At 38.4% G+C, this 72,089-nt stretch overlaps 2 protein-coding genes across 2 annotated transcripts; both read left to right on the forward strand.

The window, feature by feature from the left end:
* Positions 1–16,163: 16,163 nt before the first annotated feature.
* LOC125396785 (rho GTPase-activating protein 20-like) lies at positions 16,164–44,507 on the forward strand. The gene is made up of 10 exons (XM_087900118.1): positions 16,164–16,280; positions 21,371–21,557; positions 22,698–22,847; positions 23,813–23,854; positions 28,356–28,440; positions 31,307–31,384; positions 32,887–32,953; positions 33,915–34,094; positions 40,547–40,710; positions 44,008–44,507. The coding sequence occupies exons 2-10, from the start codon at positions 21,409–21,411 to the stop codon at positions 44,008–44,010; spliced, it is 918 nt and encodes a 305-aa protein (XP_087756244.1). The 5' UTR covers positions 16,164–16,280; positions 21,371–21,408; the 3' UTR covers positions 44,011–44,507.
* Positions 44,508–68,460: 23,953 nt separating this feature from the next.
* Positions 68,461–69,444, forward strand: LOC125396806 (olfactory receptor 1f45-like). Its single transcript, XM_048428836.3, has one exon. The coding sequence runs from the start codon at positions 68,461–68,463 to the stop codon at positions 69,442–69,444; it is 984 nt and encodes a 327-aa protein (XP_048284793.3).
* Positions 69,445–72,089: the final 2,645 nt, after the last annotated feature.

The raw sequence follows: 72,089 nt of genomic DNA on the forward strand, positions 1-72,089 counted from the left end.
CCTCTTTCATCCACACACCCTCCTATACCACCCTCTCCAGTCATCAGAGAGGTTCTTATAGCAAGCTCTCAGCTCTTAGAAGGGATGTGGCTAGTAGCCTGGGAGGGTTTAGTAGATGGGTTTGGGTTTTGGGGAAAGCCTAGCCACAGGAAACTTCCTGTTGGCTAGATAGAAAAGCAGAGGGAGTTGGGGAGAGGGGCTCAGGTTTTTTTTTTCATTGGGGCAGACCTAGAGAGTGGAGCATCCCATCATGTGGCTGTGGTGTGGGAAAATTGTCTGTATTCTGTCAATCATGTATTTTAATAAAACGCTGACTGGCCAAGCAGGAAGTATAGGTGGGTCAACCAGACTGGAGTAGAGGTGGGGCAATGAGAATAGGAATATTCTGGAAAGCAGGAAGCTCCCTCTGCCATTCCTGTGCAGACCATCGAAGAGGCAGGATGTAACCAGCCCAGCTAAGAAAGGTACTAAGCTGTGTGACTAACATAAATAATGATAAGGGATTAATATAAGTTACAAGGACTAATAAGAAGGCTGACCTAATGGGCCAATCAGTTTATAACCTAATGTAGACTTTGTATGATTGTCTTTCGGATTTGCCGGCTATGGGGTACTGGGCGGGACAGATACCCCAACAAGCTGGCCCTCGTGTTACATGGCTGGTACTCATCTCTTAAGTCCCCTCAGTATTGGAGCCAGCTGTGTTTCAGAATTCCACCCAGGTTGCAGGAATATAGATGGGGTTGGGGGCATAGTGTGGAGGAGTTCTAGGCTCCTGAGATCTGGGTATCTTTCTCTGTATATGGAATATTTTAATTGCTTTTAATTTCTCAAACAAAGTATATTTCTCAGCATTTAACCAGCACCAAGACAGGAAAACCAAAGCTGCTCAGGACTCTTTTTGTTACCAGGTTGTACCTCTAGTCACTACTCTGCAACCACAACACTTGCTGGACAATAAAGATTATTACACCTAAAACAATTTATAGAACTTCATAAAAGGCAATTAATAAATCAATAAACTTGAAAGTTATGTAATTACAGACAACATTACAGTTGAAACTTTTAGTAACTTTTTTTGCTAATACTCTGAATTGAATACTGCAAGGCATATATGGTTTTTGTGATACATCCATTTATTAGATTTTAAAACTCAGTTTTTTCTTCATATTATATCCTTAAGACAATGGTTTGATAACAGAGCCAAGAATGAGGCATTTTTAGAAATGATACACTCTTTACAGACTAATAATGAACAGCTATCTGAAAAGATTAATGCCATTGAAAATCAAGAGTTACCTGAAAAATTGATATTATTAAAAAGGGTAACATAAATTTGACAGACAAAATTGACTCCATGACTGGATACTGAGAAATTATCTGAAAGAATTCATACTGCTGAATTTGACTGTCAAAATATATTAAAAAGTTATGATAGGTTAGCAGATAGAGTATCTCTTCAGGAAGGCAATCTGCATGTTTTCCAATTAGTTTCAAGGATGAGATGTTATCTTTAAAAGAAAGACTTCATACTTTGGAATCACATGTGCAGAAGGAGGATCAGAGACTAGGTGCTTCAATGAAATCCCTAGAAATATATATAGTCCAGGAGATTCAGGCTTTACAAAAAACAGTAGTAAAAAGATTTGAAATAATTGAGAATATTATTGGAGCTGCTGAGCAGGGAAAGAAGGTACAAGGATAGAATACAGTGAGTAGCTGTCTAAGATGACTTCTCAGGGTTTTAACTTCCTTCCTTGTAATCTACTCTAATAAAGCATCAAGTTCTTAAGGCCAAAAGGATTCAAAGACAGTTGATGGATATCTATAGGGATGAATGATCTAAAAGAATTTCAGCAAGCAACTGTATCTTATGGCTTGCATTCCACATTTGTTAGGGAAATGGTAAAGACATGGGCTTCTAGCATTAAAGCCCGGCCACATGACTAGCTTCAGTTAGTTTCAGCAGTCCTGGACAATGGACCTCAACTGATGTTTAAATACTATTTCAGAGAAGAGGCTAAAATTTTAGAACAATAAGAAAAAGCAAAAGGACTTGAAACTTCCCAATATCAAATTTTTGGTGAGTGCACTTATGCTGACCCACAGGCTCAAGCTCTTTATGATGAATAAATCTTGTCCCTATGCCACAAAACAACCTTAAATTCTTGGGACAGGATTCAATAACAAAGAAAACAAATTGAATCATATACCAGGTCTAAACAGAACCAGAGAGAACCCTTTACTGACTTTTTATAATAATGAGCTAAGGCTGTACAAATAGGAGTAATAAACCCAGATGATAGATGAGTACTTATTAAATCTCTGGCTTTTGAAATTGCCAACTTAGAATGCACAAAGATATTTGAGTATTTAAACATTAGATCACCACCATTGGATGAATGGATCCTGTATACAATGAACATTGAGACATTTGAGTATAATACTGAATCTTGGGAAGGAGAAACAATTTATAAAGGAATGAGGAGACATCAAAATGTCAAATGTTTTAATTGTGGTAGAATAGGACATTTGAGATGGGACTCTAGACAAGGAATTCCTGGGTGTAATATTTCCTCTGGGAATGGCTATTAGAGTTACCCCAAGATACTTTGTGCTATTTGTGGCTATCGTGAAAGATGATACTTCTCTGATTTCCCTCTCTGCTTATTTGTTCTTTGTGTATATGAGGGCAAGTGATTTTTTTGGAGTTGATCTTATGTCCTTTACATTGCTAAAGGTGTTTATCAGCTGTAGGAGTTCTTTGATAGAGTTTTTGGGGTTGCTTATCTGCAAATAACAAAAGTTTGACTTCTTCCTTTCCAATTCGAATCCCCTTGATCTCGTTATGCTCTTATTGCTCTTGCTAGAACTTCAAGCACTATATTAAAAAGGTATGTAGAGAGTGGACAGCCTTGTCTTATTCCTGATTTTAGTGGAATGGCTTTGAGTTTCTCTCAATTTAATTTAATGTTAGCTGTTGGCTTGCTGTCTAATGCTTTTATTATATTTAGGAATGAACATTGTATCTCTAATCTCTCCAAGACCTTTATCATAACGGGGTGTCGAATTTTGTCAAATGCTTTTTCAGCATCTAATGAAATGATCATATGGTTTTTTTCTTTCAGTTTATTTATATGATGGATTACATTGATAGATTTTCCTATGTTGAACCAGCCCTGCATCTCTGGGATGAAGCCTACTTGATCATAATGTATAATTTTTTGAATGTTTTTTTGGATTCAGTTTGCCAGTATTTTATTGAGAATTTTTGCAACGATGTTCATGAGTGAGATTGGTCTGTCATTCTCTTTCTTGGTTAAGTCTTTGTGTGGTTTTTGGTATCAGGGTGACTGTAGCTTCATCAAAAGAATTTGACAATGACTCTTCTGTTTCTATTTTGTGAAGCACATTAAGGAGTATAGGTATTAGCTCCTCTTGGAAGTTCTGGTAGAATTCTGCATTGAAGTCATCTGGTTTAGGGATTTATTGATAGGGAGGTTTCTGATGATAGCTTCTAATTCCTCACGACTTACAGGTCTATTTAAACTGTTCACCTGGTCTTGATTTAATTTTGGTATGTGATACTTATCTTAAAAAGTGTCCATTTCTTTCACATTTTCCAATTTTGTGGCTTACAGGCTTTTGAAGTAAGATCTAATGATTCTCTGAATTTCCTCTGTTTGTGGTTATGTCCCCCTTGTCATTTCTGATCTTGTTAATTTGCATGTTCTCTCTCTGTTGTTTTATTAGTTTGGCTAGGGGTTTGTCAATCTTGTTGATTTTCTCCTTTTTGTTTCATTGATTCTTTGGATTGTTTTCTGTGTTTCTATTTTGTTGATTATCTCAACAAAATAGTTTTTATTTGTTGATAATAGTATTTATTTTTATTATGTTGATAATCTCAGTTTGATTATTTCCAGTCTTCTACTCCTCCTGGGTGAATCTGCTTCTTTTTTTCTAGAGGTTTCAGGTGTGCTTTCTCCATTTTCTTTATGTGAGCACTTCGTGCTATGAACTTTCCTCTTAGCACTGCTTTCATAGTGTCCCATAGGTTTGGGTATGATGTGTCTTTGTTTTCATTTAATTCAAGGAAGACTTCAATTTCTTTATTTCTTCCTTGACCCAGGGGTGGTTCAGTAGTTGACTGTTCAGTTTCCATGTGTTTGTAGGTTTTCTGGGGTTAGAATTGTTGTTGAACTCTAGCTTTATTCCATGGTGATCCGATAGTACACAGGTGGTTACTACAATTTCTTTGTATCTATGGATGTTTGCTTTGTTACCAATTATGTGATCAATTTTTGAGATTCCATGCGATGCTGATAAGAAGGTATATTCTTTTCTGTTTGGATGGAATGTTCTATAGATGTCTGTTAGGTCTATTTGGCTTATTACATCTGATAGTTCTCTTATTTTTCAGTTAAGTTTCTGTCTGGTTGATCTGTCCATTGGTGAGAATGGAGTGTTGAAATCTCCTACTATTATAGTGTGTTGTTTGATGTATACTTTGAGTTGTAGTAATGTTTCTTTTACATAAGTGGGTGGTTTTATATTAGGGGCATAAATATTCAGGATTGAGACTTTCTTCTTATGAATTGTTCCTGTTATGAGAATAAAGTGTCCATCTCCATCTCTTCTGACTGATTTTAGTTTGAAAACAATTTTGTTAGATATTAATATAGCCACACCCACTTGTCTCCTTGGTTCATTTGATTGGAAAACTTTTTCCCAACCATTTTCTTGGAGGTAGTGTCTGTCTTTAAGTTTGAGGTGTGTTTCTTGTAAACAGCAGAATGTTGGATCCTGATTTCATATCTATTCTCTTAACCTGTGCCTTTTTATAGGTGAATTGAGTCCATGGATATTAAGTGATATTAATGACCAGTGGTTGTTAACTCTGGTTATTTTTTTCTGGTGGTAGAGTTTGTGTGTTTCCCTTCTTTGAGTTGTGCTGCTGGAGTGTTTTCAGATGCTTGTATTATTATGGGTGTTGTTCGTTTCCTTGATTTGTGATTTTCCTTCTAGTATTTTCTGTAATGCTGGGTTTATGGTAACGTATTGTTTAAATCTGTTTTTGCCCTGGAATATCTTGTTTTCTCCATTGATGGTGAATGTAAGCTTTGCTGGATATATTAGTCTGGGCTTGCATGCATGGTCTATTAGTGTCTGCAGTACATCTATCCAAGACACCTTCTGGGTTTCATGGTTTCCATTGAGAAGTCAGGTGTAATTCTGATATGTTTCCCTTTATATGTTACTTAATCTTTTTCCCTTGCAGCTCTTAATATTTGTTCTTTATTCTGTATGTTTTGTGTTTTAATTGTTATATGGTGAGGTGATTTTTTTTTGGTCCAGTCTTCTTGGTATTCTGTATGCTTTTTTGTACCTTCATAGGAATATCCTTCTTTAGGTTGGGAAAGTTTTCTTGTATAATTTTGTTGAATATATTTTCTGGGCCTTTGAGCTGGAATTCTTCTTCTTCTTCTACCCCTATTATTCTTAGGTTTGGTCTTTTCACGTTGTCCCAAATATCCTGGTTGTTTTGTGTTAAGAATTTGTTGAATTTGTTTTGTTCTTTAATCAGTGAGTTTATTTCCTCTGTAGTATCTTCAGTGTCTGAAAGTCTTTCTTCTATCTCTTGTATTCTGTTGGTAATACTTGTCTCTGTAGTTCCCGTTTGTTTACCCAGATTTTCCATATCCGCCCTTCCCTTGGTTTGTGTTTTCTTCATTCCTTCCATTTCATTTTTGAAGTCTTGAACTGTTTCCCTTACTTGTTTGATTGCTTTTTATTGTTTTTCTTGGATATCTTTGAGAGATTTATCCATTTCTTCTACCGTTTTGTTTGTCATCTCTATTTCTATATGGCAGTTTTTCACCTCCTGTTTAAGGTCCTCTAATATTTTCATAATGTTCCATTTAAAGTCAATTTCTTCTATTTCTTCTGGAGTAGGATATTCAATTCTTGTTTTGTGATCCCTGGTTTATGGTGATGTCATGTTGCCTTTCAGTTTGTAGGAATTCTTGCATTGGCACCTGCCTATCTCTTCCTTCAAATGGAGCCAGGAGAGTCTTGGTGTCTTGGTCCAGTCTTCTGTGACTGACTCTCTGGGTGAATCTCCTCAGTGCAGGAGCAGTAACTGTTCCTGTCTGAATGGAACTCCTCAGCACAGACACAGGGTCTCCTGTATGGATGAAACTCCTCAGCACTGAAATAGGGATACCTGGTATTCCAAGAACACCTTAGGCACAAGGGTGGACGTGGGGGCAGGGCAGGGTCGAGTGGAACACAAAAGCCCTGCAGCAGGAGCTGGGGTAGTGGGGCTGTGCTCTCTTCTGGGACAGTCTGCCCAGGGATAGCACACACTCACCCGTCTGGATGAAACTCCTCAGCACTGAAATAGGGATAACTGGTATTCCAAGGACACTTCAGACACAAGGGCTCTCATCCATTTCTTTTATTACTATTATTAATAAATTATAAAATTTCCACTTCCTCCCCTCCTCCCAATACCCTCCCACTCTCCCCACTCCCTCTCCTCCTCCCTCTCCAGTCCTAAGTCAGGGTTTCCTGCCCTGTGGGAAGTCCAAGTTCCTCCCCCCTTCCTCCAGGTCTAGGAAGGTGAGCATCCAAACAGACTAGGATCCCAAAAAGCCAGTACATGCAGACGAAACAAGTCCCAGTGCCATTATCAATGGCTTCTCAGACAGTCCCCATGTCAGCCACATTCAGAGAATCCAGTGTGATTGCATGCTCGTTCAGTCCCAGTCCAGCTGGCCTTGGTGAGCTCTCATTAGATCAGTCCCCTTATATCAGTGGGTGAATGCCCCCCTCGGGGTCCTGACTTCCTTGTTCATGTTCTCCCTCCTTCTGTTCCTCATTTGGACCTTGGGGGTTCAGTTCAGTGCTCCAATGTGGGTCTGTGTCTCAATCTCAATCTATTGTCAGATGAAGGTTCCCTCTGATCCTGACTTCCTTGCTCACGTTCTCCCTCCTTCGGCTTCTCATTTGGACCTAGGGAGTTAAGTCCTGTGTTCCAATGTGGGTCTCTGTCTCTATCCCCATCCATCACCAGATGAAGTTTCTATGTTGATATGCAAAATATTCATCAGTATGGTTTTGGGCCAAGGCCAGTTCAGGCACCCACTCCTCTGCTGCCCAGGGAACAATCTGGGGACCTCTCCTTGGACCTGGAAACCCCTCTAGAATCAAGTCTCTTGCAAACCCTAAAATGGCTCCCTTAGTTGAGATATATACTTGCCTGCTCCCATATCCATCCTTCCTCTCTCCCCCCATCCCATTCCCCCAAGCCGTCCCCAATCCTCCCCCTCTCCCTTCTCTCTAACCATCTCCCCTTACTTCCACCCCCACCTCCCATGCACCCAAGTTTGCCTGGCAACCTTGTCTACTTCCAATATCCAGGGGGATAACTATATGGTTTTCTTCAGGTTTACCTTCTTATTTAGCTTTTCTAAGATCACGAATTATAGGCTAAAAGACCTTTAACTATGGCTAGAATCCACTTATGAGTGAGTACATACCATATTCCTCTTTTTGGGTCTGGCTTACCTCACTCAGTAAAGCATTTTCTATTTCCATCCATTTGCATGCAAAATTCAAGATGTCATTGTTTTTTTTAACGCTGGGTAAAACTCTAATGTGTATATGTTCCACACCTTTTTTAACCATTCTTCTATTGCGGGGCACCTAGGTTGTTTCCATGTTCTGGCTATTACAAATAGTGCTGCTATGATCATAGTTGAACAAATGCTTTTGTAGTATGTTCGGGAATCTCTTGGGTATATTCCCAAGAGTGGAATTGCTGGGTCCTGAGGGAGGTTGACTCGCAGTTTCCTCAGAAACAGCCAGACTGATTTCCACAGTGGCTGCACAAGTTTGCATTCCCACCAACAATGGGTGAGTGTAGAGAGCTGCATGATGCCATGCCTTAAAGGTGGCGCTCGTTTCTGTCTTCCACCTTCCTGATGGTGAGTGATCTCAGTTGTGAACAACTCCAAATATGGCTTACACTAAGGATCTGGCTTGCTTCCGCGTGTCTGAACCTATCTGCATTTCCCACGTGGTTTGCTGGGGTTGGCTACCCAGAGGTAATTTAAGCTGTGGGCTGGCTCTGCCCTGGGTGAGAGGGTGAGAAGAGTGTTCAAAGGTCCTGAATAAACCACAGTTAGAAGAGTTCGGTGTTGTGTCTTCCTTGCTGGTGAGGTGGTCATGACAGATGAGTTTTCCCCTCACTCCACATCCTCTCCAGCATAGGCTATCATTGGAGTTTTTGAGTTTAACTATTCTGATAGGTGTAAGATGGTATCTCAAAGTTGTTTTGATTTGCATTTCCCTGATCACTAAGGAGGTTGAGCATGACCTTAAGTGTCTTTTGGCCATTCGAAGTTCTTCTGTTGAGAATTCTCTGTTTAGTTCAGTACCCCATTTTTTTTTAATTGGGTTAATAAGAGTTTTAGTGTCTAGTTTCTTGAGTTCTTTGTATATTTTGGAGATCAGACCTCTGTCTGATGAAGATCTTCTCCCAGTCGGAAGGTATCCTTTTTGTCTTACTGACAGTATTCTTTGCTTTACAGAAGCTTCTCAGTTTCAGGAGGTCCCATTTATTCATTGATTCTCTTATTGTCTGTGCTACTAGGGTTCTACCTAGGAAATGGTCTCCTGTGCCTATGTCTTGTAGACTACTTCCCACTTTCTCTTCTATAAGGTTCAAAGTGGTCAGATTAGTGTTGTGGTCTTTTATTCATTTGGCCTTGAGATTTGTGCATGGTGATAGATATGGATCTACTTTCATTCTTCTACAGGTTGACCTCCACTTATGCCATCACCATTTGTTAAAGATGCTATCCTTCTTCCATTGTATACCTTTAGCTCCCTTATCGAAAATCAGGTGTTCATAGGTTTGTGGGTTAATAACCAGGTCTTCCATTCAATTCAATAGGTCTACTTCTCTGTTTTTATGCCAATACCAAGCTGTTTTCAATACTGTAGCTCTGTAAAAATAGAGTTTGAAGTCAGGAATGGTAATGCCTCAAGAATTTCCTTTATTGTATAAGATTGTTTTGCCTATCCTGGGTTTTTTGTTTTTCCATATAAAGTTGATTATTGTTCTTTCAATGTCTGTGACGAATTTTGATGGGATTTTTATCCATTGTGTTCCGTGTTCTATATGCTTCTTGTACCTTCACAAGAATATCCTTCTTTAGGTTGGAAAAGTTTTCTTTTATAATTTTGTTGAATATATTTTCTGGGCCTTTGAGTTGGAATTCTTCTCCTTCTTCTACTCCTACTATTCTTAGGTTTGGTCTTTTCACGGTGTCCCACATTTCTTGGATATTTTGTGTTAAGAATTTGTTGGGTTTGCTGTTTTCTTTGATCAATGAGTTTATTTTCTCTATAGTATCTTCAGTGTCTGAGATTCTTTCTTCTATCTCTTGCATTCTGTTGGTTATACTTGTCTCTGTAGTCCCTGTTCATTTACCCAGATTTTCCATATCCAGACGTCCCTCGGTTTGCATTTTCTTCATTACCTCCATTTCAGTTTTTAAGATTTGAACTGTATCCATTACCTGTTTTATAGCCTTTTCTTTGTTTCCTAGTGTATCTTTGAGGGATTTATTCATTTTTTCAAACTTTTTGTTATTCTTCTCATCCATTTCTTTAAGGGAGTTTTTTACTTTCTGTTTAAGGGACTCTATCACTTTCATAATGCTATGTTTAAAGTCTATTTCTTCTACGTCTTCTGGATTAGGGTATTCAAGTCTTTCTGTTGTATGTTCGCTGGATCCTGATGTTATGTTGTTTTTCAGATTGTTGGAGGAATTCTTGTATTGGCATCTGCCCATCTCTTCCTTCGAATGCCCTCCAGATAAACGGGTCTTCTGGTACAGGATCTAGGATGCTTGCTGGCCAGAGACCTCACAGGCAAAAGGGCATGCTTGCTGGGTGCGGGTTCAGTGGGACAAAGAAATTCCTGCAGCAGTTGCCCTTACCACTTTGTCCCCAGACACTCAGACTTGAAGCAGGCTGAGTTGGGGAATCCTATGACCCAGCATATGGAGAGGGGTGCTTGGGAGGGGAAGCTGGAATGGGTTAAGAAGTGTAAGGCAGCAGCCTGGGGGAATCCCCTGCTGTATGGCCAGAAAGTTTAGGGGGAGTATGGAGGGTGCCTGAGCTCCCTTTTCCGGGGTGTCAGGCCGGATGCTGGTCAGGCACTCACTCACCCCTCCGGAAGGACAGATTGTCTGGTACAGGATCCAGGCCACTTGCTGGCCAGAGACCTTGCAGACTAAAGGGCACTCTTGCTGGTTTCAGGCTCAGTGGGACAAAGAAATTCCCTAACTATCTGTGATGAAACTCTACATTGGTACTTGAAGATTCTTGGACCTCACACCCTGAGGTAAGTCTCATCCAATATGTTGATGATCTTTTCACTGCTTCTAAGGACCAAGATTCTTGCTTACAGGCAAACAGAGACTTACTGAAGACTTTATGCCAATTGGGGTACAAAGTGTTGGCTAAAATGGCCCACATGTGTGTCCCAGGATATATACTGAAAGAAGGTAAGAGATGGCTGTTGCCTGTTCAAAAACAAACTATTTTCAGTATTCCAGTCCCCCAAACCCGGAGATTGGTTCGGGAGGTTTATGCTCAGCTGGATTCTGCTGGCTCTGGGTACCAGGATTTGGTGAATTTGCAAAACCCTTATATGATGCTACCCATGGGGCAGAGGAACCCTTCCTCTCTACTGGGACTAAAGAAGGAGCTTACAGAGCCACAAGGAAAGCCCTGGTAAAGGCCCCCACCTTAGCTCTGTCAGACATAAATAAGTACTCCCAACACTACCAGGCTTTGCTCCTAAACCCCCTTGCATTAGGTTCCTTCCGAGATTCTTGCTCAACCCAGTGACCTTGCTGCTGCCTAACCCAGAATCTGATGTCATTCTTGGCTGCACAGAGATACTTCAGCAAGCACATGGAAGCCAATTGTGTGCTCAAATCCAGATCTCATGCATTTCACAGGCGGTGGCAGCAGTTTTATTGGAGAAGGATGCAGGGGTAGGTTCCCTGGGATTGTGAATTGTAGGCTGTTTTTTATTGTTCTGTTTTATGTCTAAAATTCACTTATAATTGACTACATGTGATATTTGTCTGTCTGGGTCTGGGTTACATCACTCAATATGATGCTTTCTAGATCTATCTGTTTGCCCGCAAATCAAGATGTCATTATTTTTCTGCTGTGTAGTACTCCATTGTATAAATGTACCAAATTTTCTTTTTCTGTTCTTTAGTTGAGAGACATTTAGGTTGTTTCCAGTTTCTGGCTATGACAAACAATGCTGTTATGAACATAGTTGAATGCATGGTCTTTGATATACATATATATGTATATACCCATCTTTGGATATATACCAAAAAATGGTGTTACTGGATTTTGATGAAGGTTTTTTCCTAATTTTCTGAGAAATCCCCATACTGATATCCAAATGGGCTGTACCAGCTTGCATTCCCACCAGCAATGCAGAAATGTTCTGTTTGCCCCACATCTTTTCCAGCAGAAGTTTTCCTCAGTGTTTTTGATCTTGGCCATTCTTACAGGTATAAGATGGAATCTCAGAGTTGTTTTGGTTTGCATTTCTCTGATGTCTAAGGACATTGAACATTTCCTTAAGTGTCTTACAGTCATTTTAGATTCCTCTGTTGAGAGTTCTCTGTTTAGGTCTGTACTCCATTTTTTTGGTTGGATTATTTGTTCTTTTGATGACCAATTTCTTGAGTTCTTTGTATATTTTTGAAATCAGTCCTCTGTCTGATGTGGGGTTGGTAAAGAACTTTTTCCATTCTGTATGCTGCTGTTTTGTCTTGTTGACCTGTCCTTTGCTTTACAGAAGTTTCTCAGTTTCAGGGGACCTATTTATTAATTGTTTCTCTCAGTGTCTGTGCTACTGGGGTTATATTTAGGAAGTGGTCTCCAGTTACAATGTATTCAAGTGTACTTCCCACTTTCTCTTCTAAGAGGTTCAATGTGATTTTCTTTATGTTGAGGTCTTTGATCCATTTGAACTTGAGTTTTGGCAAACACACATTTAATCCCAGCACTTGGAGGCAGGGCAGGCAGATCTCTGTGAGTTTTTGACCAGCCTGGTCTACATATCGAGGTCCAGGGAAGTCAGGGCTTTTACACAGAAAAATCCCATCTCAAAAAATGGCCACACATACATAAATGCATTTTTTAAGAAAATTCTTTCTAGGTTTATAGTTTATATGTTAACTTATTCTCTTCCCCATACAAGATCAACAAGAGGCAATCATTGTAAAACATTAATTCTGTTGGTTATCATTCTCACTATCAGTGAGTAATTCCATGTAATAATTAATTAATAAGCATAAAGCAGATATGTTTTATATGTGTTTAAGGGCATCACCCAAATAAATAGATTTTGCAAAGTTACTTTCCAATACAATGCTACTTTACTTCTTTTTCTGATTATGCTCAGTAGGATTTGTATTAAAAGTTGTATGCACATCCTCTACACCATCATTCACATGATCACCCAACTTCTTCAATTCCAAAATGATGATTTTGTACAAACTACATTAGATAGGAAAAGAAGCTGCAATTTTTAGTAGTTAACGGCTTCTGCTAATATCACTAAAATTTACTGCTACCCACTGAAACTATGATCTTCACAAATGTAAACACCGAATCTTTCCATGGTTTTTTTTCCAGACATTACTGCAGCCCTGTGACCCTAGCTTGAGTTTGCATCTCTAACTCTTCTTCTCCCTGGAAACCTGTGAAATGAGGAAGAGAAAATGAAACCCACTTAGTACTTACGCCGTGTCATGGCAGGTTCTATACATAAAAGAACCACTCCTTTGAGCAAACACACCTAGCTCGTCTGCCTCATGCCAATCACTTTACTAAGCATTGGAAAGAAAAGGCTCAGAAGATTATAGTGTTGGATGTTCCGTTTACTTAGGTCCAGTGAAGATTAAATACAGGTGCATTGTGAAATTTTCTATGGAATATAAAATGTACATTAGTGTTTGTGTGTTAATAGTTTCCTTCACAGATGCAGAGACCTACAGCCAAACCGTAGGTCTGCTGGGTGAACCCCTGATGATGAAAAGGAGGAGGGATTGTAGGAGCCAGAAGGGAAAATGAGTCACAAAAAACACCACAGAATCAACTACCACAGGCTCACAGTAGCTCACAGAGACTGAGCACACCACCAATGAGCCTGCATGGAACTGACCCAGGCCCTCTGCATATTTGTGAGAAATGGCTGTCTTTATGTCTTTAACTCTTTTCCTGGCTTTTGTGACCCTATTCCCTATACTGGGTCACCTTGATCAGCCTTAATACAAGAGACAGAGCTTAGTCTTCTACAACTTGATATGCTTTGTTTTGTTGATATCTGTTGTAGGTCTGTCCTGTTTTGAATAAAAATGGATTGTGGGGATTTGGGAGGTAAGGCAATGAACTGAGAGGAGAGGAGGTAGAGCAAGCTGTGGTCAGGATGCAAAACAATAAATGAATTTAAAATAAATGCTTTCTTCAGTTACATTCATAGATAAGTGTCTTAGTCTGCTATCATCAGGGAAACTACTCCCTGTAATAGATGGGAACAAAAACAGAGACTCACAGCTGAAAAACGTCCAGAAAGTGAGAGACCTTGGAAAACTCAGCCCTAAGTGGGATGTCATCATCCCATCAAACCATCACTTCATGCTCACAGAAGTCTGTGGAAGACAAGATTTAAATATTGTAAGAGCCAGTGGGGATAAAGGACTTCAAACAAACTGACCTCCAAATACTGCAGGACTGATGGACACATGAGCTCACAGAGACTGGCTTAAACCAGATGGTGTCCCAGCTAGAAAGAATAAGTGGATACAATCAACTAACCCTAAACCAGCAGCTATCTTCAACTAACCACTAACAAATGAAAAATTTCTCCAACAGAATATTACTGGGTGTAAGACCCACTCTATTTTTTTGGGGGGGGCAGGTTTCTCTGTGTAACAGACTCTTTCCAATTGTTGACCAGGCAGTGTGAGTGACTCCCCAAGCAATGCAGTTTATTGGTCTAACTGGTGCTTTCTGGGCTTGATGATGAGCCCATGTTGCTGAAGATACCATACATTATAGACACAGGACTTAGAAAATTCGAGATGAATCTGAACTGAAAATCGCTTTACTTCCTGTGGTCTAGCTTAGATTGTTACAGAGAATTCTATACAAATTTACAAAAGAGGGATGTAAATACAGTCATTTCTAACTAACTACAACATACATGGATCATGGCCATTAACAGCCTGACAAGATATATATATTTGTAAGAAGTGGCACTTATTCAGTGGCTACACAAACAGTCTGACGAGACTAAAGTAACTCAACAGGAGGGAAATCATATCTGGTACTAGAATCCTAGGCTGCTTATTGGCACTATTTAGATTATGGACCTTAGAAAAGTATCTCTTACCACTACATTGCTAGATCATCATAATTTTTTACGAAGTGTTAAATCTTACTTTTATACCCACATGTAAGTGTGATTAGCACCCTCATTCCAAGAAGCCACTTGTTACAGCAAACGGAGACCATCACTTCTGTAAATAAGAAGCCACAACTGCAAACACCAAAGCAGGGGCACCTAGCCCCACTGCATATATATATATATATATATATATATATATATATATATATATATATATATATATGCAGCCCCTATGTGTTCAACTCAGGGAACAGAACAGAAGAGGAATTGGAAAGGATATAAGAGCCAAATACCAGGAAGCCTGCTGTGAAAGTATCTCTTAGAAATAGATTCATAAACAAAACCAGAAAAAATGGTAATACCAGTAGACATATTGAGAACTTAGATAACAATGAGGACCCTAAGAGAACATACATAGATCTAATCTACATGGGAAGTAGAAAAAGACAAGATCTCCTGAGTAAATTGGGAGTATGGGGACCTTGGGGAATGGTTGAAGGGGAGGGGAGAGGCAGGGAGGGGAGCAGAGAAAAATGTAGAGCTCAAGAAAAATCAATAAAAAATAATCAGAAAGAATAACGGGAAAATATTTCACAGGGCCCTATGTCTAGAAAAAGAACTACAGAAAACTAATGACTGCTGGGAAAAGGAAAAATAGCATCTCCCAGGAACTGATCCCTTACTGACTTTCCAGTGCAGAGAGGCCAGACTTGAAATGATAAATACACAGACACCAAAATTAGGTTCAGCAGGAAATATGTCTTTGTTCGTGTGTGTGTGTGTATGTGTGTGTATGTATATGTATAAGCAATAATAAAAGAAAAAGGAGATTATCAAGTTAAGAGTCGAAAGGATTGAAGGACGTAAAGGGAGGGCAGTTGGGAAGGAATCTATGTACGAAAAGGAGAGAAAGAGATGTAATTATATTTCAATTAAAACATAACAAAATTCCATAAACAAAAAATAATAATATAAAGAACCACTGCTTTAGTGGGGATGTTCTAGTCTTAACTGTTCAAGTATACATTTCCTGGTTCTATGATTGGAGTAATTTCATTCCATGGGTTTATATTTCGAAGCTTAATCCCCAGTGTAGCAAGGATGAAGGATGGTGTCATTTTTTTAGAAGACAGACACCCCAAGAAGGCCACCCTCTGACTTCAAAAGGGATTAAAGCTGATTTAGTGGGACCAATCTCATGGATACATGAACATAATTGACTGAGAACAAGGTTAAACCTGTCTTCCTTGTCTGGCTCTTGCTTTATCCCACGTAGTCTCATCCATGTCCCCGACATGACACCATTTAAAATGATGCAAAATAATCAAGGTTAAAATGATCAGAGACCAAATTGATAGACTACTTTTATCCTTCCAAACTTCAAAATGGTGAGCAACCGAAAATAATCTAACATATGTAGTTATCATAGCACACTAGGGTTTGGGGTACAATAATAATTCTACTGTACAAGTTTGTGTAGTTTCAGCATCTCTGTTCATCCCTAAAATATTTTTGAAACTAAAATTTTGTCGGATAAAAACAGATAAGGGCTAGGCACATGTCATTTTGTCAGTTACGTCATGAGCCTCAGAACTCTGACATCACAGTGCTCAGTCACCATGACTACTGCAGACTCCTCAGACTTCAGTAGTTGGTCTGCCAACTGCTGTGGCTATCTGTGGTGTTTAGTGCCAAGGAGAAAAAAAAAGAGAATTTCAAGTCCATTGAAAGGTTTTCCCTTCCAGGCTCTGCTGAAAAGGTATGCTAATATCCACTTTTGATCCTTAGGATGGACTGGTGTTCTCAGGAGATGTCCTATCTTGATTCCTCTAGATTATGTGAACTAATTCTTACACTTAGGATCCAGCCTTACAGAAGTCTACTTAGAATAATAATGTTAAGTTCTGTCACCTAAAGAAAGGAGACATTACATGTCAAGGGACGAATGCTCTGAACTACATGAACTACACTGCAGAGATCAATGGTATCTTTAATGTAATAATCCATCCTCTTCAAAGCTGTGTATGAATGTACGTTTTGATTCCCCAATTTTTTTTGATGTCTGAAAATTTGTAACTCAAACCTACTTAAAGAATTTTCCTAGTTCAGCCTCTTTCTTGGCACTGTAGAATTTATATTGCTGTGACAGTTTACACAGACATTAGTGCTTCAGCACTTGGAAACAGTAGACTGACCATATACTCCACACTCTAAAAGTTGCTCATTTTCCTGCTGCCACCAAGAAAGTCAATTTTTTTTTCGTTTTTCTTTGGTTTTTCGAGACAGGGTTTTTCTGCAGTTTTGGAGCCTGACTTGGAACTAGCCATTTTTTCTTTAAAAACTTATGGGAAGTAACCTAAATACTATTAGAGTAGCTTTTTAAAATCTTTTTAAACCAAACAACCATTTTTTCCAATAAAAATTAAGTTAGTGACTTTTAAGTAGTATAGTGTCCATTATTCACAGGAAAGTAAATGTGACCCATGTTATTGTGTTAGACTTTTAGTGTCTCCTGCTTTGTAGTCTCCTCAACATTTTATATCATTATGCTTTTTTCTGATTTAACTCCTTTAACCTTTTAGAGAAAATAGATTTTTCTCATATAATATGTCCTGATTATGATTTCCCTCTCTGTCTTCTCTTCCCAGTTTCTTCCTACATCTCATCCCACTCCAATCTTCTCCCTCTCTATTGCTCTATAGAAAACAAGCAAACTTCTAAAGGATGATCATAACATAAAATAAAAGGAGATGAAAGAAAAACTAGTCCATTGGAATTTGAAAAAACAAACCAAGAAACAGTAGGAAAATAGTTAAGAAAAGGCCAAGAATCAGAGACCCACTTGTTTGCACACTCAGAAATCATATAAAAAAACTAAGGTGGAAGTCATAGTTTATATGCAAAGGACCTGGTAGAACCATGCTGCCTCACTTGCTGTGAGCTCAGATGCACATTGGTCATGTTGACTTAGAAGGTCTCATTTTCTTGGTGTCCTTCCTCTGGCTCTTACACCCTTTCTGCCTCTTCTGCAGGATTTCCTGTTCCCTGAAAGGACAGTTTTGATGGAGACCTCGCTCTTAGGGCTGAGTGTTCCAAGTCTCTCAGTCTCATTCTAATGTCTCTGTGTGGGTCTCTGTGTTTGTTCTAATTTTCTGTAAGGGGGAAGCTTCTCTACTGGCAGCTGGACAAGGCATTTATTTAATAGCCTAGCAGATTTCATTAGGAGTCATTTTATTGCTACATTATTTTAATAGAACAGCAGTATTGAATTCTCCCCTTGGTCCCTGGGCTACCTGGTGTCAGGTTCTTGTTCACCCAGACTGTGAAGGTTAAGGATTACATACTATAGAATTGGCCTTAAGCCAAATTAAAAACTGGTTGTTTACTTCCACAAATTTCGTGCTTTGTACCATTGCAGGCAGGACACCACCATAGATCTAAAGGTTGATAGAGAGCTGACTTGGTGTTTACATTTATCTTTGGGTAGTGTGCAACAAAGATGATTGATCGAAGGGATGAAGGCTCTGTGTAGGCATCAGCTCAACTTCTGTATCTTCAATAAGTTGTGTAGGTGTTTCTCTCAGCTATGGGACCTTGTGATTGGTTTGAAGAGAGAAACCTAAAACCTTGGCAAAAGCCTGGGTTACTTGGAGATTCCAAAGGGAACATGGCAATCCACTGGATATCAACTCTGTTAGCTGCAACTGATTGTGGTACAGGAAGCATCATTTGGTGACAAGAGTCTTCTTTGCTTCTATTACCTGTTAGTTGCATTTAGATAGCCTTCAAATATATATATATATATATATATATATATATATATATGTATATTGTGTGTGTGTGTGTGTATGGTTATGCTGCATTCAGCTTTTATTCTACCCATAAAATGGCCCTCAGCTTTAGCAGCCTCTCCCTATATTCCCTCCATGTCTTCCACTCCCACCGCCCTCCCATATGATCCTCTAATTTAACCCCCCACCATCAATTCATAGCTAACTGTTTTCCTTTGCCCTGGCATCTGTTCCCCACAGCCTCTTAATCTATATTTAACATCGGTGGGTCTAGAGATTTTAGTTGTTTATCATGAATTTATTCTGAAAGGTATTGTTTACCTATTTCTATCTTGGTAAATTTGTCATTTGTATAAGGAGAGCCACTGGTTTTTGTGAGTTCGTTTTCTTTCAAGCTACATTCTTCAAAGTGTTTATCAATGTGTGAGTTTGATGATAGGATTTTTGAGTCACTTATTTACACTATTATAGTATCTGCAATAAAAGAGACACTGACTTTCCCATATATATTCCTTTAATCTCCTTTCAGATGTTTTATTACTCTAGTAAAGATGGCATATACTGTATTGAACACATATGGAGAAAGTGTATAAGCTTGAATTGTTTGTGATTTTAGTGGAATTGCTTTGAATTTTTCTCTATTTAAGTTGTTGGCCTTGGACTTGTTGCAAACTGCCTTTAGTATGTTGAGGTATGTTCCCTGTATCCCTAATCTCCCAAGAACTTTTATCATGAAAAGGACTTGGATTACGGCAAAATCCTATTGCACATCTAATGAGAAGATTATATGTTTTTTCCAGTTTATTTATATGGTAGATTACATTTATCAATATCTATATGTTTAACCATCCATGCATTTCTGTAATGAAGCCTTCTTGGTCGTGGGGGATAATCTTTTTGTTATGTTCTTGGATTCAGTTAGCAAATATTTTATTGAGTATTGTCGCAAGTATGTTCAAAGGAAAATTGCTCTGCAATTCTCTTTCTTTGTTGGGTCTTTATGTTGTTTGGGTATCAGGGTGTGACCTCATGAAACAAACTGAGCAGTGTTTCTTCTGTTTCTGTTTTGTGGAATAATTTGAGGAGTACTAGTGTTAACTCTTCTTAGATGTTCTGTTAGAGTTCGGTGATAAAACAATCAGGCCACGAACATCTTCTTTGGGAGACTTTTAAAGACTGTTTCTGATATACTACAAGTTACAAGTTTGTTTAAATTATGTATCTGGCCTTGTTTTAACTTTGGTAAGTTGTATATATTGTGAAAATTAGCCATTTCTTTTATATTTTCCAACTTGGTGGAGTATAGTTTTTAAAAGTGTCTCTTTATGATTATTAGAATTTTCTTAATTCTGATATTCTTTCTGCATTAATTTGGATAGGGGTTTGTCACTCTTATTTGATATTTTCTGATAGCCAACTCCTTAATACATCTATTCTTTATACTTTTATGTTTTCTATTTTCTCAGTCTCAGCCCTGAGTTTATTTAGGGGGCATCTACTTCTTTGTGTGTGATTTCATCCTTTTGTTCTATAGCTTTCAATAGAGTTATCAAGTTACTATTTATTAGATTTCTCCAAGTTATTATGTAGGCACATAGTGCTGTGAACTTGTCTCTTAGAACTATCTACGTTGACTTTTAATGTAAGAATGTATTCACAGAATACAATTATTTTCACATTTCTATCAAATGGCTTTGACTAAAATGCAATGCCATAATTTTAAAACTCTGTGCTGCACAGTCATGTGCACAATTCTAACATGGATTTATCAGTTACCAAAGATACAAAATACTTAGAACCTCTTTCTCAAGCCTTCATTACCTGCTCCTAAGGTTGTTTATCTACAGTAACTTTACAATTATTATTGCTGCCAATACAAACTTATGATAATTCATACATGCTCTGAGGAAATAATGTTTCAATTTAGTCATCCTATTTCCCTTCAGAGAGCTCCATATGTGAGTCTTTGGTACCCAAAATTTTGCATGTGGGTATCAATTTCTTTAGATTAAGATAAGCTTTTTTTCTTCAAAATTCTTTCACATCTTCAAAATTCTATTTTCTGTTGTTCCATATTTTTGGCATTTGTTGAAGCAGCAACAGCTCACTCCCAGGGCTGGGAATATGAACTACATGTGTAACAATTGTTAAAGTCTTAATCACTGAAAACAGCACTGATAAGCTTCAATTCTGTCTGCAGTAAGCACAGGTGGACTTCATAGCTCCTGCACTTAGGTGGAGCAGGTAGATCAAGGATATGATAGGCTGCATTCTTCCTTGGAGACTCAGAAAGATTTGATTTTTGACTCATTCAGAGTTTGACTAAATTTGATTATTGCAGAGAGGCTGGTCACCTGAGGATTGTAGTTTTCTCAGGGAAGCTGTATCTCTTCACCGTCTTTCCATTCCATTTCAGTCAACAATCGCAAGGTTAATTCCACTGTTCTTCAAGTCTGGCTTTTTCTAGAGTGACAGGTGTCTGACTCTACCTGAGTAGATCTCTATGATTTATACTATCTTAGTGATGAGAAAGGAGCTGATGGGTTTCAGGATCACAATGCCAGTAACATCTGCATGATGTCTGTCCCAACTGACATATTCATAATTTGAAAGAATCAGAGATGTTGAGATCTTTGACGAAAATTCTTCATTTTATGTACTTTTACACTAGTATTCCCATAATTCCAGATACTGTTCTCTTTGGTTTAATGTTCTCAATGACTTTCATGTTGCTACTCCACTGGTGAAGTCTCAAGAGTTACATGTCTTGAATTTGCTGTAGTTTTTAACACAACTATTGAGCAATACTTGTAATCTGGCCATTTCTCTCAGTGTGTTTGCTGATTCTTTTACCTCCAAGCTGTACTATTCTTCAAATTCCAGGTCTTCGATCTGTTACTAGTACAATTTCCTTAATGTATTCATCCATTGTGTATCCTTAAAAATGGTTACTCACTGGAGCCTGCTATAAGAACCAAGCCTTTATGATTAATCTTATGTAACTCCCCAAATTTTGTGTTAGGTTATTTTGTTGACTATTGACTCTCTGTTCTGTTAGTGTTTGGCCTGTATCAGGAAAAGCCTCTCTACTATACTATGGAATCTGTCAATGAGAAAGCCTCAACTGGGGAGATGAATATTCAATACCTGGTGTCCCATGGACCAGTGGAGCTCAGACGAGGCTGTAGCAGTAAGAAGTGTCATCTGCATTTGTACAGAGACTTCTTGGTTGTGACTAATAGTCGGTATGTATTTTCTTCATATTTTATTGATGTCACGGAGTGTATTATTTCCAGCTTTTACTGTAAATCAAATCAAAAGGATTTTTTACCCTTCTGTGCTTACAAATGTTTTTATTCCTATTCATTTAACATTATTCTAAGGTCCTATTCTGTCTTGTGCTCCTGCAGAAAAGCCAGTCAACAATCTACTGGAGCACTAGTGATTAGTGAAAATGTCAATAATCTTACCACTTAGAGAGTTATTGTCATAGTCAGATAGAAATGGTTATTAAGAGGAAGAAACACAGTGGCCATACTATGAACAACTGTTTTGTAAAATGTCATGGTATGGTGCATTTTATATATCTCCAAGGTAGCTGTAGATTTATTGGTAACCAGTTTATGTAATTTGTCCCCTCCCATAAACATGCAGTTCCAATAGAAAGGCTGATTGTCCTGGGAAGAAAAGGAAGGCAAGGCTTTGTAAAGGAGAGTTGCCTTTCCGAGTGGTGCTCCCAAACAGAAGCTTTACAAGACAGATGATAAACCAGAGAGGCCCAGCTGATCTGAGTTGTGCTTTGCTATTAGATTGTCTGGTTCCATCCACATCTGTGCTGCTCTGGGTTATTAGCCATTATGGTATTTCCTGATCTAGAAATTGGGCAAATAGAGATCAGGTGATATTATTTGAAGACTAAATATTTTCAAAGATCCTTCATTAGAGGCAATTGCCCATAAAGCACTTAAGAACAGAATTATGACCTTGGCTTTAATACAATTGATTTGCATAGGTTATGAGAAAGTATTTTAGTGAATTAAGGGGAAGTTTTTAAAATGAGGTTTTCCTTGATTCATATGAAAACATTTCAAAGCACTGTTTCAACTATACAGTATAATTTAAAGTTAATTTTCAACATTCTGAAAATACAGACTGTAGATGTTTGCAAATGTGGAAAGGGTATATTCAGAACCTCTGCTAGGTAAGCTTCCTTAAGCCTCTGCTTTGTAAAGGTACATTTGTTCATTTGCTGAACTGTGTCTGCAGTGATAGAGATAGCTGAGTCCTGCTTTTTTTGGGTCAGGAAGAATTAGGTCTTTCTGTTAGCCCCACTGCTCCTTTGTTCAAGAAGCAAACTAATGGATCTTCTCTAATTCTCATTTTAGGTGTAAGATAAACTTCAAGATAAAATACATCATCCCGCTGGCTGCCCTGTGGATGGGGGAATGTGTGGTCACTGACTTTGTAGGCCCCAGTCGGGCCAGGAAATCCATTCTCCTGGGATGGCCTATGGAGAATTTTGTGGCCACCTTTCGGTAAGACCCATAGCTTGGTCTTGTGCTGACATGCATGAGCTGGTGTGGAAGATCATAGTCAACTGCCTAATGAAGAGTTTACATTGAATATTTTTGGAGTGTTTGAGAGAGAAATTAAGTCTGTGAATAAAATTAACTCACATCATTGGATTCACCGCTTCCAAATAGAGGCAAGAAACTAAGTATTCAGCCATTGAATGTACAAAAGGAATATGGGGTAGTGTGTAGAAGAATGAGAGTAGTGCACTCACTTAGGGATAATTTATGATAAGGAAGATATTCCTGGCATAATCATGCTAGTGACAACTATTGTGGGAGAACAAATATTGTCACTTTAATCAGTTATATGCTGTATGTGATTCAATTCACTTTCAAGAAAGTTAGGGACAAGTTTATCCTCAAAACCCTTTTCTTACCAGTACTAAAATCCATGATGAAGTAGCCTACAGATGATCAGGAATGTCGCATGTAAATGGATCTGGGTGTGATAATCAATATGTGAAGAATGAATATTCCATAAAGTATTTAATCTAACCTTTTTCTACTTTTGCCTAAAGCAGTAAAACAAAATGCCTGATATTTCTCTAAAATACATTATTTCTCTCTAAAGTTTCCATCCATATTTAAATTTCCTGAAATATGATTTAATTTGATACAAGTAATGTATGTTTGTATTTGAGATTGATTTGAGACAGCTGCCCATTTAACTGTGTGGATCCAGAAGCTTAGAGAAGTCGCCTTGCCTGCTTGAGATTAGAAAGCTTGGACCATGCGGTCTGTCCCTTGTCATCACTGTAAGGCCATCTGTAAATGACAGGTCTGACAGAAACTCCCGCAGAAGAATTCCTATAAATTTACACGTTTTGGTAACTACTGGACACTAATATTTTGGTCATGATACATACCCTTAAAATTGAGCAGTTAATATTTTGCTTAATTTAATGTTCTTACTTTTTATATTGCAGTTCATCAGCTCAAAAAAGAGAGTGGGGCAATTTGCTTCAGAGGTAACATATTCTACTTCTTTAATTCAATATAAAAGAATGAGATTCTCAGAAACCCAACACCTTTTTCTTTTTATATCTTTGAGAATCTCAAGTTTTTTAAGCATATGATTGAAAAATTTACGTACACACCTCTTCCCAGATCCAGCCCTTTCCCTGTTGACTAAGCATTGTGTCCTTTTTCATAATACATCTTGATCATATTTTTTTCCTCCCAATTTCCTCCCAGATTCTCCCTACATACTCAGCTTTAGGTTCTTTTATCCTCCCTTTTTCTTTCCAAAAAAAAAATTCAAAACCAAGAAACAATCACTTCAGCCAAAATAGATACACACACTCTACTACATAAACAAAAACAAAACAAGCAAAAGGCCATGAAGGCAGAATGCCAAAACAAAGTAAAATGATTGAGTGTATTTTGCAATGGTCAACTGCTCCCTGCCATATGTCCTGTCCTGGTGTGTCGTTGATACTCTCGCTAACATTCTGCTGGAGAAAATTGGTTCTCCTTTTGCCAATTGGTGCAAATAGCAGTCAGCTTTCTGATTATTGGTGGGAGTTTGTATCTAATTCTTCCCAGTCCTGACATGCTGTCATACTTGAACCTGTATAGGTCTTCTGCCTGCTCTCACTGTCTCTGTGTATCTGTGTGTTTATCATTCCTGTTGTGATGGGTTCTTCGGTCGTCTGTCACCTCTGACTGACTCATCTCCTTAAATCCCTGGGCCATGAAGGGAGGAAGGCCTTAATGAAGACATCCACTTATCACTAGGTTCTCCAAAGTGTCTCACTTTCTGCACATTTTCCCATTGGGAATCTCTTTCTTCCAATATACTTTAGGAAGAAACTTTTCTTTTATAGATTGACTGATGTGCTACTTTAATATATAGCAACATGCCATTAGGAGTCATGTTATGTTTCTGTAACGGAGTAATAGTAGTTGATTTCCCTCAAGTCTTATCTAGTCTCAGATCCTGACTACTTTACCAGTGCCATTTATGGGTACCATCTCCTGGAGTAAGCATAAAAGCAATCAGAAATGGTTAGTTACTATCATCACACACGCCCCTATTGCCCCAGTATATCTTCCAGGCAGGTCACAGTGTAGACTACGAGTTCATAGCTGGGTGCTATTGAGGATTACCCTTATCTCTAATGATGTGTAATACCCACATTTTTCTATCAGATTCAGATTATCTGCTCTTATGTTGAAGTTTTAAGTTTAGTTTTGGACAGGGTGAGGAATCTGATTCTCTTGTTGGTCTAGTATCATTTGTTGAAGATGCTGTCTTTTATTTCAGTGTGTGTTTTTGGCTGCTTTGTGAAAAAGCAGATGTTTGTAGGTGTGTTGACATATGTCTGGATATTAACTTCAAGTTCATGTATCAACATGTCTACTTTTATGTAAATATGAAGAGATGAAATCCCCAGGCCATGTAGGTTATGTGGAGGAAGCCGATCCTGAAAGCAGGCTGCAACAAGACTAAGTGTAGTCTACCCAGATTGGTGTGAAAGAGCTGGTAGAATCCTGGGTTTGTACCAAGTGGTGGAGTCCCCAGAGGTTGGAGGTAGGCTGGGGGAAGGACTCCCACAGGCCAGTAGACTCAATTGTGTCCATTAAAAAATTCATTCTAGACCTAGTGTATATGAGTGTTCTATACAATAACTATCATGACTTTTTGATAACCTTTAGTGTTATCATCACCATACTTTCCTTTCTACATTTCCTTCAGCTTCCCACCCATTTCATCATTCCTGACTCATTATTCCCTAAAATTCAATACTAGTATGTGTCATTTCTCTACCCTAGAACAAGCCTCCCTATTTCCCCTTCATAATTTTCTGATCTCTAACAATAATTCAAATTGACCATGCATGTCTGAAGATGTTTGCATTCACTGAGGAAGGAAACATGCGGCTTTTGTCTGTCTAAGTCTGACTTAACTTATTCAAAGTGATTGCTTCCTGCCCTATGCATTTATCTCTGAAGTTCAAATTTTCATTCTTCTCAATAGCTGAGTAGTATTCCATTGTGAAAATACACCACCTTTTCCTCATCAATTTTTCATTTGATGAACACCTGGACTCTCTTCTGTCTGTTAGGAGTATAGCATAGGATACAAGGTCCAGGTTTATGTGGAAGAGGAGCACAGTTAAATCATATGGTAGGCAGGTTTCTTTCTATTTTTGCAGCCACTTGCTGACCAGTTTCCATAGAGGTTGTACGGCTTTGCTTTCCCACCAGGAGTGGACCATTGTCTCCACTTTCCAACATTTGCATCAGCATTTGTCATCATGTGGTTTTTTTTTTATAGTGGCCATTTTGATTGAGGCAGGATGGAACTCAAAATACATTCAATTTTTATTTTTCAGGTGGATAAAGATGTTAAAATTTAAAAAGTGTTTTTTCTTTGTAGGACATTTTTTGAGAACCTTTTTGTTCTATACCCCAATTTTGAGCCGTTTACCTTTTTAATGTTTATTTTATTCTATATTTTAGTTCTTTATATATTCTAGATACTAAATCCATGACAACTAATGAAGACATTTTCCCATTATGTAGGCTTCCACTTTGCTCATATGTTCCTGTCTTTTGCTGTACAGAAACATCACAGTTTCATGTGGTCCAAATTATTAGTTGTCAGTTTTTATGTCTGCACTGTTGGCATCCTGTTCAGTCAGTACTTTTCTGTGTCAGTGACTTTGAGTATATTTCCTAGTTTTCCCCTATATAAGATCCAGGCTATCAGAGAGTTTTGTGTAGTGTAGGAGGTAAGGATCAAATTTTATTCTTCTACATGTAGCGACTCGGTTTAACTGCACTATTTATTAAAGATGCTGCATTTTCTCCCAGTGTATGACCGACTTCCTTGTCAAAAATCAGGGCACTGTAGGAATGTGGACTTATATGAAGATCTAAGTTCTATTCCTTTGATAAGCGATGTTTTTTTCTGACAGTGCAATTTCGTATGCATTATTGCACTGCAGCATAACTTGAAATCTGTCATGGTGATACTCCCAGTTTGTTTGTTGTTAGTTTTAATGATGTTTAATATTTGGATTTGTTCTTGATAGCCTCAGTCATTGCACTCATTCTTTATGAAATTCAAAAAAGATTTTTAATTTCTGTGAAAATATTTCTTGGTATTTAGAAGGCGATGCATTGAAAACATGATGCACAGCCATTTTCACGACACTAATCCTGCCAGTCCGTTAGCATGGGAGGACTTTCCATATGCTGGTGTATTCAATTACTTTCTTCAGTGTTTTTAAGATATTACTGCACAAATCACTCATTTTTGGTTAGATCTATTTAAAGTTTTGTTTTGTTTTATGTGACTATTGAGAATGGAATTGTCTTCTTGATTTATTTCCTTGTATTTGTCATTTTTTGTAAGTGGATGTTGATTGCTGTGTTTTAATTTTCTGTCCTGCTACTTTTTAGAATATTTATTAGCTATAGGAATTTCTTGTGTACTCTAGGATTTTATGCATAGAATTGTGTCATCTGGAAATAAATTTATCTTGGCTTCAACCTTTCTCATTTGTATTTGCCTCATCTCCTCCTTTTGTTTTATCACCCTAGCTAATATTGTAACAACTATGTTGAGGAGAATTGATAAGAATGAACTTGTTTTTTTTTCTGATTTTAGCACAAACGTTTTGAGTTTCTTCTATTTTTAGGATGACTTTGACTGTGGGTTTCCTGCATATACCTTCATTATGTTGAAACATCTCCCCCCTGTCCCTATGCTCTCCATGACTTTTTATCATAAATAGATGCTGTATTTTGTCAAATGCCTTTTATGAATCAAATGGGGGCTATCATTGTTCTATTCTTTAGTTCACGTATATGGTGGATTATGTTTTTAAATTTACATACGTGGACTCTTTCTTCCATCTCTGGTGTGAATTTGGCTTGAGTTTAATGTGAAATCTCTTTGTAATTGAATTTGGTTTGCAAGTATTTTACTAATATTGTTTGCACTTAGTTCAACAGAGATGTTGGTCTATAATTTTCCTTTTGGTTGTTGGTTGTTTGGTTTTGGCACCGTGATTAGACTATCTCCAAATATCTACTTGATAATATTTCCTGGATGTTTTTGAAATTTCTCACTTTTCAAACTGAGGAAGTGGTGGCTACAATTTTTATACATTCATTCTTCAATATTTATGTTAAATTAAACAGTATTTTGGACATAATATCATTCATTACCAATACAAGTTACTTTACTATGCACAATCAAAGGAAATACTGATCTTTGGTTTTGAACCATGTAGGATTATGTTCCTTCTAATGTGGGACTAATGTTTTTAGAACTGAATCTGATTCCTAAATGTCACACATTAGGGCAACCTGCTATTTCCTGTAATGTGCCTTGTTTTGCAAAATTTGTTGCTGATTCTCACTTTAAAATTAAAAACTGATAACATATCCTTTATTGACATGAAAACAAACACTAGACAATTTTACTTTTGTGTTTTTTTAATTGAATTTGAGCAGATCTATTGATGAACATAAGAAGAAAGATGATGGAAAGAGAATCACACTTGAGATACTCACAGAGGACATCCCCAGCTGGAGTACTGTATGTACACAAAGACCAGTATTTCACTGCATGGAACTGACTGAGGGAGGGAAAGGACAAGGGAGGGGAAACAGGAGGAAATTTGAAGATAAGGCTGATGACAGCAGGGTGACAAAAAGGGAGGTAAAGATTTAGGTAATGCTACCTGAAAAAAATATCTTCATGCACACAAATATGTCTTTGCCTATGTTAAAGAGTTACTACTAGGCAGACTGATCCATATTAGCTCCAGTACAACATGCTTAACAAATTGTTTTGTGCCTGGTGGCTTAAATCAAGAGAGATGTAGTCATAAAACAACTTTGCAGGTATTTCTCACTGTAATTATGTGTTTTTCTCCCTTGCCACTGATTCTAGAGATATAAATTATTTGTTTCTAGTACCTTTTAAATAGTGTTTACTTTAAAATAATTTTTATGTGATTATAGTTACAAACATACCTAAAAGTTTAAAACAATACTAAGAATGACATATGCTCTACTTTACTCAGCTGCTTGTTCATACACATTTGTGTATGTGTGTGTGTGAGAGAGAGAGAGACAGAGAGATCTGATAAATGCACCATGGATCTCTTATCTTGCATGCTTATGTGTCCCTCAAGCATAAGGAAATTATTTTACATAAATATAATTTGTCTGTGAATTAAAAATAGCATTTGTTTGTGTGTTGGGTTTTATATGTAATGTGTGCTTGTGTGTCTGTGTGTGTGAGCAGTGCTGAGGATAAACACGGGCTCTCACATGTGCTGTACAATAGCCATCTCTGAGATACACCTCTATTATGAAATTTCAATTTCCCATTGAATTTCAATTTGCCATCTATTACTCCGGTAGTATTCTGTTTCCAGAGAAAAGTCTGCTTGTGGGTCAGGTATTGCACTGACCCTTATGCGGGTTTCCGTAATCTGTATGTCGTTGTTTTATAAGATCATCAGGAGTAATTGGGTTGAGCGGAATGGTTACTATAAAGGGACTGGTCTGTTCTTTATTTTTATATGCAAATGCATTGAAATGGGATTCTAAATTTTAAAAATGTGGTGCAGTAACTAATATATTCATGGTGAACAAAATATTGCAAACAGTCTATGCACTTAGTTCTGCACAAGCTCTCTCAATACCAGACAACGTAGCAGTGAAGGAGGCAAATGGTAGAATTATAGTGTATCCTGTCTAATAGTGAGGAGAATGGTCTCACCTGAGTTTTGTACCAGAATGCCAGGAAGGCAGGCCTAAGCAGACACTCCCAAAGGAAAGTGTTTTCCTTCCTTCTTGATTTCAACTGTGACAAATTCTTTTATGCTTAACATTTGTGTGTTATTACAAAAATCACCTTGTTATCTTAGGAAGTCAATTTTATTTAGATACTGTTGTACGAGTGGCTGTATCTTTCCATGCTTGTCATTCTTGTGGACTGCAGGGTCCACAGTTTGATTAGACTGAAGATTGCTATTGTGCTTCCAATTGGATAGCAGGTATCCCAAACTCAGTATTATTAGATTTAGACCATAGGCATGGTTTCCAAGTCAATACCAGCTTCATTTCCCTTTTGTTATGTGACTCAAGTACATAGTATCTTCAGCTATAGGGATTTGCAATCATTCCTGAATAGTAACCAAAAACCATGACAATAGCCTAATATTTCAGGGTGTATGGAGAACCACTGTGCAACAACTCCAATAGAAGTCATCAATTCCTTGGCCTAGGAGTTTTATTTTTAGCCTGTGAGGTGCAGCATGTTTATTGTCACAAAATTAATGTCAGATACTAGACTGTGCAAGGATTTCCCTTTAGCACTGACCACTTCTTTTAGAGAGAGGCATCTCTGCTGTTCTTCTTCTCTAAGACTTGCTTTTTGGAGGATACAATCCACAAGTACAGATCCATGCGCTTTCAAAAATCTGTCAACATAGTTAACTTTCTAAGTGTCATGTGTAATAGCAAAGTTCTGAGTATAACTTCCTCTTTCTTGGACATTTTCTAGTTATAAAGTATAGTAGATATCTCCTTCCAAGGAGACTTTAGTCACTGGCAGATTTAGGGATGAAATTTTAATGACTAAAATTTTTATTCTGGATTCATACATTCATCATCTCAATGGATTCCAGGGACAACCAAACTAACCATGAAGCTAGGTACAGAGAAATCCTCATTTCAGAGTGTTGTTGTTTTAAATTCTCTAACAGTTCATATGAATTTATGATAACTGAATACATGATATGTAAAGAAATAATTCAATTTTATAAACAAAATGTGTGAAAACAAGAAACTGCTTCTCCATCTCTTCAATTGTCCACCCTCTCATTGTCAAATCAGACTCAGCTGAGGACCAGAGGCTGTGTGTCTCCTCTGAAAATATAATCTCATTGTTTGACCTTTATATTTGTCTGTGCATGCATATGTGTGTGCATATGTGCATGCATGTGTATGTGTGTGTGCATTCATGCAATATGGACTTGTGTGTGTGTGTGTGTGTGTGTGTGATATAATTCAGAGACAGGCACGATTGCTTCTCTCATTCTACCATGTGTATTCTGGGTTCTGTTCCCCGTCATAGGACCTAGGGGAAAGCACTTTTGTTTTACCACCCCTCCCCCATAATCCAGTCCATCAGTTCACAACTTATTGTATTTTGACTGATCCAAATTTTTATAGGAATACATGTTAGACTAAATTTCCTACTGCCCTCAGGTTTTGTAAAGGAAAGGAAAAATACACTCATGTTTCCAGCCTTCTATGTGTTTTACTTTGCCATTACCTGAACTGAGCTTTGGTTACATGATGTGGAAAATGTCTGGATAAACAGCTATCAAATCATGTATTTCATGAGCATTATTAACTAGTAACATTTTCCTCTGTGTTTTCTACAGTCGTTCACTGTAACAGCAGCACGATCAGACACAGTGAATGACATCATCAAGAAGTTAAGACCGTTGCTGGGAATACCTGTAAGAGACTTGAGCACTCTTTTTATTTGTTCCATGTCTTCTTGTGATTCATTAATATTTAAATAAGTGCATAAAATCACTGCCAAATACATGATTACTCTGTATGAAGAATTTCCATCTTCTTCCAACTTTCAAAAGTAGTCAACTGACTCGTTACATTAGTCTATATACGGCCTCTGCTCTTGTCTTCTCCCATGAAATTTGATCTCAATGATCAGCATGTGTAGTTGATCTGTACCACTAGTGCACAAAAACAGTGTATGCTGCACATGTCAATGCATATATAATGAACTGTTTGTAAACGATCATAATGTAAAGTTGTTAATACACATCACTAGATATCTTCAGGTGCCATTTTCTACATATTTTTTGTCATGTAAACATTTTTGATACTGATTTATTCCTTATGGACAGAGGTTCAAATTAATAAGGATATCATGACAGGTTTGATAGACAATTTCATCTAGAATATATCTCTAGATGTAAACCCTGTGGAATATTTGTATCGAGAATCTAATAGAAGATTCCTAAAATAACTTGTAAAGAGGGAAACATTTTGAAAAAGGCCTTGAATGTAGGGCGTTCATTCATTCAGTTTTAGTGTGTGTGTATACATATGTGTATAGGAATGTGCTTTTTAATTGTCATAATATCATAAATAGGATCTCAATATACAAGTAAATGTCATTATTTTCTATCAGGAACCAAAAGTAAACAAGTTATCAATAAGCCATACCTCTACTTAATGCGTTTTTCTTTTTTATCTCATGTGTTACTCTATCAAAATTCTATAGATGTTACATAATTTACATTGGCTTATTATATAAATCTCAAGATGATGGGCAATAAATCTGTTGTGGATCTTGTTATTTGCTTCTGGTTTGTTATGAAGGTTAGATACTTTTCTTTCTCTATGAAGAATGGTGACTCTCTGAATGAAGGTCAAATGCTAATTTCTGGATTTCTCCTCCAGGTCTCTCTAGCCTTTTTCTCCTTTACTTGGGCTGCTGAGGTTCCAAGGTTTCTAAGTTTAGCATTGTTCAGTCAAAGATATGGTAGGCATAAGTACACTGTAATAATAACTACATAAACATGGGTAATAGGTTGTCTGCACAGGAACACATTATGACAAAGCTCAATGTTCTCCAATGTTCGAAGGACATGGATGACAGAGACACTTTTCTTACCTGGAGACGGGGCATGGAGTGATGATTTATTTCCAGTGTCAGAAAAATGCAGCAGAAACCATACATTTTAAAATAATAATTCTGTTCTACCAGCAATTAGAAGGCAGGAACTTCAATTTTTGCAGATTGCAGAGGGAGCAGGTACATGGGACTCAGTACTGTTAATTCCCAATGGCAGACTCCTCTTACATAGACCAGAATTCTTGCCTGCCTCAATATATTCCAGTTTTAGGGATGCAGAAAAGGAAGAAAATATGTACTTCAACTGTGTCCTGGGAAAGGTGCAGTGTGACTTTGGGTTCTTTTGTTCCCCAGAATGCTGAGGAAGATTATCAACTGTGGTTCTCTGCTAACCAGGAAGAAGCACCAGGTCCACTCCTGGGTAAGCACCTGAGAAACATAAGCAGGCGTTGAGTTAAGACTGTAACCCTAAAGTGTTGAAGTTTTCATTGATTTTCTTAAGCTTAAATATTCATAAATGCAAACATTATACAAAATGTTCTCTCATGCATTTAAACAATACTTACAATACTTGAGAATTTCAAACATGAATAGTGTATTTACATCATTTCTGCCCATCCTCCCGGCCGTGTCTCTCTTAGTACATTTTTCTTACTCCCCTTCAATTTCATAACCTTTTAAAATTAATCTTGTTCTTTTGTTTCTTTGCTTGGTTTTGCGCGTGCGCGCACGTGTGTGTGTGTGTGTGTGTGTGTGTGTGTGTGTGTGTGTTTAGGGTAAGGAGAAAGAGCACATTTAGTGTGGCTCATATGGGTATGTGTTTAGAGATGAGCAGTTGGGACAGAAAATCCCCTATAGTTGGTCCATCCCTGGGGAAGTCAGATTCTCTCTGAGCAGCCACTGACTGTTTTTAGCTCTTCATCTAAGGGTGAGGCCTTATGAGATCTCCCCGCCCACAGTGGCTGTTCAATTGGTGCTGCCCCCTTTTTGAGTCTCATTTAGGGAATTATATTGTTGAGATTTCAGGTGTGCAGCTTTCCTCTCATCCACTGAAGATAGGATCTCCTAGAAAAGATCCTGGTTCTCTGCCTCTCACAAGCTTTCTTCCTACTCCCCCAGGAAGCTGTCCAACCTTAGGTACAACAATTGCATTATAGATGTACCAATGGAGCTGTGGACTCTACAAACACTTATTCTCTGACTGGCTGTGGATTGCTACATATCGTAAGCTCTCTGCATGCAACAATATCTGATCAGTCCAAAGATCTAAGAGCCAGAGGAGACCTGCAGCTCCTTTCAATGTGTGCTCATGCTCACCAAAGGTCTGTTTGGTCATTTATCACTGTTAGCATTAATCTATATTTAGTATTTTCTCTACACAGGACACGAGAACCCATATGCCATCAGAATGAGTGACCTTCGAAATTCTGCCTTTGTAGCAGTGGGGCCAAGTGACTACACCGGTTATCTTGATATCAACAAGGCAATCCGGGAGCTACAGTCCCCACATGTGCCAGGATTATTCATCCTGAAGCCCAAGGACCCATCCAAAGACCAGAGCAGTGAGTCTCCTACCTTCTAGTTTTTTATTTTACAGGTTCTTAAATTCTACTGTTCCTATTTCCCACCAGTAATTCCATTGTGACCTCACTGTTTTTCTTTATCTAATGAAAGCATATCGTCAATTAGGGAAGTGATTATGAAAGAAAAGAAATTGTACTAAATATTGTTTGGTTGTGATTGCTACTGTGTGTGCATCCAGCTTTTTTTTTGCTCGATTAACATCACAATTTATTGGTACACATGTCAATTGTGTCAATAATCAAGTTGACAACACTTTAAATAAATTTATTATATAATAATAACCTCATAACAGAATGAAATACACTGTTAGGAGTTACAGTTCTGGTAGTTTAATATTCTTTAATACAAACTGTATTTGGAACAATAAGCATAAAAAGTAAATGTGACTGGCAGAGGAAACAGAAGACCCAATAAGAGAAATCACTTACCCTAATGATTGAAAAACCATCTGCTTACCTTTTTAAATTAGAAAGGCTTCAAAGGAATCAGAATACCCTACTTCTTAAATGATTTGAAGTTACATTCCTTTAGATACAATTAGAAGGTGAAATGGATCCCTGGTTATTTGGGCTATCTTTGTGGGTTTCTTTGTTTTCCATTTTCTGTTTTTTTTTTTTTTTGTGACAGGGTTTCTCTTTTTGACATTCTAACTATCCAATAACTTTCTTTGTAGACCAGGCTGGCCTTGAACTCACAGAGATCCACCTGGTTTTGCCTTCTGCTTACTGAGATAAGAAGCGTGTGCCACCACTGCACTGCTATCTCCTGATTTCTAATGAATGCTTGGTTGACTTGGCTGGAGCTACAATAAGGGATGAGAGAATTAAAGTGGGGGGTATTAAAAAGGCAAATGAAGGGACTGAAGAGGCACCTCTGAATTTAAGAGAACTGGCTGCTCTTTCAGTGGTTGCGAGTTCAATTCCGATTTACCACGTGGTAACTCCTAGCCCTCTGTTATGAGGTCTGGTGCCTCTATTTGGTGCCCTCTTCTGGCACACAGGCACACATGCAGGTAGAAAACAGTACACATAACAAATAAATAATTACATTTTTGCATTAATGTGAATCAAATTAATTGTTGCAAAACAATTGTACACAACTTTATCAATCTTCCTTGGAAAGGAACAAAGTCTACATATAATTTTTTTCATCAGTTTAGCAGAGGCAACTTCGTAGGAGCTAGCATGAGTGGAGCATGCCACATTCATAAAGAAAAGCACAAATACAACATCTTAGCTGCTCTGAAAATGCAAATGATTCCTCATAAGATGAGGGGTCTTCAGCTGGGAACCTGATGGTTTCACTCTGTCCATTCAACACCAGAGACCTGAGATGACTTGTGTCTCTTGGATTCCATCTCTTCCTTCAGTGTGTCCTAAAGGAATTATAATAGCAAATCAAGCTAATTTTTGTTCTTAAGTTGTCATCTAATAGTTCAAACAATGGGATATCATTAACTAAAATTGTTTAAGGTGACTTAATTTAATTAAATCTAATTAATTAATATATAAATAACTATTATAAATTAAATTAATGTTCCTCAAGGTGGAAACATATATCCTCCTTGTCACAGCAGACTTAGAAGTGATCACATCTTCTAATGTCCACTATATCATTCTGAGTAGTTCTGAAAGAATTTTTGAGACAGCACTGGTTGTATGGTCTTTGTTTTTCTTCGTTGAGTAGCTGAACATTTACTTCTAAATCAAGAGACAGAAATAGATTAGGGTTACTGCTGTGATAAAGCAACATGACCAAGAGCAACTTTAATAGGAAAGGGTTTGTCTCAGTTTACAGTTGCACACAACAGGCCATCTCTGAAGGAATTCAAGATAACAGATTTTCTGCCTCTCTCACCCCCACACATAATAAAGTTCTCAGTCAATGCAGGAAGTCAGATCCAGCTGAAATGAAAAAGTATAACAACAGGGTATGTTTGAACAATGCAAACACTTGCAGGTCCTCCCGCCTAGAGACCTGAGTCAGAGGAGTCTTGGTTGAACTGGTTATGTGCTTTTAGTAGGAACAGGGTGGGAGACAGTGATGTGCTTGTTAAGGTATTGGGGTATTTTCTGGGTCTGGAGTCTGATACCTGTGATCTGGTCTAGTGGTCACTTTGGCATCTGGAGCTAAGTGTCCATTGTCTTGCAGGGGATTTTATGAAAGCACCCACTTTTGTGAGCACACCCTTCTGGCAGGAAACATTTGCAGGTTGCAAGCTCTAGCCAGCTTCTGGCTGGAAGTGGGAGAGTGAGAATCTTTCTGTCCCTAAACCTCCAGACTAACATAGGTAAGCTCTCAAACTGGTAAAACAAACAAACAAACAAACAAAAACAAACACCCCCGGCAGCAGGAGCCATGGCACAGTGCTGCTCTTCCTTACTTGCTCAGCCTGTCTTCCTACAACTCCCAGGACCACCGTTCAGGGGTGGCACCACCCACAGTGATCTGAGGTGCTGGACATCAGTAGTAAGACAGATCAGAACAAAGAGACCACAGTCTTTCCCACAGGCCAGTCTGTTGGTGGCATTTTCTCAAAAGAAGATCCCTCTTCCCAAATGAGTCTTGCTTATGTCAAGTTGGCACAAACTTAGCTAGGACAGAGCTTTCCTCTTACAGTATTTCCATTAGAGAGCAGGAGTAGAGTATATCCGGATGGAATTCAAAATAGTGAAATCAGTTTGGGAATAGAGAAACTAGGTTACATAGAGAATGTGAAATGTCTACCTCCATGTTTAGTTTCCAAATATTTGTTATCTATGAACTTATAGAAGTATCTTCCTGGATGTATGGATGTGTGTGCTTTTTCCTTTCCCTCCTTTAAAGATGATGGGTTATTAATTGCAGGAATGGGACTGCATGGACTCAAGACCTTATACCTGCCAGTGGCTGCTCATCCAAATACAATATAGCTAAGGAGGCTGTTTTGTTTACAATGCCAAAGATCACCTAAGTAAAGGCTAACATTTTAGAAACTTTTATTGACCATTCTTGAGCTATGCTGTGCTTAATGTCACTCATGGGTCGGTAGCCTCACTCATAATAAACTGTATTCAGCAGAAGATAAGAAAGATTTTATAAATTTTTTTGACAATTTTATATATTGTATGTATATCATAATTAATCCCCGACTCAACTTCTCCCATTTGCAAGCCTTTTTCCAAGCACGTCTGCTTTGTGTCCTCTTTATTTTTTCTTAAAACAGTTTTAAGCATTCAGTTATATTTTGGCCATCTACTATTGGATGTGTGGCCATCGGCTGTAATATGATCCACCAACTGGAGACAGCATCCTCAAAGCAAACTGAATTTCACTATTGGCAGATAGGAATTGTCCATAAACCATCACATGTGGGTGAGACTTTCTGCCCAGCTCCACTCCCCATGCTGGGATTGTCTCTAGAATATTGGGCTCACACATGCTTTGTCCATGTTGTCACAGCTATTGACAGTTCATGTTTGCGGCTGCTGTTTTGTGTAGGAAACATTGTTTCATTGGAGTCAGCTATTTCCTTCAACTCTAATAGTCTTTCTTCTCTCTTCTCTGCAAGTGTCCCCGAGTCACAGGGGAACAACTATGATTTATTGTCACCATATAGGACTATGCTCTACACAGCCTTTTATTCTCCTCACATTGACCAGCTGTAGATCTGTGTGAAATCACTATCTACTGCCAAAGAAGCGACTCTGATGAGGACTGAGAATTGGACTAATCTATATCATAAGTCAGTAGGAGTTGACTCAGTACTATGCACACATACTAGTAAAAAATAGTGATAATTTTTTGCTTAAGGCCTCAACCCATCTAGCTAGAGGTTATTGGCTCTGATAATGGTGCCAGATGTGTGTTCCATCTTGGAGACTGGTCCTTACTACATTCAGAACATGGTTCACAATCCATGACATTTGTGTCACAGTTGCACCACTGGGCAAATCTTGACAGGACACTTATTATCCTAGCTCACAGGGCTGCAGTGAGGTAAGGTTGATGATGGCTCTTATTCTCCAGTAGTGTACATAGCAGAGATGGAAGGAAAGTTCCAGATCTTTACCAGGTTGACTTCTTCATTTCTGTGAGTCAAGCATATGTTATCTCCAATAATAGGAGCTTAGTGTCAAGTTCTGGAAGGCAACCATTATCAGTTTCAGTAACCTTTTAGGAGTCTACGGGATCCACTGGCCAACAACTCACAAAGAGCATCTGATTTCTTTTTTTCTTTTTTGCTTTTCTTATTTTCTTTTTCTTTTTAACTGGAACCATGTTTGTCTCTATTTTATTTTTTTAAAAGGAAAACAAACTATATTTATTCATTTTATATACTAATCACAGTTCCCTCTCCCTCACCTCCTCTCATTTCCTCCACCTCCTGGACCCCATCCATTCCTCAGACATGGTAACACACATTACTCTGTGGAATGTCCAAGGCCTTCCCTACTATATCTAGGCTGAGCACATTATCTATCCAAAGAGAATGGATTCCAAAAAGCTGGTACAAGCAGTAGGGATAAATCCTGGTGCCACCGCCAGAAACCCCACAGTCTGCCCCAGCCATACATCAACTGTCACCCACATTTGGAGAATCTAGTTTGGTCTTATGCTGGTTTCCTCCCTGTCTAGCTGCAGTTAGTGAGTTCCCATTAGCTCAGGTAGACTGTTTCAGTGGGTATTTCCATTATGATCTTGACCTCTTTGCTCATATTTTCATTCCTCCCATTCTTCAACTGGACTTGGGGAGCTTAGATCAGGGCTCTGCTTCAGATATCTGCCTCTGTGTCCATCAGTTGCTGGATGAAGATATTTTCTTTTTGTTTTTTTTTTAATTTTTTATTGATTTTGTAGAGCTTTTTTCTTTGCTCTCCTGCCTTCCTCTCCCCCCAACTTCTACCCTCTCCCATGGTTCCCATGCTCCCAATTTATTCAGGAGATTTTGTCTGTTTCTACTTCAAATGTTGATTAGATTCATATATCTCTTAGGGTCTTCATTTATTGTCTAGGTTCTCTGGAATTGTGTACTGTAGGTTGGTTTCCTTTGCTTTATGTCTAAAACCCACATATGAGTGAGTACATATGATATTGTCTTTCTGGGTCTGGATTACCTCACTCAATATGTTTTCTAGATTCATCCACTTGCCTGCAAATTTTAAGTTGTCCTGAAGGCTGTACGTTATAAGTTGTTTGTATTACATTGTTAAATGAGCTGTACAGCTACAATTCCTTGAACAAAATGAGAGACATATGTACAGTATGTTTTACCAAAAGTAATCTCAAATTTGCATCTATATACAAAATTTGCATAGAAGATACGAAAGTCCATTCCAATATAAAACTTTTATGGTGACATTTAAGATAGTCACCAATCTGACTCCAGGGCAAGGCCAGTTCGGGCACCCTCTCCTCCATTGCTTATGGTCTTAGCAGGGGTCATTCTTGTGTTTTCCTGGGGATTTCTGTAGAGCCAGGTTTTTACTAGTCTCATAATGGCCGCCTCAACCAAAATATCACTTTCCTTGCTCTCCATCTCTGTCCTTCTTCCATCTTGACTGCTCTGTTCCCTCTAGTTCTCCACCCTGCATTCCTTCCCCCCTCCTCTTCCCCTTCCTCCATCCCTTACCCTCCTACTCACTTGCTCCAGATTTTGTTCTTTGGGTTTTGAGACAGGGTTTCTCTATGTAACAGCTTTGGCTATCTATACTGGACCTCATTCTGTCGATCAGACTGGTCTTGAACTTCCAGAGATCTGCCTGCCTTTACTGTCCAAGTGTAGGAAATAAAGGAGTGTGCCACTACTGCCTGGCTGAGTATTCCATTTCTAGAATGCATATTTGTTAGACAATTGGATCTAGAGTGAGAATTACCACCAGTTATTGGGTAACTCCACTTATATTATTTTTACATATGTATGTGTATATATTTACGCAGCTTCTACAATAGTTGATTTCCCGGTGGCTTTTCAAAAAAATCAAATGTTAGTTATCCTCCCAGTATTCACTCCTCATTGCTGCCTTCTCACTCCCACATCATTTAACATTTTTCCACGATTTCTCTTTCCTACTTTATATCATTGTGTTATAATGTCACTGCCTTGAAAATTTGTCTCATCATCCCTTACTAGTTTTCTGACTTCTAAGTCTATTCCAAGAGAAATACACACATCTGAAGACTTGAGTAACTGACTTAGTGTTGGTTCCTAGAGTCAGGATCCTGTGTAGTACCTTGAACAGTGAGATGAGGTCATTTAACGGTAAATACAGAAAAGAAAAAATGACCAGATAGATAAGAAATTGGGTGAAATTTCACACATCTTCTATAGTGTGTCCTATCTGTTCACTCTTAAATTATTTGATGTATGCAGCTTTTTTAAGCAAATATTATAGTACCATGTTGGGAAATCAGCAATCTACTGCAAGTAATGACTTCCTTTATTCCTCAGATTCCAAGAAAACAGTTAGAAGAGGATGTTCTTTGATAAACTGGATTTTTCGGCGGGGCCCTGACTATGTCCGTCTGGACTCTCCAGCCCCAAGCACTGGGCAGCCTTTTGCAAGGCCCCTCATGGATATTTATGAAGATGGTGATCAGTCTGCTCTAGTTCTGGTAAGCATATTTTGTCTTCTGTGGCCACACTATTTCTACAGAATAGAGCACTTTCAAATCCTTTCTCTAGCTGGAAGAACCAGTAACAACCCATGACTAGGAGAGAAAGCTGGTAAGATGTCACTTTTAAAGAAAAATAATACCTCTTTTTGGTTTTAATGATTTATAGAAAGAAAGAAGGCAAACATGAGAGGAAAATTCATCCTTGTCTTTTTCACTGGTTGAAGCAGTCACTATCTTCTGGATGATGGCAGGGGATACAATGAACCTGACCCTGTAAACTCACCTCTGCCTCATATCACCCTGTCAGGTTCTTCCTTGAACTCTGTATTTGTCAGAGAGGTCCTTCCATGGTCAATGATTGTTCTGAGAGTACATTTTCTTTTTTGTTAATTAATTAATTTACTAACTAATTATTTTTCATTCCAACCACGGTTTCCCCTCCTTCCTATCCTCCCTTTTCCTTTACCACCTTCACTTCTACTGTCTCCAAATCTTCTGCCCCATTTTCTTCCTGAATCTACACCTCTGCCATCTCCATTCAGAACGAGTAAGGCCTCCCATGGGATTCAACAATGAATGGCATATCAAGTTAAGGCAGGACCAAGTTCCTCCCTCTTGTATGAAGCCTGGACAAGGCATCCATAGAAATAGATTCCAAAGAGTGAACTCAAAGGTCATGGAGAGATCCTGGCCCCACTCCTAGGGACCCTAGAAAAGACCAAGCTATAAAACTATCACCCAGATGCAGATGGTCTAGGATGGTCCCATACAGGCTCCCTATCATGCAGGTCCAGTGTCCCTGCATTTCCACAAACTCAGGTCAGCGTTTCTCTGTCATGATCTTGACCTCTTTTGGTCATCGATACTCTTCTTCTCTCTCTTCAGAAGCTCAACACAGTGCTTGGCTGTGGATCTCTGCATTTGCTTCCATCACTGGATGAAGCCTTTATGTTGACAATTAGGATAGTTTCCAATCTGATCATAGCACTCTCTCCTCTGTTGCTAGGAATCTTACCTAGGGTCATCCTTATGGATTCCAGGGAGTTTCTCTGGTAGTAGGTTTCTTCCTAACTTCATATTCACTCCTTCTATCAAGATATCTCTTTCAGTGCTCATTCCAAGTCCATCTTTTCCCCATCTGGAACATCTCATTCCCTCATTTTCTCATCCCCTGTTCCCTCCCCTTTACCTCTCTATCCCACAAAAGTTTGCAGGAGATCTTACCTATTCACCTTTCCCAGGGTGATCCATGCATCCCACTTAGGGTCCTCCTTGTTGCCTAATTTCTCTATGGCTTAGGATTGTAGCCTGGTTATCCTTTGCTTTGCATACATTTATGAGTGAGAACATTCCATTTTTGTCTTTCTGAGTCTGAGTTACCTCACTCAGAATCATTTCTTTCTAGTTCCATCCATTTGCCTGCATAGTTCATGGTGTCATTTTTATTTTTGGTTAAGTAATACTCTATTTTGTAATATCACATTTTCTTTATCCATTCTTCAGATGATGGGCATGTAGTTGTTTCCAGGTCTGGCTATTATGAATAATGCTGCTATGAACATAGTTAAGTAAGTGTCCTTGTGGTATGATTGAGCTTCTTTTGGGTATATGCTTAAGAATGGTAATGCTGGGTCTTGAGGTGGAGTGATTTCCAATTTTCTGAGAAACCACCAAACTGATTTCCAAACTATCTATACACTTCTTCACTCAAATTGCTAGTAGAGGAGTGTTTTTCTTACTTACTCCACATTTTCTCTAGCATTAGCTCTCATTAGCATTTTGATATTAGCCATTCTGAGAAGTGAACAAAGGTATCTCAGAGTCGTTTGCATTTGGCATTCCCTGATAGCAAAGGATGTTGAACAACTCCTTACGTTAATCTTGGCCATTAGAGATTCTTCTGTTGAGAATTCTGTTTAAATCTGTACCCCATTATTAATGGGATTATTTGGTATTTTGATGTCTACTTTCTTGAGTTTTTTTATATATGTTGGATATTAATCCTCTGTCAGATGTGGGGTTGATGAAGACCTTTTCCCATTCTTCTGGCTGCCATTTGTCTTATTGACAATGCCCTTAGAATAACAGTAGATTGTCAGTTTTAGGCATTCCCATTTATTAACTCATGTGATTCAACATGATTTTTTAAAATGTGGCATTAATCCTTTCATCTCAACCAAATATATAAAAAATATGTTCCTTATTTTGGCCAATTTTAATTTTAAAAAGTTATTAAATTTTCATTGGAAATAGTTATTGACTATTCAACATCTCTCCAAGCACTGTACTTCATATCAGAAAGATAATGCTACATCGGATCAAGATTATCATATTACGTACAAGATTGTACTTGAAAAGCCTCAAATGTTTTATAAAGTTTCGCAATGTCCACATCTGCCTAATCCTACATTTGAGAATTAATAAAAAACTTTGTTAAGGTCTGTGTAGCACTCAAGGTTACAGAGTGAATTAGTGGCAGTATAGATTGCATTCACTGTGGTTTTGTGAGTCTGACAGCATCTTTCTATACTGAGAGCTATATATACTAAGACAGAACAGAAGAAAACCGAAGACTGGTTCAAATACATGTCATCACTAAAACATCCATAAATCCAGATAATTGCTAATCAAATGATAGAAGGATCAGGACTTACCATTTTATAACCATTTTTAATCAAAACTGAAAATGTAATCTGTGCATGTGCATGGTCAATATGCCCAGTTGAATCCTGTGTGAGGTACTCACTGTACTCAAGTTCATGTCTTAATTTTTTACTCCTAGTGGCCCATGGGACTACACAGGATGGCAGAGTTCTTAGAAAAAAATTACTTGGTTAAAATATCAACCATTCTCAAGAACAAAGCCCTGTGCCAGTGTTTATTATGTTGCTACTTTCAAAATATTCTGTCACTCTGCTTGCTTCTCTTGAATACAGATGAAATGCTGAAAAGTTAGTCTTCCTAAATGGTTGAAATCAGATATACTGCACAATGAATTTCTGAAATAATAGACTAAGTGAAGTAAAATTTTCTTTGAAGTCAGCAGTTAGCACCCTAATACCCAGAGATTTACAGCTATCAGTTTATAATCCACAGTCTAGAATGGAGGTGAGATTCTGGACTTATAGTCACACATCTGTAGCTCTATGATCTTCACATTCCTGATATTTCTTTGCTTGACGCAATTTGTCTAGTTGTTTTGGAAAGTCTTTAGAAACTATTGCAGTCAGAACTGAGGTAAGTCTAGTGTCTGAGAGGAAATTTGTACTAAAATAACATGTTTTTATTCAACAGTGACTATGAAACAACCTTTCTACCCAAGACTGTTAAGTGCCACAGTGTTCTTCACAAGGGACAGCTGCAGCAGGATGTCTGAGGCCCCATCTGGATCCATCCATGCAGCTAGCTCGCCATCATTATTTTCCTTCATTAGAAACTAGAATCACTGTAACCACATGTTACTTCTTTCTTCATTTATTGTTACTGTATCCTTCTGACAACTGTTTTTCAAAGTGCTGACAGGATTTGTTACAACTTGGTTTAAATCTGTCTGTACAGAAATAAGAGAATTCTTCAAAGAAAGAATCAAAACACCAACCACAAACTAAGAGAAGCATCTGAGTTGATGCTTCCTTTCACCTGTTCCCAATTGAGAAAAATCTATCTACCAAATATCTTCTGTTTTTCTACTTTGTATTATTTGAGTGTTATTGTTTATTATATGAATTAAATGTATCTGTTTATTTTGTATTACATTTATTTTTTATTGTTATAATAAATATTTCATAATTTGATGTCTAGACAGTTCATGACTCACATAGTTCTTTGCAGAATTCTCAGCTGAGCATTTTATCTGTTCTTAGCTGTGTAGTTCAGGGACGTGCAGTCATCTAGCAGCTCAATTGGGATTCACTCACAGTCTGCCATTTTAGCAGGCTAGTGAGTTATTCTCAACCTATGTCAAGTGAGTTCAGCTTATTTTACATGGTAGAAGAAGAGTTTTCAGAAGCTAGAGAAATTGATGTTTACTAATGTCATATTGATCAAAGATTATAGTGCCAGGGTCCAATCTAAAGTTAATTTAGGAGGTCCCTTAAAGATTCAATATGTGATCAACTACAAGAGAGGAGAAAAAAGACCTTCATTGCCTGGGTGGTGGTTGCAGGTAGGTTGGAACTGCTTGTTTGTTTCCTGGTCACCAGAGCCAAATAACCACACATAGAAACTGTATCAATTATAACACTGCTTGGACTATTAGATCAGGCTTCTTAATTAACTCACTCTTACATCTTAAATTAACCCATTTATATTATTTTATATTTTACCACGAGGTTCATGGATTACCAGGAAGGTTCCACACATCTTTCTCCTTTGGCAGCTACTACATGGCGTTTCCTTGATTCTGCCTTCTTTTTTCCTTTATCTGCTTGGAGTTCCTGCCTTGCTCTATTCTGCACTGTGGTTGGCCAAAGCAGATTTATTATTAATCAACAAAAGCAACACATATACATATTAACTTCCCACACCATTTCCCCTTTTCTGTCCAAATAAAAAGGAAGGTTTTAACTTTAACATAGTAAGATTACATATACAAAACAGTTATCAAGCAACAGTTATATCTACATTTATATTTGACAAATTTAGGAATATATTATCTATCCTGTGTTTGTGAGTCTAAAGTTTTATATTTAATTTATCTTTTATTATAACTGAGAAAAACTCTAACTACAGCTATAACAATTTATCTTTAACACTTCAAAACCCCAGAAGGATACAATCACTTTGGAAATCAAGATGGTGGTTTCTCAGAAAATTGGGAATCAACCTACATCAGGATCCAGCAATATCACTCTTTGTCATATACCCAAAAGATGCTCAATCATACTACAAAGGCATTTGTTCAGCTATGTGCATAGCAGCCTTATTTGTAATAGCCAGAACCTGGAAACAACCTAGATGCCCCTCAATGGAAGAATGAATAAAGAAAGTCTGGCACATGTACATATTAGAGTACTACTGAGTGGTAAAAAAAAAAAAGAAATCTTGAATTTGGCATACAAATGGATGGAAGTAGAAAACACTATCCTGAATGAGGTAACCCAGACCCAAAAAATGAATACAGTATATACTCACTCATTAGTGGATCCTAGCCATAAACAAAGGACATTGAGCCTATAGTTCATGATCCTAGAGAAGCTAAGTAATAAGGTGAACCCAAAGAAAAAATATATAGATCCTCCTGGAAATTGAAAGCAGACAAGATTACCAGGCAAAAGTTGAGAGCATGGGGATGGCAGGGAGTAGAAGGAAGGGAAGATGGGAAGAGAGGGGGGAAAGGAGAGGATTGGGGAGAGCTTGGGGGAGTGGGATGGTTGAGATGGAGGAAGGATGAATATGGGAGCAAGGGAGGAGATATCTTAATTGAGGGAGCCATTTTGAAGTTGGCAAGAGGCTTAGCTATGGAGGGGTTCCCAGGAGTCCACGGGGCAGATCCCAGCTATGACACTGGGCAGTGGAAGAGAGGGCGCTTGAACTGCGCTGTCCCGTAGTCAGACTGATGACTACCTTGAATATCACCATAGAACCTTCGTCCAGTGATGGATGGAGACAGAGACTGAGACCCACATCGGAGCACTGGTCTGAGCTTCCAAGGTCCAGTTGAAGAGCAGAAGGAGGGAGACGATGAGCAAGGAAGTCAGGACCACAAGGGGTTGGTCACCCACTGAGACAGTGTGCCTGATCTAATGGGAGTTTACTAACTCCAACTAGACTGGGAATGAATGAGCATAGGATCAAGCTGGACCCTCTGAATGTAGTTGGCAATTTGGGCAGACTGAGGGGTTAATGATAATGGCACTGGGATTTGTCTCTACTGCATGTACTGGCTTTTTGGGATCCTAGTCTATTTAGATGCACACCTCCCTAGGCCTGGATGGAGTGGGGAGGGCCTTGGACTTCCCACAGTGCAGGCTGCTTTGCCCTCTCTTAGGACTTGAGGGGGTGGAGGAAGGATGTGTAGGGGATCAGGAGGGAAGTGGGAGGAGGGGAGAAAGTGGGAATTTTGATTGATATTGCTTATAAAGTAATAAAAAGAGGAAAAAAAGAAAATGGAGAAAGCTCACATTAGTGATTTTACTGTACACCTGAAAGCTCTAGAACAAAAAAAAAAACAGACTCACCCAGGAGAAGTAGAAGGCAGGAAATAATCAAATTGAGGGCTAAAATAAATAAAATAGAAACAAAGAAAACAAAACAAAAAAATCAATGAAACAAAGATCTGGTACTTTGAGAAAATAAACAACATAGAGAAATCCTTATGCAAATGAATCAAAACACAGAGAGAGGACATCCACATTAACAAAATCAAAAATAAAAAGAGGGACATAACACACACTGAGGAAATTCAGAAAATAATTAGGTCATACTACAAAAGACTGTACTCCACAAAGTTGGAAAATGTAAAAGAAATGGACAGTTTTTTAGATAGATACCATATACCAAAATTAAATCAAGACCAAGGGAGCAATTTAAATAGACCTATAAACTGCAAAGAAATAGAAGCTGTCATAAAAAACCTCACAATGAAATAAAAGCCCAGGACCAGATGGTTTTAGTGCAGAATTCTACCAGAACTTCCAAGAAGAGATAATACCTATTCTCCTCAAAGTGTTCCACATGATAGAAATGGAACATTGCCAAACTCTTTTTATGAGGCTATAGTAATCCTACCCTTATAACAAAACCACCAGAAGACTCAACCAAGAAAGAGAACAGCATCACTCATGAACATGGATGCAAAAGTACTAAATAAAATACTGGCAAACCGAATCCAAGGATGCATCAAAAAAAATCATCCACCATGATCAACCTGGCTTCATCCCAGAGATGCAGGGCTGGTTCAATATACAAAAATCTATCAATATAATCCATCATATAAATAAACTGAAAGAAAAAATCATATGATCATTAGATTCTGCAAAAACATTTGACAAAATCTAACACCCCTTCAAGATAAAGGTTTTTAGAAAGATCAGGTATATATGGAACATATCTAAACATAATAAAAGCAAAATACAGCAAGCTGACAGCCAACATCAAATTATATGGAGAGAAACTCAAAGTGATTCCACTGAAATCAGGAATAAGACAAGATTGTCCACTCTCTCCACATCTTTTAAACGTAGTTCTTGAAGCTTTGGCAACAGCAATAAGACAACAAAAGGAGATCAAAGGGGATTTGAATCGGAAAGAAAGAAGTCAAACTTTCATTATTTGTAGATGATACGGTAGTATATATAAGTGACCCCAGCTGATAAATACCTACAGTAATGTGGCAGGATACAAGATCAACTCAAAAAAATCAATAGCCCTCCTATATATAAATGATAAAGAAGCAAAGAGGAAAATCAGAGAAACATTACCTTTCAAAATATCTACAAATAAGATAAAATATCTTGGTGCAACACTAACAAAAGAAGTGAAAGACCTACTTTAAAAGGACTTTAAGTCTTTGATGAAAGAAATTGAAGAAGATACCAGAAAATGGAAAGATCTCTCATGCTCTTGGATAGGTAGGATCAACATAGTAAAAATGGTAATCCTATCAAAAGTAATCTATAGATTCAACACAATCCTTATCAAAATCCTAACAAAATTCTTCACAGACCTTGAAAGAACAACAATCAACTTCATATGGAAAAACAAAAAACCCAGCATAGTCAAAACACTCCTGAACAATAAAGGAACCTCTAGAGGCATCACCGTCCTTGACATCAAGCTCTATTACAGTACTGCAGTAATTAAAATAGCTTGCTATTGGCATAAAACAGAGAGGTTGACCAATGGAATCAATTGAAAGACCAACATATTAATCTACACACCTATGAACACCTGATTTTTGACAAAGAAGCTAAATTATACAATGGAAAAAAAGAAAGTATCAACAAATAGTGCTGGCATAACTGGATGTCAATATGTAGAAGGATAAAAAAAGATCAATATCTATCACAATATATAAAACTCAAGTCCAAATGGATCAAAGACCTCAACATAAAACCTCACACTGAGCCTGATAGAAGAGAAAGTGGAAAGTTGTCTTCAATGTTTGGGCACAGGAGACCACTTCCTAAATATAACCTCAGTAGCACAGACACTGAGAGCAACAATAAATAAATGGGACCTCCTGAAACTGAGAAGCTTCTGTAAAGCAAAGAACACAGTCACTAAGACAAAAAGGCAGCCTACTGAATAGGAAAATACCTTCACCAATCCCACATTGGACAAAGGACTGATCTCCAAAATATAGGAAGAACCCAAGAACTTAGACATCAAAATTCTAATTAACCCCATTAAAAAATGGGGTACAGAACTAAACAGAGAATTCTCAACAGAGGAATCTCAAAAGGCCAAAAAACAAGGAAAATTTCAACATCCTTAGCCATCAAGGAAATGCAAATCAAAAACAACTCTTTGAGACCATCTTACATCTGTCAGAATGGCTAGGATCAAAAACACCCATGATAGCTTATGCTAGAGAGGATGTGGAGTATGTGAAACACTCATTCATTGCTGGTGAGAATGCAAACTTGTACAACCACTTTGGAAATCAGGATGGCAGTTTTTCAGAAAATTGGGAATCAATTTACCTCAGGATCCAGCAATACTGCTCTTGGGCATACACTCAAAAAATGCTCAATCTTTGTTCAACTATGTGTATGGCAGTATTATTTGTAATAGCCAGAACCTGGAAACAACTTAGATGCCCCTCAGCCAAAGAATGGATTAAAAACAATGTGGCACATTTACACATTAGAGTATTACTCAGCTGTAAAAAACAATGACATCTTGAATTTTGCATTGTAATGGATAGAATTAGAAAACACTATCCTGAGTGAGGTAACCTAGACCCAAAAGATAAAAATATGAGTGGTATGTACTCACTCATAAGGGGATACTAGTTACAAACAAAGGACATTGAGCCTATAGTTCACAATCTTAGAGAAGCTAAGTAATAATGTGAAACCAAAGAAAAACATATATAGATTCATCTGGAAATTGGAAACAGACAAGATCACCTGACAAAATTTGTAGCATCAGGGTAAAAGAAGAAGAAAGGGTAGAAGGGGAAGATGAAGGGAGAAAGGGAGGAGTGAGGGAATGGGGTAGTTGAGATGGAGGAAGAACAGAGATGAGAGCAAGGGAAAAGATACCTTGATTAAGGGAGCCTTTGTAGGGTTAGCAGAAACCTGACTCTAGAGAAATTCCCAGGAATACAGAAGGCTGATTCCAGCTAACATCCTAAGCAATAGAGGAGAGGGGGCCAGAACATGATTTGCCCTGTAGTCAGACTGATGAATATCTTAAATATCATCATAGAACCTTCATCCAGCAACTGATAGAAACAGAGACAGAGACCAGCATCAGAGCACTGGATTGAGCTGCCAAAGTCCAGTTGAAGAGTGGGGGGAATGAGAATATGAGCAAAGAGGTCAAGACTATGATGGGTTCACCCACTGAAACAGTCTACCTGAGCTAATGGGAGCTCACCAACTCCAGCCAGACTGGAAAGGAACAAGCATAGGACCAAACTGGTCACTCAATGTGGTTGACAGTTGCATGTCTGGGACAGACTGAGGGGCAACCAGCAGTGGCACCAGGATTTATCTGTATTGTATATACTAGCTGTTTAGGAAACTATTCTCTTTGGACGTATACATTGCTCAGCCTAAATATAGTAAGGAAGGCCTTGGAACTTCCCCAAAACAATGGGCCTTACCCTCTCTGAGGATTGGAGGGGGTGGGGTTGGAGGGTGTGTGGAGGGAATAAGAGGACGGGAGTGGAAACTTGAATTGGCATTTTATAAAAATCTAATAAATTTTGAAAAAGATTTTGTTTCTAATAAAGACACTTGGCAATAAAAGTAAAAATGAAAATAAAACAGAAATGTTATAGGAGGCCACTTACTTTTTTCCGGCTGCTCAGCCCCAAAATTTTCACACAAAAACCATATTATTTGCAATACTATATGGCCAATAGTTTAAGAATATTTCTGGCTACTTCATATCTTAAATTAATTCATCTCCATTAATCTGTGTAGCTCCACAAAGCTATGGCTTATTGGGTAAAGATCCAGTGTCTGCCTCCCACAGGGCTACATGGCTTCTCACTGACTCCACATTCATTCTCTCAGCATTCAGTTTAGTTTTCCCTGCCTCACTTTACTCTGCCCTTCAACAGGCTAAGGCAGTTTCCTTATTAACCAATGGTATTTGCAGCATACAGAGGGGAATCCCAAAACAACTCCTCTTTTCGGTTTAAATAAAAGGAAGGTTTTCACTTTATCATGGTAAAATTATATATACAAAAACAGGTATCAAGCAAGGATTACAATTACAATATTTATATCTACTTTATCTTTAATCATATCTAAGGAAAGCTATAACTATCTATTCTTCAACTCCATCAAAAACCCCAGAAGGATATAATATTACCTAAGTAAACAGGAAGTGCATTAGAAGCCACTTCCAAAACTCTAGAATTGACAGAGACATTTAACTGCCTAGATAGTCACTCAAAGTTCTTCTGTACCTTTGGGTATCCATCTTCAGCCTACAGGCCCATAGTATCCAGCAGACTTTTCCATGAAGCAGGAATTTCAGAGAGAGTTTCACTTATATTGGCAGTTTGTCAGTAACTTTCTTCTGTGTCTTGAAGAAAGTCTGGCAGACTCTTTCATAAAGCAGACCATCTCAAATGACCAAATGACCATCTCATCTTTAGGCAAGTTCAGACCACCATGTCCAGTTCACACAGTATAACATCTAACAGTAAAGGCAAGAGCAGTTTCTTGCCCAAATGACTAACAAATTCCATAAGGAGCCTCTTTGATACCCATCATTCTCTTGAAGAATATTGGTGCTGCCAGGAATAGATGTGTCTCATTGTCATGAAAAGACCTAAATTATAAAAAAAATTAACTTCCTTATTCTGAAGGTCTTTAAAAGATTTGAAGAATGCCTATCTATCTGAAATATATCTCTGTATATCTAGAAAACCTAACTACTATGACTACAAGCTTGCCTATTATAGATAATTATCTATTAACCTTTATTTCTTAATTATTCATTACATTTTAAATGAGCTAAACAAATACCTTCAGAGCAGAAATATATAGATAACAAAATTGACCTTAAATTTGTATCAACAAACCAAGATCCATAAAAATGTAAATCTCTATAGCATATTCCCCTTTGAGTATAAACAAACGTTTATAAACAATATTTTGGAATTTGGGTGTAGTTCTCTCCAAACTGCTTCTTGCTTTTTATTGGGCAAAGTAATATTTAGAGGTGTTCACAGTGACTTTTCAGGGATCTTGTTCCAAAAAAACCACATTAATCTAGAAGGATTTCACAGGTTCTCATCCCCTGTAGAAACAAAAGAAGAACCTCTTTTCTAAAGCAACATATCCTTATACCCAAATTTTGAAGTCAAGAAACCTTTAGAACATATATGTTGGTTTAGCTTAGCAGTCCATAGAATCAATTGTCTCTCTGCAGTTAAAAAATTCAAAGAAAATACAATAATATACATAATCCCAACTATCGGTGCATTTTCCATCTTTTCATGGCTTATTCTTTTACTCTATTACATTTAATATTTGTTTTATCTTTACTCATTTAATCTATGACTGTCTATACTCTGTCATTTAAAGACTTTATTTTTTTCTAAACCATTTGCTTTCTTTTATGACTCTCTATACTCTTTTTCTTTTCTCTCCCTAGCCTATGCACATTTTTTAAACACACTGTCTTATTTACAGGTCTTTTATGTATGAATATGTCTTTATTGTGCATATGTAATCCTTTTCTGACCCAGACAGCTTCTTAAAAGGCTCAGTGCTTCTTAAAAGCCTAAGCAGTGATGTTGCTAGGGCAAATATGGCTCTGTCTGCTTTCTCTGCCCAGTCCAACAGGGAAGAAGTCTTTTCACTGCCTCTGGGGCTGCCAGGTGGGAGCCGTCCAAACCACTTCAACTTTGGTAATGAGTTGGCCTGTGATTAACTTGTAGCATGCTGCCCACAAACTCTGCTTAAATGCTCAACCTCCTGAAAGAGCCAGAGTTTCTGCTGGCAGCATGGCCCAGAAAATCACTGTTTCAAAACTGCGCAGCTTTTTTTCTGCTACTGCTGAGTCAGGAAGACCTCTCTTAAAGGAGCTGTGTCACGCTGGCAACCCCAACAAAATGCTGACTACCAAGAAGCTGTGCTTAATTCTGCTCTTTTATGTCTAGAATTACTTTCTAAGCTTTCTCAGGTTTCATATGGATATAGTGGACCATGCTGGTGTGCCAATTTGATATAGGAGGCCACTTCTTTGTTCCCAGCTGCTCAACCCTGAAATTATCACACAGAAACCATATTATTGCAATACTATATGGGCAATAGCTTAAGCCTTTTTATGGCTACCTCATTTCTTAAATTATCCCATCTCCATTAATCTGTGCATTGCCAGAAGGTGGTGGCTTACCGGGTAAAGTTCTGGTGTGTGTACTGCATGGTACTACATGGCTTCTCAATGACTCTGCCTTCTTTCTCCCATCATTTAGTTTTGTTTTCTCTGCATAACTCTACTCTGCCCTATCAACAGGCCAGGGCAGTTTCTTTATTAACCAATGATATTAACAGCGTACAGAGGGAAATTCCCACATCATAGACAATAAATAAAACAAAGTACTTAAAGAGACAGAGTACAGACAGTCACAGTTTAAAGGAATAAGTAAAAATAAGCCACATAAAGAGAGAATATACATAATCTGGATTTTGTATATTATTGTGTTTTCTTTGAATTTTTTGACTATAGGGAGATATTTGATTCTGGGAGCTCCTAAGCTAAACCAACATATATATGTTAAAGGTATCTTGACTTTAAAATTTACTTTGGAAAAGAAGTTCCGCTTTTGTTTCCACAGAGGATGAGAACCTATGGTTTCCTTACAGATTAAAGATCTCTGTGAACCACCCAAAATACTTCACCATACAAAGAACAGAAAATAGTTTGTGAAAAACTTTGCCTAAATTCACAAAATGATTGTTTATAAATGTTTGTTTTCTTGTAAGAGGACGATATGATACAGAGATACTTTGCATTGGAATGGATCTTGGTTTATTGATACACATTTAAGGTTGATTGTTTTACAATATATACATGCATTTCTGCTCTTGTTTAAAGTTATTATGTTGTGCAGCTCATTTAAAAGTGTAATGTATAGTTAAGAAATACAGTTTAATAAATAGTTATCTACAATAATCATACATGTAGACATGTTAGGTTTTCTAATTGTATCAAGAAAAAATATATTTAAGTTAGATAACCTTCGATACTCCAAAGACCTACAGAATATGGCATTTAAAATGTTTTAAGAACTTACATTATTCTTGACAGTAATACATGTCTGCTTCTGGCACCACCAATTTCTTTAGGGAGACATTGAAGAAACTTGTTATACAATTTGCCTTCAATGTGGCAAGGCTAGATATTTGGACAAGAAACTGTTCTTACTTGGACTGCTTGACTGTATTCTGTACAAACTGGACATGGGAGACCCATAGAAAAATGATGCCTTAACTAGCCTAAGGAAGGTGGGGGTGGTCCTTCAGGGTTCCTACTTCATTAAATAAACTGCCAGACATTCTACAGGACACAGAAGAAGCAAACTGAATAACTTTGTGATTACAAGGCAAAAGAGATCTTCAAATTTCCTGCTTCATAGAAAAGTCTGCCAGAGGGAAGCCCAGGAAAGGAAGCTCAGCTTGCCCCCCAAGAACCCCTTTTCTTCTGCGGGGTCATAGGATCTCCCGACTCAGTCTGCTGCAGGGCAGAGGGTCTGGGGACAAAGTGGTGAGGGTAATTGTTGCAGGAGTTTCTTTGTCCCACTGAGTCTGCAACCAGCAAGGGCACCCTTTAGTCTACGAGGTCCCTGGCCAGTATGTGGCCCTGATTCTGTACCAGAAGTTCCATCCTTCTGGAGGGGTAAGTGAGTGCCCGGCCAGCCCCTGGCCTGATGCCCGGGAAAGGGGAGCTCAGGCACCCCTCAACCCCCTAAACTTTCTGTCCATTCAGCGGGGGCTTCCCCCCCAGCTGCTGCCTTACTCTTCTTATCCCAGCTTCCGCTCCCAAGCAGCCCTCTCCATCTGTGGGGTCATAGGATTCCCCAACTCAGCCTGCTTTGGGTCTGGGGGTCTGGGGTAAAAGTGGTGAGGGCAACTACTACAGGACATTCTTTGTCCCACTGAGTCTGCAACCAGCAAGCGTGCCCTTTTGTCTGCAAGGTCCCTGGCCAGCAAGTGGCCAGGATCCTGTACCAGAAGACCCATCCTTCCAGAGGGGTGACCCTACCAGTGGCCAGCCAGAAGCCCTGGAAAGGGAGCTTAGCTTGCCCCCCAAGAATCCCACTCCATCTGAGGGGTCATAGGATCTCCCAACTCTGCCTGCTTTGGGGCTGAGGGTCTGGGGACAAAGTGGTGAGGGCAACTGCTGCAGGAGTTTCCTTGTCCCACTGAGCCTGCACCCAGGGAGCATTCCCTTTTGCCTGCGAAGTTTCTGGCCAGCAAGTGGCCTAGATCGGTCCAGAAGATCCATCCCACAGGAAGGCATTTGAAAGAAGAGATGGGCAGACACCAATACAAAAATTTCTCCAACAATCTGAAAAACAACATGATAACACCAGAATCCAGCGAGCATACAAGAGGAAGACTTGAACACTCTAATCCAGAAGATGTAGAAGAAATAGACTTTAAATGTAACATTATGAAAGTGATAGTGTCCCTTAAACAGGAGGTGAAAAATTCCCTTAAAGAAATGGATGAGAAGAATAACAAAATATATGAAGAAATGAATAAGTCCCTTAATGATACCCTAGGAAACCAAGAAAATCAAATAGGTAACGGAAACAGTTCAAGACTTGAAAACTGAAATGGAGGTAATGAAGAAAGCACAAACCTTGGGACGGCTGGATAAGGAAAATCTGGGTAAACGAACAGGGACTACAGAGACAAGTATAACCAACAGAATAGAAGAGATAGAAGAAAGAATCTCAGACACTGAAGATACTATAGAGGAAATAAACTCATTGATCAAAGAAAACAGCAAATCCAAAAAATTCTTAACACAAAACATCCAGGAAATCTGGGACACCAAGAAAAGACCAAACCTAAGGATAATAGGGGTAGAAGAAGGAGAAGAATTCCAGCTCAAAGGCCCAGAAAATATATTAAACAAAATTATAGAAGAAAACTTTCACAACCTAAAAAGAATATTCCTATGAAGGTACAAGAAGCTTATAGAACACCGAATAGATTGGATCAAAAAAATAAGAAAACAAAAACAAAACATCCCCTCACTATATAATAATCAAAACACAAAACATACTGAATAAAGAAACAATATTAAGAGCTGCAAAGGAAAAGTTCAAGTAACATTTGCTAGAAGTTATGGCCATCATGGGTATACCTGTACAAATAAAAATAGTCAATGCTTCAGCATGTCTCTAAGAAAATGCAGCTATTTTTGATTTCTATAACATAAAGCTTACTACAGGTATACCTGTATATTCAGGGCAGACAGCTTTCGAAAGATGAAATCAAGTTCTAAAGTATATGTTAAATAAACAAAAGGGATGATGAGATCACCAGAAATAGATTGAAAAATGCTTTATCAGTTTTTTTGTTTGTTTTGTTATTTATTTATTTATTTTTACTGCTTTATAAATAATACCATTCAAAATTTCCACTTCCTCCCCTCCTATTATTTCCCTCCTGCTCCACCACTCACTCTCCCCAACCTCCAGTCCTAAGAAAGGGCAGTATACCCTGCCCTGTGGGAAGTCCAAGGCCCTCCCCACTCCATCCCAGCTTAGGAAGCTGTGAATCCAAATAGACTAGGATCCCAAAAAGCCAGTACATGCAGTGCCATTATCATTGGTCTTTCAGTCTGCCCCAATTGTCAGCCACATTCAGAGGGTCCAGTTTGATCCCATGCTCTTTCAGTCCCAATTCAGCTGGATTTGGTGAACTCCTATTAGATCAGTCACACTGTCTCAGTGGTTGGACCAACCACTTACAGTCCTGACTTCCTTGCTCATCCTCTCCCTCCTTCTGCTCTTCAACAGGACCTTGGGAGCTCAGTCCAGACCTCCGATGTGGGTCTCTAGCTCTGTATCCATCCTTCACCAGACGAAGGTTCTATGGAGATATTCAAGATAGTCATCAGTCTGACTACAGGACAAGGCCAGTTCAGGAACCCTCTCCTCCACTGCCCAGGGTCCTAGCTAGGGTCAGTCCCATGGTCACCTGGGAACCCCTCTACAGCCAAGCCTCATGCCAACCCCAAAATGGCTCCCTTAATTAAGATATCTTCTTCCCTGCTCCCATATCTGCCCTTACTCCATCTCAACCATTCCGTTCCCCCAAGCTCTCCCCAAGTCTGCTCCTTTGCATTCTCACTCCCCCTCTCCCCTTCTCCCACTCCACTCCCTCCCCATACTCCCAACTTTTGCCTGGCGATCTTGTCTGCTTCAAATTTCCAGGAGGATCTATATATGTTTTTGTTGGGGTCACCTAATTACTTAGCTTCTCTAGGATCATGAACTATAGCCTCAATGTCCAATTTTATGGCTAGAATGCACTAATGAATGAGTACATACCATATTCATCTTTTTGGGTCTGAGTTATCTCACCCAGGACAGTGTTTTCTATTTTAATCCATTTGCATGCAAATTCAAGATGTCATTGTTTATTTACCTCTGAGTAGTACACTAATGTGTAGATGTGCCACACTCTCTTTATCCATTCTTTCATTGAAGGGCATCTACGTTGTTTCCAGGTTCTGACTTTTAAAAATAATGGTGCTATGAACATATTTGAACTAATGCTTTTTAAAATTAATTTATTTATTAAACATTTCCACCTCCTCCCCTCCTCCCATTTCCCTCCCCCTTCTGCTACTCCCCCTCACAACACTCCCCTTCCCCCTCCATCTCCAGGTCTAAGAGAGGTCAGGGTTCCCTGCCCTGTGGGAAGTCCAAGGCCCACCTCCTCCATCAAGGCCTGGGAAGGTGTGCATTCAAACAGACTATTCTCCCAAAAAGCCAGTACATGCAGTAGAATCAAAACCCAGTGCCATTATCATTGGCTTCTCAGTCAGCACACATTGTCAGTCACATTCAGAGAGTCCGATAGGATCACATGCTCATTCAGTCCCAGTTCAACTGACCTTGATGAGCTCCCATTAGATCAGTCACCCCGTCTCCATGGGTGGACACACCACTTACAGTCCTGACTTCCTTGCACATGTTCTCCCTCCTTCTGTTGTTCTTCATCTGGACCTTGGGAGCTCAGTTCAGTGCTCCAATGTGGGTCTCTGTCTCTATCTCCATCCATCACCAGATGAAGGTTCTATGGTGATATGCAAGATATTAATTACTGTGGCTATGGGACAAGGCCAGTTCAGGCACCCTCTCCTCTGCTGCCCAAGGACCTAGCTGGGGACATCCCCTTGGACACCAGAGAACCCCTCTAGAGCCAAGTCTCTTTCCAACTCTAAATGGCTCCCTTAATTAAGATATCTACTTCCCTGCTCCCATATTCACCCTCCTCCATCTCAACCATCCCATTCTCCCAAGCTCTCATCAATCATTCTGTTCTCCCTTCTCTCTCCCCATCCCCCCCATCCCATGCTCCCAACTTTTGCCCGGCGATCTTGTCTACTTCCAATATCCAGGAGAATAAATATATGTTTTTTCTTTGGGTTCACCTTCTTATTTATCTTCTCTAGGATCACAAACTATAGGCTCAATGTCCTTTGTTTATGGCTAGAATCCACTTATGAGTGAGTACATACCGTATGCCTCTTTTGGGGTCTAGGTTATCCCACTCAGTAAACTGTTTTCTGTTTCCCTCCATTTTCATGCAAAATTCAAGATGTCATTGTTTTTTAGTGCTGAGTAAAACTCTAAAGTGCATATGTGCCTCAACTTCTTATCCATTCTTCTATTGAGGGGTACCCAGGTTGTTTCCAGGTTTTGGCTATTACAAATAATGCTGCTATGAACATAGTAGAACAAATGCTTTTGTAGTATGATTGGGCATCTCTTGGGTATATTTCCAAGAGTGGAATTGCTGGGTCCTGAGGTAGGTTGACCCCCAGTTTTCTGAGAAACCACCACACTGATTTCCAAAGTGGTTGCACATGTTTGTATTACCACCAGCAATGGATGAGTCTTCCTCTTACTCCACATCCTATTCAACATAGGCTATCATTGGTGTTTTTGATTTTAGCCATTCTGACAGGTGTAAGACGGGATCTCAAAGTTGTTTTGATTTATATTTCCCTGATTGCTTAGGAGGTTAAGAGTGACCTTAAGTGTCTTTTGGCCATTTGAACATCTGATGTGAATTGTCTGTTCAGTTCAATACCCCATATTTTAATTCAATTAATAAGAGTTTTAATTTCTAGGTTTTCAGTTCTTTATATATTTTGGAGATCAAGTCTTTGTCTGATGTGGGGTTGGTGAAGATCTTCTCCCATTCAGTAGGTTGCCTTTTTGTCTTAATGACAGTGTCCTTTGCTTTACAGAAGCGTCTCAGTTTCAGGAGGTCCCATTTATTCATTGTTGCTCTTATTGTCTGTGCTACTGGGGTTATATGTGTGAAGTGGTCTCCTGTGCCCACATGTTGCAGACTACTTCCCAATTTCTCTTCTATTGGTTTCAGTGTAGTCAGATTTGTATTGAGGTCTTGAAATCCATTTGGACTTGAATTTTGTGCATGGTAATAGATTTGGTTCTATTTTCATTCTTCTACAAGTTGACATCCAGCTATGCCAGCACCATTTCTTAAAGATACTTTCTTCCTTCCATTGTAAAATTTTAGGTCTTTTGCTGAAAATCAGGTGTACATAAATTTGTGGGTTAATATCTGGGTCTTCGATTTGATTCCATTGGTCAACATCTCTGTTTTTATGCCAATACCAGGCTGTTTTCAGTATTGTAGCTCTGTATTAGAGTTTGATGTCAGGGATGGTAATGCTTCCAAAAGTACTTTTATTGTATAGGATTGCTTTGGCTATCCTGGGTTTTTTGTTTTGCCATATATAGTTGATTATTGTTCTCTCAAGGTCTGTGAAGAATTTTGTTGGGATTTTGATGGAGATTGCATCGAATCTATAGATTGCTTTTGGTAGAATTGCCATTTTTACTATGTTGATCTTCCCAATCCAAGAGCCTGGGAGATCCTTCCATTTTTCTGGTATCCTCCTCAATTTCTTTCTTCAAAGACTTCAAGTTCTTTTCAAACAGATATTTCACTCCCCTGGTTAGAGTTGCCCCAAGATACTTTATGCTCTTTGTGGTTATTATGAAAGGTAATGTTTCTCTGATTTCCCTCTTTGCTTCTTTGTTCTTTGTGTAGAGGAGGGCAACTGATTTTCTGTAGTTGATCTTGTATCCTGCCACATTACTAAAGGTGCTTTTCAGCTGTAGGAGTTCTTTGGTAGAGGTTTTGGGGTCGCTTATGTACACTATCATATCAAATGCAAATAATGAGAGTTTAACTTCTGCCTTTCCAATTCGAATTCCCTTGATCACCTTATGTTGTCTTATTGCTATTGCTAGAATTTCAAGCACTATATTGAAGAGGTATATTGTGGATGTATCATCAGAACCTCATCTTGCAATTCAAAAACTCCAATATTATTTATCTGCCCCTTGTCTAATATACAATGAAAGATAAAAATAAATAATGTAGACATCTATATCTGTTAAAATATACCACCAAGAAAGGAGATGCCACTGTACTACACTGTGCACAATGACTCATCTGACTTCTTTACTAAGTCATATAACCCATTTTCTTCCTAAATCTAGAGTCACTTTTATATCCTACAAAATGATTCAAAGGTCATCACTAGTAGTTCTCATCTATTGATTTTTCTTTCCAACTTTACTGATTATAAGAACTGTTATAAAAGGAGCAGTGGGCTGCTTCCCATCACCCGGCTTCATGGCTAGTTTACACGCGAAATAATTACATGGGAACTGTATTCATTTAAACACTGCCTGGCCCATTAGTTCTAGCCTCTTATTGGCTAACTCTCACATCTTAATTAACCCATTTCTATTAATTCTGTGTGTCACCATGTGACTGTGGCTTCCCGGGATGAGTCTAACATAGTCCATATCAGAGAGGAGCGCCATGGCATCTGCCATACTTCCCTTCTTCCCAGAATTCTGTTCTGTCTTCCCCGCCTACCTGAGTTCTGCCCTATAAAAAGGCCTAGGCAGATTCTTTATTTGACCAATGAAAGGAACACATAGAAAGAAGACCCTCCTACACAAAAGAACTGTTTCTGATTACACAGAATAAGTCTTTTTTTTGATTTTCGAAAAACAAACAGGAAGGTGAGGTGGTTGATCTGAGTTTCCAATTTGACTGGAGTGAGAGATGCCTGGAACTGTTGTAATGCAGCTCTCTCTGTGTGAAGGCACCTCCAGAAATTGTCAGTGCAACAGTGACTGCATGGGGCAAGGACAAATCTGTCCTGAAGAAAGAATGCATCCTAAAATATGGAGACTGTCCAGACAAAGAAGGAAAGTGAGATTAAGGTAGCACAGTGTTGGCAAGCCCTTTCTTTACTCAGTGACTGTGTTCCTTGTTGTTACCATCCACTGAAATCATCACAATTTATCTTCTTTGGTCTTTCAATGTGGACTCAGAACTAGTGACTGTCAGAGAGTTTCTAGGATTTTACTGCTGGATTTTGAACAGTGGAGGGGTCAAGTCTCCTGAACAGAGAGCCTGGTTCTCTGTATTTCCAGCATACAGATAACCTCTATTGGATTACCCTGCTTTTTTGTTGATTATTATTATTGTTATTATTATTAAAATTTTTTACCTCATCCCCACCTACCATTTCCGTCCGCCTCCCTCAATTCCCCCTTCCCTTCCCTCTCCAGTCCAAAGAGCAGTCAGGGTTCCCTACACTGTGGGAAGTCCAAGGTCCTCCCCCCATCCAGTTCTAGGAAGGTGAGCATCCAAACATACCATGTTCTCCCAAAGTCAGTACATGCAGTAGTATCAAACCCCAGTGCCATTGTCCTTGGCTTCTCAGTCAACCCTCCTTGTCAGCCACGTTCAGAGAGTTTGGTTTGATCACATGCTCCATCAGTCCCAGTCCAGCTGGCCTTGGTGAGTTCCCATTAGATCAGCCCCACCATCACAGTGGGTGGGCGCACCCCTTGTGGTCCTGACTTCCTTGCTCATGTTCTCTCTCCTTCTGCTCTTCATAAGGACCTTGGGATCTCAGTCCAGTGCTCCAATGTGGGTCTCTGTCTCTATCTCCATCCATCGCCAGATGAGGGTTCTATGGTGATATGCAAGATATTCATCAGTGTGGCTATAGGATAGGGCCAGTTCAGGTGCCCTCTACTCAGCTGCTCAAGGAACAAGCTGGAGACATCTCCTTGGACACCTGGGGATCCCTCCAGAATCCAGTTTCTTGCCAACCCTAAAATGGCCCCCTTAATTAAGATCTATACTTCCCTGCTCCCATATCCACTCTTCCTCCATCCCAACAATCCCATTCCCCCAAGCTCTTCCCATCCTCCCCTTCTCACTTCTCTCTACCCATCTCCCCTTACCCCCCCTTACCCCAAAGCTCTCAATTTTTGCCTGGCAATCTTGTCTACTTCCAATATCCAGGAGGATATATATATATATATATATATATATATATATATATATATATATATATATATATATATATATATATATATATATGTGTGTGTGTGTGTGTGTGTGTGTGTGTGTGTGTGTGTGTGCGCGCGCGCGCGTGTGTGTGTGTGTGTGTGTGTGTGCGCGCGCGTGTGTGTGTTTCTTTGGATTCACCTTCCTATTTAGCTTCTCTAGGTTCAATAATTATAGGCTCATTATTCTTTATTAATGTCTAGAATCCACTAGTGAGTGAGTACATACCACATTTATCTTTTTGGGTCTGGGTTACCTCATTCAGGATAGTGTTTTCTATTTCCATCCATTTGCATGCAAAATTCAAGATGCCATTTTTTTTTACCACTGAATAATACTCTAATGCATATATATTCCACACTTTCTTTATCCATTCTTCCATTGAGGGGCATATAGGTTTTTTCCAGGTTCTGGCTATTACAAATAATGCTGCTATGAACATAGTTGAACAAATGTTTTGTAGTATGATAGGGTATCTCTTGGGTATATTCCCAAGAGTGGTATTGCTGGATCCTAGGGTAGGTTGATTCCGAATTTCCTGAGAAACCACCACACTGATTTCCAAAGTGGTCGCACAAGTTTCCAATCCCACCAGCAATGAATGAGTGTTCCCCTTATTTTACATCCTCTCCAGCAAAGGCTATCATTGGTGTTTTTGATTTTAGCCATTCTGACAGGTGTAAGATGGTATCTCAAAGTTGTTTTGATTTGCATTTCCATGATTGCCAAGGAGGTTGAGCATGACCTTAAGTCTCTTTTGGCCATTTGAACTTCTTTAGTTGAGAGCCCCATTTTTTAATTGGGTTAATTAGCATTTTAAAGTCTAGTTTCTTGAGTTCTTTATATATTTTGGAGATCAGACCTTTGTATGTTGCAGGGTTGGTGAAGATCTTCTCCAAATCAGTAGGTTGCCTTTTTGTCTTAGTGACAGTGTCCTTTGCTTTACAGAAGCTTCTCAGTTTTAGGAGGTCCCAGTTGGTGATGGATAATCAATTAGAATCTTTAAAATGCAGTCCTTATTTTTAAAACATTGATTTAAATGTACTTATTTCTTATGGAATTTCCTAGCTAGTGATTGAATCATGAGAAACACTGCTTTGCACTCAGTTTTCAGCAATTTAGTGACTTATCATTATCAAAATATATCACTATTACTATATTTTAAAATGAGATCAAGAACCTCTCCACTTATTTTCAAAACTAGTTTAGATCAGGTTATTTGCAGATACTATGTCTAAAACAAATAATCAAATGGCTAAATTTAACCCAGCAAGGTATGGAATTTTGAAAGAACAGGAAGTGATATCCCATGGAGATGTGGTAATTGTTAGAGCTGTCCTGTTGCTCTCTCACTAATCTTCATGGTATTCATCTTAATACCCAATTAAGTTGAGTTTTATTATTTGGATTCATAAGAAAACTCTAATTACAGGAAGAATATGCTTTGAAAGATGACTTGGAATCAGCTTCCCCATGGGTTTCTTCTTGCCCAACTTTTGATAGCTTCCAAGACTGTGATAGTGTCCCCCAAAGGGCAGAATTTCCCTGCAGGCTCAGTTGTGTATAGTTTTATGGGTTTTTCTCAGAGGTGTGGTAGGATCTATGCATAAAGAAGGAGAACATGCAGGCTTGTGAGTTACAGCCCTATCGGATACAGGAAGGTGCAAGGGGTTAATTCCTTCTAATTAGTGTTCCTTCTGAACACAACTGGAGTCTCCAGGGGTTCAGAGAGTCCCAGAGTGAGTGCATGGATGTAAACTTGGTTTTATTATGATGCACTACACTTCAGAGAGGCTCTCATGAAAAATGATAAGAGAAGGTTTTAAAGAACAAGAGGGAAGGTGAGTCTGTCTACACCATTAACCCCCTAAAACAATATGAGATTAACATTATGTCCTGTCCTGAAGTAAATTGAAAGGGGACAGAAATTCAAAAAGTAGTGTCATTGAAACTTAGAAGATCAAAGAGAGTCAAAATGTGAGATAAAATAGTACAGTCAGTGGAAGGAATAAGGTAGAATAATTGCCAATTATACTAAAAATGCATTTTTGAGCGAAAAAGAATGCTTAAATGGCTCAAAATGTTGGCAATTAAGAGTGAAGGAAGGTATGGAGAAATGTGCTGAGGATCTAAGATTGTGAAGCATGTGACAGAGCATCTAATTTATTTTGTGAGGACTTTAGAAGATCTGTTTTTGACATGGTTAAAAGACCAGAATCTTCTTTATGTATCATAGAATCAGTCTTCAGTTTGAGAGGTGAGTGGCTCCATAAGTCCCTAAGGAAAGTCTACTTCTAACATTTAAACATTGAACAAGTAATAAAGAGTGAGAACATGTCTGCTGATGTTTTTAATAGAACAGAAAAGTGAAGAATAATAAGTGTTCTCCATGTCTCAAGATGTTCCTGAAGCAGCAGCCAAGAATTGAGAGACTATGTATGTTCGTAAGCTGCTTTCCAGGCATTTCTTCACCTCAGGTATATTTCAGTTTACTTTACAGATTGGAAGAGTTTCAGCACTGTCTGTATGGTTATCTACTTATCTCTCCTAAACAACATGTTTTCTCCATTCTTTGCTCAGTGTTCTTAAGAGTTACAAGTTAGGGTCTACAGAGTTCGGAGTCTGATGGGAATTTAGTAGAGACTAGAGAACAGAAAAGAAACATAGATGGATTCTTGAAATTCGCCTACAAGAATGTAACTTTTGTTTGCTACTCTCTTTGAATATGATTGTTTGAAAAACATGATTTTTCTTTACTTGAAAGAAAACAGACTGCACCATTTTATTGCCATCTTTGTAAGGAATAATAAGAGATGTCTTCACTATGTCTATACTATTGTCTTTTACTCTTCCCCAACAGGGACCTACTCCATCTTCTTTTCCTCTTGCCTGCCTCTTCTCCATCATGTTCATTTCTATCTGTATGATGACATTTGAGTTTGACAGTCTTTGAAGAAAAATAACATTCTAAGAACATAAGATAGTTTAAGCTTCTTCTACTAATATATGTGGATATGGGAAGAAATGAAGGCAAAATATAAACATTGGATAATGTAAGTTTTCTCTATATTTACAGATCTTTCTTGCTTTGTAGCTATGATTCTTTAACTAAGATGGTCTGGCAATATGTGAATGAGAAGATGTAGGAAAATCAAAGTCCAGCCAGTGAATGGGGATGTGCTTAAGGAAAATATGACATGTGATGAAGAAAGGTGCAGCCAAATGAAATAAAGTCCTCTTGGTAAAATATGGTGCAAGCTTTCATCTGATATCTGAGACTTTATAGAACAATAAATATTTAAAGTATTAAGGACCAATGGCACAAAAGGATAATTTAATCCTTTGATAGACACTTTAATCATCTGTAGCTGAGATGACTTGGATGTTGTATTTAACTTTTGTTTTAGTTCCTCTGTCTCTCCAGAGATCTCAGCAACTCAGTAAGAAAGGGTAAGCTGTGATAAGTAAGAAGCAAGGACAGTCATTAGGAAACTCAACATTTCTGTGGAGTTTCGATAGACAAAGAAAGTAACAAGGAAATCTGACCTTAGAATACCAGGAAGGACTGGAGAAGAGGAGAACATACTTCTTATTGGAAGGGATAGAGTGCCAGAGGCAGCCAATTCAAGAGAAGGGTGAGGAAGATAAAAGGGAAGTGGTTTCCATAGAGTATAGGACCAAAGTGCCAAAGTGCATGTTTTCCAACATGAGGACTGAACAGTCATCCTGGATACATCCTTCTCTCTATCCAGAAATTCAGATCATGCCTGGCCATCCTTTGAACCCAGTGAAAATTTGAAAAATATGCTCTAGGAAAGCTGTAACTATTAATTTACTTGTCTTGTGTCTTGTCTCAGAAGAAAGCTGCCACTTTCATTTGGGATAATTTGCATGAAAACAAGCCTTTTACATTTTCAGACAGTAAGCTTTCATACTCTTGGGAGAGGGTGGTATGGATTCATACTTGCAAATACAATAGCAGGAACAATTGATTGACATCAGCTATCTAAAACAAGGAACATACACACACCACTGAAAAGAAAGAACTCACCAAAGGAAACAGTTCCTTTATGATATAAGAGATAATATAAAACTATTGATTTTCAGAGAACTGCACCCACACATGAAGAGAACAACATTATATTGAAATAGTACAATAAAACTCTATTAGGACAATAATGATTACAAGAATAAATAAATATGAACCATGAATTACTGTGATTACAATCTAGTTATGGATGAAAAAAGAAATTGAGGTGGGAAACTTAAGGAAATAGGGCTTAATAAGAAAGCTTAATTAGCAATATTTTGGGGGAAATACTGGGGAGATAAATGTGTACCATGGCACCTAGATTTCACATGAGTTCTGAGAAAGAAGTTGGGCCTGTGCGCTTGCGAAACAATGACTTCCCACTTAGCCGTCTCTTTACTCCTGAGTTTAAGGAAATATGAATTTTTTCTCAGAAATGAACCACCCTCTCTTCATATTCAAAAAATCATGCTGGGAATAATGGCACACACCTTTAATCCCAGGACGAGAGAGGAAGAATCAGGCAGATCTCTGTGCTTGAGGCTAGCCTCCTGTCAATTGTGAGTTCTAGGACAGGTAGCTGCATGGTAAGACCCTGTCTCAAAACAAACAAACAAAACCACAAATTAGGCAAAAACAAAACAAAACAATATTTTTTCTTATTCATCACAGAATTAATGATACAGCATCTTTATAAATTTAGGGATGGAAGAAATAAAATATCTAAAAAACCACCAGAAAGAAACCCAGAAAAAGAAAGGGAGTCACATAGGCAGAAAGCTTCTCATTTAAGCTGAGAAACAAACATATTTTCAGCTGCTAGGTATACACACATTTACATGAAAACATTCTTGACAAGCAAAAGTTGAGAATGCTGGCAGCATCTAGTTACATTATTAATTTATTGAATACATACAGAAAATTTGATGAAAACCAGGAACCAAAGAACTAAAACAACCTCAAAAACTTGGAGGACAAAAGAAGTGTGAGGCCCTATGAAGAGAATGGACTTTCACCTCTTGTAGAAAAAGGCCAAACACATGTATATCAGCATATGATTCAGAGACACAGATATATGGGCCACACAAAAGCTAAAACTAAACATTGAGGTAGCAAACTTAGAACAATGACTGCCCTTTTATTATATTTGTTTGTATAATTATATACTACTATTATTTTCATGTGATTTGCATGTCTGTAGATGGGTGTTTATGTGAGTGTGTTTGTGTGTGTATTCACAGCAGATGCACGGAAAGTAGAGGGCAGAGGTCACTCTCTGTTACCACTCTTCAGGAGCTATTGATCCTGGTTTTATGACAGTGTGTCTCACTGGCATGACACTGGATGGACAATGAGCCCCACAATCCACTCATTTCTGCACGCTTAGTACTGGGATTTCAAGCCAGTGCCATCATGCTTGGCTTTCTTATGTCATTTCTAGGAATTAAACTCAGATCCTGATGATTGTGTCGCCAGCATTGTACAGACCGAGTCATCTCTGTGGCTCTAAAATTAATTTTCTCATATTCCTATAGAAATACAATGTTTCATCAAAATATCTTTATTTGTATACTGGCATGAAAAGTTAGGTCTCTGCTGTGCACTTTCAATGTATGTACAAAGAAAATCTGTCATGAAGAGATGTGATGTTACCATCAACTGCAAGATAATATTTCATCAAAACTCAACCAGTTACAAAATAGAGGATTGTATTTCTACCCTCATCCTGAGTAAGTTTAGTTGACTTAAAAGAAGACCATTACAAAAGAACAAACTATCTTTCTTGATGCTTAAGAATAGGAATATATCTTCATTCAAGTGAGTGACCCACTTAAGGTGAAGAGACTCTGAGACCTGTTGGACCTTGGCATCTTTCTCCTCCTTCCAACTCTGACATACCCACTTTACCGGTGCTTCATGGCCACTAAAAACAGAACAGAAGTGACTGAATTTGTGTTGTTGGGCTTATCCAGCAGGTCAGAGATGCAGCCAGTTATTTTTGGAATTGTCCTCGTCATGTACCTGATGGCAGTTATGGGCAATACCCTACTAGTACTTGTTGCTTGCTCAGACCCCAAGCTTCAGACCCCCATGTATTTCCTTCTCAGCCAACTTTCCTTGATTGACATATCTCTAACAACCGTCACGGTTCCTCAGATGCTGGTGCACACCCTGTCTGTGGATAGAAGCATTTCCTATAACCGCTGTATGATACAGCTGTTCTTCTTTATGGCAGTGGGCAGCATGGAAGGCCACTTACTGGCTGCCATGGCTTATGACCGCTATGTTGCCATCTGTGACCCTTTAAGATACTCTGCCATTGTCAGTCATAACCTCTGTCTGCGAATAACATTGACCTCATGGGTTGTGGTCAGCCTTAACAGTCTCCTGTACAGTTTGCTGGTCACTCGTTTAACCTTCTGTGGCAACCAGGTCACTCACTTCTTCTGTGACATCACTCCTCTGCTGAAGCTCTCCTGCACTCGACCAGTGGTCAATGAAATATTAATCTTCACTGAGGGTGTAGCTGTGGTGGTCAGTCCCTTCTTCTTCATTTTGGGATCCTATGTCTGCATAGGTGTTGCTATAGCCCGCATGCATTCAGTTGCTGCCCTGAGCAAAGCTCTGTCCACCTGTGGTTCTCACATTTTGGTTGTGTTGCTCTTGTACGGTTCTGTGATTCGCATGTACCTCAAGCCATCCTCTAGTTATCATTTAGACCAGGATCGCCAAGTTGCCATCTTCTACACAGTAGTCACTCCTATGTTAAATCCACTAATCTACAGCCTCAGGAACCAGGAATTTAAAGGAGCTCTTCGGAGACTTTTTAGGAAACTTTGCATCAGAGGAAGCTTCCAGCCTGACTCTCAGGCAAACAAAGAATGCCAACACATGTCCTGAGAAGCAAGTGTTAGTCTGAAAATACTGTTCTCTTATTAGTGTCTATGAATCATATATCTGTGAAATAATTTTTGCTATTAACACCCTCTTGGTTAAATTTGAAAAGAAGCAGATCTATGAATAAACCATTTTTAGTCCCTTTGACTGACTGAGATTCTTATAACAGTGTTATATTGTAGGTACTTTCAAATTACTGAACCCTTTTTAAAATTGATTTTTATTGATCTCTACATTTTTATTTGCTCCCCTCCCTGCCTCTTCCCTCGCCTTCAACCCTCTCTCAAGATCCCCAAGCTTCCAATTTGCTCAGGAGATCTTGTCTTTTTCTACTTCCCATGTAGATTAGATCTATGTATGTCTCTCTTAGGGTCCTCATTGTTGTCTAGGTTCTCTGGGATTGTGAATTGTGGGCTGGTTTTCTTTGCTTCATGTTTTAAAACCACTTATGAGTGAGTACATGTGATAATTTGAAGCAACCTAAATGCCTCTTGACCAAAGAATGCATAAGGAATTGTGGTACATTTACACAATGGAATACTACACAGCAGAAAAAATAACGACATCTTGAATTTTGCAAGCAACTGTATGGATCTAGAAATCATCATTTTGAATGAGGTAACACAGACCCAGAAAGACAATGATCATATGTACTCAGTCATAAATTACTAAACCTTCGAGTATATAAGATTCAACCCAGAGATTGCATCATCAATATGGTAGCAAATCAATATAACCATGCAGAACTTGATCATTTTTTATAACCATGTATTTCATACTGTCTTCCAGAGTGAAGTCAACATGAGTAACAACACTGTTGTGTGGAAAATTAAAATTAAAATAAATCACTGAGTAACTCTCCTTAACCATAATACATTTATAGCCTCTCAACTCAACAACGTTTTAACAGATAATAAGTTCAACGTTTATCATTTAAATTTTTCCGATTTTGTCTTCAACTGTTCTTTGTCTGTGTTAATTTTGTGATCTGTATTAGATAGACATGAGGTGATGATTTATAGATGATTGACTACATAATTTTTTGTTATTTTTTCATTTTATCATCTCTTTATTTTACATTCCAACCACTGGACTACATAATTTTTGAAGTGGATGAAAAAGTTTTATGTGGAAATAGAAATATCAAAGGCAACATATAGATGATATTTTAAACTGTGGGACTGAATCAAAACTTACCAAAACGTGAGTATAGAAAATAAGAGCAATATTAACTACAAGCTAAGATGGATACGGTGAGAAAGATGTAAAGGTCGTGTCAAAACAAGCATTGATGGAGAGGTGGCTGTCTGAGGAGGAAACAGCTGTTTGTTATGTTAGCATCTTATAAAACAACATTTGCCAAATGGAGCAATTATTTTTCTCTCAAATGTAGTTGAAAGACCACTGATGAGAATAGAAGTCATTAAACTTTCCAAGATGTGGACTATTAACAAGCATCATTAAAGGTTAGGGAAAAAATTTCACTTATAATAATTTCATAATAATGTTGTAAGAGAGGAAGTAAAGGTTGTGATTATTGACATTTTGTAAGCATTTGGGTTTTCTTTTTAGATAGACCAAAAGTTTTGTGTAACATGGGCTTAGAGAGAGCCTCTTATAATTTAAGATTGTTGTACAGAGTAGAGGGTGAATACATATACATATACATACATATACATATGTATGTATATGTATATATTTCACCAAGCTGTATTACCCTATAATGTGGACAATGCCTCTCCTAAACAGAAGTGTCTATTAAGTAAAATCCCAGAGCTAGGTACGAGATGCCTCTTTTCCAGTTCAAGCATTACAGGCTATTGTTACTGATTTTGTTCATCCACCAGAACTTGGTGGTAAGACCTTATTGCTGAAGATATCTTATGCTTGAGTCATAGAAAATGGAGAAATCAAGCTGTTTTTTTTAACCTGAAAGCTTCATCCCTATAACTAACATTCTTAGTGGCAGAAGGTGCTATGTTTCTGAGGGAGAAAGGGCAGCAATAGTTTTGCTCTGTTGTCAAGTTTTATGTCACTTGACACCAACTAGAATCATCAGAGAGGATGGATCCTCAGTTGAGAAAGTAGCCCCATAAATATGGGCCGTAGGCAAGCATGGAGGGCATTGTCTTAATTACTGAATGGCTGAGAAGGGCTAACCCACTGGGAGTGCTGCTACCCTGGGCTAATCTGAATAAAAACAGGCTGAGAAAACCAAGAGGAGCAAACCAGTAAACAGCAATCCTCCATGGGCTCTTCATCAGATCCTGTTTACAGGTTCCTGCCTTGCCTGAGTTGCTATACTGACTTACTCAATGATGAATAGTGATGATGAAGAATAAACCAAATAAACCCTTTCCTCCCCAAGTTGCATTTGATTATGGTATATCTTCACAATAATAGTAACTTTGACTACTTTGAGATTTACCCAATTGTTAACTGTGTGAGCTAAAAGGAGAACTGACTTGGAAAGATATGCCCACTGGTGCAAAAGTGACACAAATGTTACAGGAATAACTTTCTGCTTAATTTTTTAGACTCACACCACAAGCCAGAATTCATTCCTAGTGCTGTTAATTGGGCCAATAATTCGTGGCTGAGTAGTTCATAGACTCCAAAAAATAGCACCTTGTCATTATTCAGCTAAA

Source organism: Myodes glareolus, chromosome 21, assembly GCF_982192425.1.
Source record: "Myodes glareolus chromosome 21, mMyoGla1.1, whole genome shotgun sequence".
Lineage (NCBI taxonomy): Eukaryota > Metazoa > Chordata > Mammalia > Rodentia > Cricetidae > Myodes > Myodes glareolus.

What these genes read in the sequence shown, in the direction of transcription:
- LOC125396785 (XM_087900118.1), top strand. Translation starts at nt 21,409, where the DNA reads ATGGAATCTGTCAATGAGAAAGCCTCAACTGGGGAGATGAATATTCAA. An exon ending in AATTTTGTGGCCACCTTTCG is followed by an intron (nt 22,848 to 23,812) that starts GTAAGACCCATA and finishes TTTATATTGCAG; the next exon opens with TTCATCAGCTCAAAAAAGAG. An exon ending in TGGGGCAATTTGCTTCAGAG is followed by an intron (nt 23,855 to 28,355) that starts GTAACATATTCT and finishes GAATTTGAGCAG; the next exon opens with ATCTATTGATGAACATAAGA.
- LOC125396806 (XM_048428836.3), top strand. Translation starts at nt 68,461, where the DNA reads ATGGCCACTAAAAACAGAACAGAAGTGACTGAATTTGTGTTGTTGGGC.